Source organism: Garra rufa, chromosome 2, assembly GCF_049309525.1.
Source record: "Garra rufa chromosome 2, GarRuf1.0, whole genome shotgun sequence".
NCBI classification, from domain to species: Eukaryota; Metazoa; Chordata; class Actinopteri; order Cypriniformes; family Cyprinidae; genus Garra; species Garra rufa.
The window spans coordinates 4,157,123-4,229,211 of NC_133362.1; the positions used below are offsets into that span (position 1 = coordinate 4,157,123).

Here is a 72,089-nt window from a genome sequence, read left to right on the forward strand (position 1 = left end):
TCGTCATCGTCTCGTTATCGTCATGAAAAAAAGTGGTGTCAACGAAATGATTTCGTCATCGTTGACGAAAACAACACTGCTAAGTATTTTCTGAATTATTGACAAAATGAGAAACCCCCTCTGTAAAACATTTGACTCTAATATGTCAAAAAAAATTCAACAAGAACTTTGAAACTGACTTCATCCAGTGTTTAGATGTTTGTACTAGAAATGTCTGCTAATTAGCGCATATTTCATTAAATAATGCTGATTTACATATTTAAACCACATTTTAGAAAACTTGTAATATAAAAAATGTTGGCAATTATCAATGTAATCAATCAACTGGGTAAGTAAGGTCATAACTATTGGTTCATTTTTTTACCCTATTCACCTGCAGTGAAGTGCAACTGAGCGAAAATAACTTGTTTAGTTGATTAAATTTCACTGTTGACAACTTCCTGTAACTTTCAGGAAACTCAGTCCATAAAGATCATCAACTCAAACTAAAGCGCACTAAGAGTTCATCCAGTCCTCACAAGAAGAACATAAACCAGAGGAAAGAAAGTGTTTCTGTGCTAAAAGTCTTAGTCAGGAGATTTGAGTCAACACTCCGATAGAGACAGAAAGAGAAAAAGCTGGACGCAAAACAATCGATAAAAGAAGAGAAAGTCAAAGCTCAGCGAGAACAAACTGCTCTTGTTTCATTCAGAGAAACAGCAGAAGAGTCGATAAACAAGCCAAAGATCTTGACGCTTCATCACACGTGATCTACAGATGTTCTCTGAAGGACTGGACACCGTCATGTTCACCAGCTTTAGCTGAGATCTGTGAGCGGATCAGACGTCAGCGCACGCCTGAAGAAAGCTGCTCGTCCTTCAAATAAATGGCCTGTAGCTGCTGGCAAACCACGCACAGGAAATGCCTGAGCGCAGAGAGGAAGAGAGGAGAGAGAGAGAGGAAAGAAAGACAGAGAGAGAGAGAGATTGTTTCTGCTCTCATCCTGAGCGGCTCCTCCCTGAACGACGACGTCCAAACTCTTCCGACAGGATCCTATAAACATCAGGAACATCCAGAGAAAAAAAAACAGCACTGTGGGATTCCTCAAGCTGAGGAACCGACGGGAAACTCCTGGATCACTGAAGACTCCACAAGAAACCAGACACCAAACACACTTCTGCACAAACTGATTTCACTCAAACATTACTCGAAATAAGAACAAGTAACACACAGAGAATCAAACTTAATATTCTGAAGTAGAAAAACTGGAGAGTCTATATATAACTATAACTACATGAGCATGCAAAACCATGTTTATTCTGAGGCTATTTGTGACCCTGGACCACAAAACCAGTCATAAGAGTCCATTTGTACATGGATACTGAATAAAGAAGCTTTCCATTGATGTATGGTTTGTTAGGATAGGATGATATTTGTCTGAGATACAACTATTTGAAAATCTGCAATCTGAGGGTGCAAGAAAATAGAAATACTGCACTGGAAAAAATGCTTTTCTTACATAGATTAATTGTCTTTTTTCCAGCAAAAATATCTAAAAATTCTTAAATCAAGAAGGATGTTCTAAATGAGTAAAAACGATTGTCTTGTTTTCAGAAAAAAACAAGTCAAAATTAAGTGCGTTTTTGCTTGAGACAAGCTAAATAATCTGCCAATGGGGTAAGAAACATAATCTTGTTTTCTCTTTGAAATAAGATTTTTTTTCTTACCCCATTTGCATATTTTTATGCTTGTTTTTTCTGAAAAAAAAGTTTTTTTTTTTCTGAAAACAAGACAATAATTTTTATTTGTCTAGAAAATCCTTCTTGATTTTATATTTTGGCTGGAAACAAGACAAAAAACCTAAGTAAAAAAAACAAACTTTTTTTGCAGTGTGAGAAAATCGCCTTTAAAGTTGTCAAATGAAGATCTTAGTAATGCAGTTTAGATCAATTTTATTTGAATTTTGACAAGATATTTCTGCACAAAACCCTGAAGTGTGTTAAACATAAACATGCTTCAAAACAATCATTAATGAGTAAAAACAGTTGATATAGCGGCAGAATAAGTTAGTATATGAGCAATAAAAAAAAGCAAAAATGTGTGTGTATATATATATATATATATATATATATATATATAAATAACACAGATACACTGACAAGAAATCCTACAATCAAGCACTTGTAAGTTATTTATACAACAGTTTTAGAGCATTTGGAATAAAATGCATATTACTCAAACATGAAGTTTTGATACATTTACGGTTGGAAATTTACAAAGTATCTTCATGGAACATGATCTTTACTTAATATCTGATTTCACCCTGAATGATTGCTGGGGACTTCGGAGCGGGTTTGTCAATCATTTCATTCAGATCGGGAGAGATTCTAATTTATGGATTATAATGTATTTTTGTGAGATCGCGATGAATAAGATGAGTGATCTTTTTAGTTATTATAACTGGATGCTAATACAGTATCTAAGGTTAGAGCACCCTCACTAATTTAAGAAGCTCTCTCAGTGATTTGATTGAGTGTCGCTGATGATGATAAACAACTGATTAACGGCGGCTTTAGTGTCACCAGCAGCTTACGGTTTGTTTACAGCAGACGAGGCTTTAGAGTCTGATTAGACCAAACACAAGCAGCTCAATCACACACAAAACAAAGAGAACTGATTAAATAAAACTCTTCATGATACACTGAAACCCCAACATGTTACAGTCAGTTAACTCAGTCCATTTGGGCCTAAACCATTTCAATAAGAAAATGTAGTCTACTCAAAATATATTTTAATATCAAATGTATCTTTGTTTAGCTGAACATGCCTAAATGGATGACAACAAACCATAACATAGTAAATTTATGCTTGAAATGTTTGTAAAGCACAGTTATATTGCTTTTGAACAGATTTTTTTAAACACAACTAAATATAGCATCAAATACAGACTTATATATAAGTATCTCTGAACTGGAATCAAAGCATCATTAGTCCATCAGGACCTGCTGAGAACAACAACCAGAGATCAATGATCCACAACATAATGTTAAACATTCGATTTCATTTGACCAAAGATGTCATTTCCAAGGGAATTACGGGCTGTAATCTGATTATAATTAAGCTTTGGTTGAGGACTAGTGTTTTACACTGGTGATTTAAGTTAGTCAATTAATTAAATAACTTAATAAATCACGTTTTCTGCCGGCTCAGACTGACTGAAAGAGACAAATATAGGGTCAGAGTGTGTGTTATAAACACTATTCTCTGAACACCATTTATTTCTACTTCAGTTGATTCTAGAAGGATTTCAGCTGTTCTTAATGACCCTGAAGAAAAGAAGTGTATTTCTGGAACATATGCAATATTTATACAGTATAGAGTGTGATACACATTCATGTGTGTTTCCTCATGTTTATATATTCAGAATGATGAATCGCTGTAAACATCACACAGAACTACATCACAGTTACTCACACATTAAAGGAGAAGTTCACTTCTAGAACAAAAAAATACAGATAATGCATGTGTACTCTGTTCACTCCGGTACAAGACAGTTAGGGTATGTCTAAAATCTCCCATCTCATTTTCTCCTCCAACTTCAAAATGGTCCTCCATCGCTGCAGAAGAACAGACCCAGTGTTTACAAAGTGAACGTGCAAAGAAGATCAAACACCCTTTACAAAAAAGGTAAAACAGCGATGGAGGACAATTTTGAAGTTGGAGGAGAAAATGAGATGAGAGTTTTTAGACATACCCTAACTGTCTTGAAGCAGAGTACACATGTGCATCACAGAGCTACACAAGACCAGCATTTGAGGTTAAAAGGAGTATAAATTGTAATTTTTTTTAGAAAATAACTGATTGTTTCGCTAGATAAGACTCTTCTTCGTCGGCTGGGATCGTTTAGAGTCCTTTGAAGCTGCATTTAAACTGCATTTTGGAAGTTCAAACTCAGGGCACCATAGAAGTCCACTATATGGAGAACACTCCTGAAATGTTTTCCTCAAAAAACATAATTTCTTCACAGCTGAAGAAAGAAAGACATGAACATCTTGGATGACAAGGGGGTGAGTACATTATCTGTACATTTAGAACATACATCTAATAAACATGTTGTGAGAGAATCTCATGAAGATCATCTGAATGCTGAAGTTGGCTGTAAGAGTGTGTGAAGGAGCCGCATTACTGAGGGTAAACATGAGATCCTGAAGGTCTTTAAACACCACTGATCTACAGCATATGAGTGTTATGAGGGGCTTCCCGCTGGAAACCACACGAGACGGATCGCTTACACATGTGTGTGTGTGTGTGTGTGTGTGTGTGTGTGTGTGTGTGTGTGTGTGTGTGTGTGTGTGTGTGTGTGTGTGTGTGTGTGTGTGTGTGTGTGTGTGTGTGTGTGTGTGTGTGTGTGTGTGTGTGTGTGTGTGTGTGTGTGTGTGTGTGTGTGTGTGTGTCGCATGCGCTGCAACAGCTGCAGGAGACCCAATGGGATCCGAACTCAACACACGGAGCACAAACTCACTCCAGCCGACATCCACACACTCACAACAACACAGCATTCATGAGATCTGAACATCAGCTTCTTCACTCCTCTAGAACAACTGAACGAACACAGCAGATGATGATTTATCAGTCATGCTCATTAACCAGATATTATATGTGAACCTGGACACACAACACAAGTCATAAGGGTACAATTTTCAAATTCATGCATCATCTGAAAGATTAAATAAGCTTTCCATTGATGTATGGTTTGTTAGGAGAGGACAATATTTGGCTGAGATACAACTATTTGAAAATCTGCAATCTGAGGGTGCAAAAAAAATCAAAACATTGAGAAAAATGCCTTTAAAGTTGTCCAAATGAAGTTCTTAGCAATGCATGTTACTAATCAAAAATTACATTTTGATATATTAATGATAAGTAATTTACAAAACATCTTTATAGAACATGATTTTAACATCCTAATGATTTTTGGAATAAAAGAAATATCAATAACTTTGATCCATAGTCCAATGTACAAATATAGCTGTGCGAATTAAGACTGGTTTTGTGTTTCAGGGTCACATATGTGTTATCAAAGACAGCAATGATCAAGGCCTGTGGCTGAGGACACTTACACACAGACACAGAAAACCAAAACACCACCGTCTGAACGCTTCATAAGATCCTCTGGATCTGAATCTTCCTTCATCTGCTGTGACTGCTGTTCTTCTAATGATTGTCTGCTTGAGTGAGTCACACACTGACCTACATTCTCAAATATTAAATACACAAACTCATTCACAATCATCTCACCGACTTTCTCACATCACTTGATGTGAACGGATCATCCTGAGCTGGATGATAACCCATTACTGTAAATGGTTCTGGTGCACATCTATTCATTTATTCAAACACATAACTCTTCTAACATCAACATGTTACATTTCAGCATCATTTTGTGGGGCTTAAAATGAAAAATGTGGTATTAACCTTCCTGAGCTTAATCAAGAGAGAAGTCATAGCAGACATAATCTTCAGTTAAAAATAGTCAATGGCAGGTTTGGATTAAACTATTAGTTGAAACACTGCAGAAATGAAGTATGAGAGTCAGAGTGGTTTGACAATCGTGTTGTCATGTGACTACACTCACTAGCTGCTCTCCTATTGGATGACAGCATGACTTTCAGCACTGTATAAAAAGGCTTATCTTATGTATTTTTGTCTTGTTTCTAGTCAAAATATATACAATTCTTAAATTTAAGATGCATTTACTAGATAAACAAAATGACATAAGATAGTGAGTCTTGTTTCCACAGGAAAAAAAAAACTAAATAAAGTGCAATTTGCTTAGAATAAGTAAAATTATCTGCCAGTGGGGTACGTAAAATACTCTTGAATTAAAAGATTAGTTCACTTCTAGAACAAACATTTACAGATAATGTACTCACCCCTTTGTCATCCAAAAAGTTCATGTCTTTCTTTCAGGAGTGTTCTCCATATAGTGGACTTCTATGGTGCCCTGAGTTTGAACTTCCAAAATACAGTTTAAATGCAGCTTCAAAGAACTCTAAACGATCCCAGCCGAGGAAGAAGAGTCTTATCTAGTGAAACGCTTGGTTATTTTCTAAAAAAAAAAAAAAAAAAAAATACAATTAATATACTTTGTGACCTCAAATGCTGGTCTGTGATGCGCATGTGTACTCTGTGTACTCCAGTTCAAGACAGTTATGCTGATGATACACTGGGCAACTTTTGCATGAGCATCACTAGACAAGATGAGCATTTAAGGTTAAAAAGTATATAAATTGTAATTTTTTTCAGAAAACAACAGATCGTTTCACTAGATAAGACTCTTCTTCCTCGGCTGGGATCGTTTAGAGTCCTTTGAAGCTGCATTTAAACTGCAATTTGGAAGTTCAAACTCAGGGCACCATAGAAGTCCACTATATGGAAATGCATCTTAGTCAATAATTTTTAGATATTTTGACTAGAAACAAGACAAAAATACTAAGTAAGATAAGCCTTTATCTTGCATTGTGACTCATCACACCTCAGCTACACACACAGAGAGAGAGAAGCCCTCACTGAGCTTAATCTTCTTCTGCTGTAGCGGCCGAGAGAGAGATGAGACACGAGAGCTGGGACACATCTGGGTCAGAGCTGATTAATGGAGCCGCTCCTGAGAGGAGGCCGGTCCCACACCTGCAGCCCTGCACTGGACACACACACACACACACACACACACACTTATACACACACACACACTCACACACACACACACACACTACAGCACTGTATGGGACCTATACACATGCCACACTTCTGCAGATTTGCACTGCACACAACTGCAACATTGCCATGCACTGGACACAAACACACATCTGGAGCCCTGATCACACTGACGTCACAAAACCGCTAAAAGTGCTGCGTGAAGTCATTGGTTAACAGTTTCTGCATTATAATCCATCATTCCCAGTGTTTTCCTGACCTCAGCAGCAACCCCAACAACTAAAACACACCGAAGCCTCCAGAGCAGACGGGCACACTTTTCTCTGAAGATCCTGGCCAAGTCAACTTTAAAAAAAGAAACACAAACACACAAAGAGTGACGGATAGATCCATCACAGGAAATGTGTTTGTAGCGCAGTAAAGCACACACACACACACACACACACACACACACACACACACACACACACACACACACACACACACACATGCCGTCTGCACTTCATCATCTTGAGAAACTCCATGTGAAGAATGACATCAGGGTGAAGAGGAACATCAATGTCCAATGACTTCCCAGAAAAACAGATTGTGAGGGGGGTGTGAAAGCGTTCTGGAATTCCCCAAAGTGAGAGCGAGAGCGAGGATACACAAACAGAAAACACTAGAACTGGAATCCAGTGATGCTGAAACTGAAACACCGACGCTCATCTACGGCCATTCACTTCTTCACACGTCGACACTTACATTATCCAAAACAGACTCACAGTGGAGAAACCATTCAAGACTTCTCACATACTGCCAACAGTTACTTAGTATTTTTGTCTTGTTTCTATGCAAAATATCTAAAAAGTCTTAAATTAAGATGCATTCACTAAATAAGCAAAACGACAGATTTTTTGTCTTGTTTCCAGGGGGAAAAACCTAAAAAACTAAATTAAGTGCAGTTTGCTTAATGTAAGTATAATTATCTGCCAGTGTGGGGTAAGCAAAATACTCATCATTTTACTTGTTTCCAAGGGGAAAAACAAAATTAAGTGCATTTTGCTTAAAACAAGACTAAATATCTTTCATTTTGCTTATCTAGTAAATAGTAAATGCACCTTAATTTAAGAATTTTCAGATATTTTGCCTAGAAAAAAGACAAAAATACATAAGCTAAGCCTTTTTTTGGCAGTGGGTGAAGTGTTTGGAAAAAAAACATTCTACTTTAACTTAAAAATACAGTTCATAGATAACAAGACTTGCACAATAACAAGACAAATGCAACAAAACAACACCGTCTCATTGTTTCACTGTAACACAAAAGAACATATTTTGAAAAATGTTTCTTAAAAATTTTAAGTATTAAAAATCATACTTAGTATTTTGTCTTGTTTCTAGTAAAAAAATATCTATAAATTCTTAAATTAAGATGCACTTATAAGCAAAATGACATAAAACATTTAAACTTGTTTTAAGTAAAATGCACTTAATTTACTTTTTTCCCCCCTGGAAACAAGATTAAATATCTTATATTCTTGCTTTTCTGGAGTATCATGTAAATACAACACTACACTGCACTGCAAAAAATGCTTTTCTTGCTTAGATTTTTTGCCTTGTTTCCAGCCAAAATATCAAAAAATTCTTAAATCAAGAAGGATTTTCTAGACGAGTAAAAAATATTTTCTTGTTTTCATAAAAAACAAGTCAAAATTAAGTGTGTTTTGGCTTGAAACAAGCCAAAATAATCTGCCAAAGGGGTTTAGCTTGTTTCAAGCAAAATTGCACTTAATTTTGACTTGTTTTTCTGAATACAAGACAATAATTTTCACTCGTCTAGTGAAAATTGACAGTGATATTTTGGCTGGAAACAAGACAAAAAAAATCTAAACTAGAAAAGCATTTTTTGCAGTGTGCAACACTTTCAGAAGTATAGTAATACTCCACTGTACTCTGGTGCTGAAATATCACTGTAAGCAGAACCACACCATGGTAAACATGAGTTTGCTGTCACTGTCAAACTTCCCTAGGACCATCAGAGATGAAGGACATCAGTAAACGAACAAATAAACATCGATGAACACCAGCAGCAGCAGTGGCAGCTCACACACACACACAGTCAAACACACAGTCAAACACACTCGTACCGGGGCACGCAGCTCGGAGAGGAGCGGTCGATCTCCCAGGTGGCGAAGAGGTTCATAGGGACGGGCATGGATCCGGATCCCGCGGAGCCCCACAGCACCGCTCCGGACGCCGAACCCGCCGCTGTTCCGCCCGCCGCTGCCGCCGCTGTAGGAGCCGCTCCACCGCCGCCGCCGCCGCTGCCCGGGTTCAGGAAGGCGGCCCGAAGCCCTCCTCTCTCCAGCGCTGCCGCCATCATCACTTCAGCCGCTCCGCTCGCATCCACCGATCTGACCGCGGATCGAAGAGTTCCGAGCTGATGCAGCGCTACAACCCTCTGAGCGACAATCTGATTCACCGGGGAGAGAGAGAGAGAGAGAGAGAGAGAGAGAGAGAGCGGAGGAGTCTCTGGGGCGGAGCTTCTGTAGCCCCGCTCACTGTGACCGACAGAGGGCACCGCCGCATCTTCATCACCATCATCATCATCATCATCATCAGAGCTGACCTCAATACACACAATTAAGATTTAAATACATTTAAAATTAATACGTAATAACTGGAGAATTGTGAGATATACACTGCAAAGATCCCTGGAGCAAAGATTCTTAAATCAAGAAGGATTTTCTACATGAGTAAAAATTATTGTTTTGTTTTCAGAAAAAAAAAAGTCAAAATTAAGTGCGTTTTTGCTTAGAACAAGCAAAATAATCTGCCAATGGGGTCAGAAAAATAATCTTATTTCAAACAGAAAACAAGGTTTATTTTTCTTACCCCATTGGCAGATTATTTAGCTTGTTTCAAGCAAAAACACATTTAATTTGGACTTTTTTTATATTTTGACTGGAAACAAGACATATAAATATAAAAATACATTTTTTGAAGTGTTTGTTTTGATAACTTTTGATTTGTAATATGCATTACTAAGAACTTAATTTGAACAACTTTAAAGGTGAATTTCTCAATATTTAGATTTTTTTGCACCGTCAGATTCCAGATTTTTCAACAGTTGTATCTCGAGCACATATTGCCCTATCCTAGCAAACCACACATCAATGGAAAACGTATTTATTCAGGAGCATGTTCGTAAAAATGTTTGTAAAAATAGTAAACCCAGCAACCACTAACATTACATTTATGCATTTGGTAGATGCCTTTATCGAAGGAACTATTATTTCTTGCTTTCCCTGTGCATTGAACCCATGACCTTGGCATTTCTAATTGTAAAATCTAACTGATTGTGATAGGCTACAATAGATTTTATTTCTATGATTTTGTGCATTTGCTCTATATTGAGATATAAGTGACAAACCAAAGCACCAGATATATTTGTAGAGTATTGCATTACTTATTTATTGTTCTTTTGATGCAGTTGTTTTTAACATAATCATACACTTAGAGTTTGTATTATTTTGTAAATCTTCGTTGTTTTGCAATATAAAGTAAATAAAGAGAATACACACTGCACAAACACAGAGGAGTATCCTGCTTAACTGAGACTGAGCCATGAGTGACTCTGGACCACAAAACCAGTCATAAGGTTCTACTGAGATTTACATATCATCTCAAAGTTAAAAATAAGCTTTCCGTTGATGTATGGTTTGTTAGGACAATATTTGGCTGAGATACAACTATTTGAAAATCTGGAATCTGAATCTGAAAAAATCTAAATATTGAGAAAAACTCCTTTAAAGTTGTCCAAATGAAGTTCTTAGCAATGTATATTACTAATCAAAAATTAAATTCTGATATATTTATAATAGAAAAAGTACAAAAAATGGCAAAAACATAATCATCACAATTATTGTTTTGAGTGAGTATATATTTACATCCACTGAATCTACTAAAAATTTAAGAGATCTGGATCTGAACAAAAGGACAAAAGTCAAGACAAAATGACAATGACAAACTCAACAATATATTTGTATTATTATTATATATAATTTTTTTCTCAGTTATCTTGTGTTCATAATCACTGAAAGCCAAAACTGTAACTAAAAATATGATTTGATTAATCTGCCAGTCCTAGAATACAGCAGCGAGTTCATCAGACCAACAGAATTAAACCCAGAGAATAAAAATAAAAAAGAACAAAGAGCTGAAAGCTCAGATCTCAGATTCAGCGTCTGACTTTAACTGGAATCCAAAGCTGATGAATAAAAACTTACTGCAGATGCTCCTCTGGTTTAGACAAAAAGCTACAGAACGTAAAATATCAGCAGAAACACTCTCACAGACTGAACCACAAAACCAGTCATAAGGGTTCATTTCCTGAACGTTTCTTTTTATTTGAAAATCTGGAATCTGAGGGTGCAAAAAAATCAAAACACTGGGAAAATCTCCTTTAAAGTTGTCCAAATTAAGTTCTTAGCAATGCATATCACTAATCAAAAATGAAGTTTTGATATATTTACGGTAGGAAATGTACAAAATATCTTCATGGAACATGATCTTAATATCCTAATGATTTTTGGCATAAAAGAAAAATGGATAATTTGGACCCAAACAATGTATTTTTGTCTATTGCTACAGATATACCCGTGCTACCTAAGACTTTACTTTAAGCAGACTCATCAACATTTGACAACAGACAACACATTAGACATCATGTGGAGGTGTAGAGTTACTGTATGTATTCTGCACAGGTTTGTCAGTCTGGGTTAGGGTTAGTTAGGGTCTGATGTGACCGGAGCAACAGCTGGAATAATGGCGTGACTGAATATGACTGAAACATGACTGAAGGAGCAGAAGTCTGTGATTGACAGCAGCATCTGATGAGCTCAGGACAGCTGGACTCAGACTGGAACCACAGTCTCATAACCAGCTGATATCAACAGCTGCTGCACATTTACACACACCGGCTCTTCAAGAAATATAGTCAAAATGAACTGATTTATCCGTCTCTAGTGCTGACTTCATCTCAAACACACACACACACACACACACACACACACACACACACACACACACACACACACACACACACACACACACACACTGCAAAACATGCTTTTCTAGCTTAGATTTTTTGTCTTGTTTCCAGACAAAATATCTAAACATTCTTAAATCAAGAAGGATTTTCTAGACGAGTAAAAATCATTTTCATGTTTTCAGAAAAAACAAGTCAAAATGTAGTGAGTTTTTGCTTAGAACAAGCTAAATAATCTGCCAATGGGGTGAGAAAAATAATCTTATTTCAAACAGACAAAACAAGATTATTTTGCTTACCCCATTGGCAGATTATTTTGCTTGTTTTAAGTAAAAATGCACTTAATTTTAACTTTTTTTTCTGAATACAAGACAATAATTTTTACTCATCTAGAAAATTCTTCTTGATTTAAGAATTTTTAGATATTTTGGCTGAAAACAAGACAAAAATCTAAGATTGAAAAGCATTTTTTGCAGTGCACACACAAAATGCTCTGTCTGGAGATCTGCTGAATTATAGCTCCATCTTGTGGATAGTCTGAATATCAGATCACAAAATCACTGATCAACATCAAACAGAAGTTCAGCAGGCCTTTAGGTTTGACACTTGAAATTTATTTTACTTAACAAACAGGCTCTTGCTACTTTAATGTAATATCAACAGTACACTACCAGATGAATTTATGTTATATTATATTAATTTGATATTGCCTACATGAGGGTGCTTTAATTATTGTTGCAGTCTGAATAAACTCCTCGATGTGCATCAAAGAAGTCTTCAAAGTGACTTCACACAATGGCTCATCGTAACTGGACTAACCAGCGGACAGATCTCCTTACACAGCACCTCAAATGTTGTTTTGGTCATTCTGAAAGTCCTAAGTCTGTAGTCAAAAATAACATTTATTTAATGTTTTATAGTAGTAGTATAGTGTAGTCAGCAGTGATCAGTTACGTAATCAGATTACTTTTTTCAAGTAACTAGTAAAGTAACGCATTATTTTTTACTACAAGAAAATATCTTCAAAAAAGTAACACTAGTTACTTTTTGTTTCCTTAATGTATTGAAAACCATTTTATTAACCAATGTCTTTGCTGCTGACCTTTGTTAATCCAATCCAGCCATAGTAATTAGCAAACCTTACTTTAGATCAACATTTGTGCTTCATTTTTCTGATTGCTGAAGAGTGTTGCACTTCCTTTTCCTACAGTTCAACTGTACAGATGTGAATTTACTTTCCCTTCATCCTTAGGCTTATTCATTTCACTTTTTGGTGTGAAATGGCTTTTACATTTGCTAAAACATCTAACTTGTTATATTAAAAACAAACAAGCAAGCCCTGCCCAGATTTTAAAAATAATGCTAAAGTAATGTAATGCATTACTTTCCATAAAAGTAACTAAGTAACGTAATAAGTTAGTTTTTAGGGAGTAATTTTAAAAGTAACTTTCCCCAACACTGGTGGTCAGTCAGAGCTGGGTAGTAATTAAATGTAATCTGGATCGCATGATTAGATTCAAAAGAATTACGTATTTGTAATTAGAGTAAGTTACATTTTAAAATACTCATAATCAGACTACTGTCACTTTTTTATGGATTACATGATTACAAATTATTCACACAATAGCAATACATTATTCATCACTGATTCTCTCTAATTGCTCTTTTTTATCTTTTAAATGTTCTTTTCTAAAACAGTCCAGCGCTTATAGACTCGGAAAGTCCAGTTTTGTGGACATTGACATACAGACTAGTCATTATTTGATCAATGGATTTACCAAAATCATTTCGTGTTTAAGAAGTGTTTCAACATCACATCAGCTTCTGATCAATAACCATCAATTATTCTGTATTACTGAAAGGTCTTTCAAACTCATTAAAATGCACAAATTCTCATTATTTCTTATTTGCAGTCATTCTCAAACTGTTTGTCATCTGAACCTCTTTCCTCTGATATATATTTAGTTTAAAGGGGTGTTCAATCATCAAATCTGTGAAAGACAATATCTCCCTTTGCATTGATCTTTGAGCGTCGTAACTCTGCGCCTGTAGTTTATGCTCAAACAGCAGCATTACACACTGACTAAAGCTAAACAAGAGAAATCATAATGAATGACCTCTTTAAGCACCCCTGAGATTTTAAAATAAATATTTTAATAATTAAATATCACATTTGCATGTTCACAGTTCTCTCATTGGTTCATGGTCATACGACATAAAATATTTTTTGTAAAATGTTTTTTAACATTTTTATTTTAAAATGACTTATTTTAATTTTACATTTGTGTGATTTAATGACTTGTTAGTCTTTGTCTTTGATTAAACTCACAAACCCCTGCAGTTCCTTCATGAGCCCTAGTTTGGGAAACCTTGATGTAATGTAGATTTAATGATTTAATGCACTTCATGTTGTTAATTACAGTGAATATATTTTCTCACTCTTTGTATTTTGACATCATTATGGCACAAGATTATCCTGCTTGAATCAATGTGATAAACGAGTTAGGTCAAAAGTAATCTAAAAGTAATCCAAAAGTAGTCTGATTATATTACCTAAAATGTGTAATGGATTACGTTGGTGACTACAGTTTTGTCATTTGGAATCAGTAACGGATTACAATGTGTAAGTAATCTCATCTGCTCAATGCTCATGAATGTTCTGTCTTTGTTAGAGACAATAAACACCACCTTTGATTGCCAGAAGATGGCGCTGTAATCCACATCAACAGGGTTGTTGTTTTAAACCCATTTTGCGCTCATTTGTTATTTACTTTGCTTTTCCTAAAGCTGTTTAAGTGTTTGTAATGCTGTTCTCTGTCAGCTCTATATGTTATCATGTGATGTTCTTTTTGTAAAGTCTATTTGTGATGTTTCCTCTGGAGACAAGTACCCAGCGATAAATCATCTTTCACTGGACTGCCGCTAGATGGCGCTGTAGACCAGAGACCAGTAGATGAACACAGTCAAGACTGTCTTGAGAACTACGTTTGACCAACTAGCAGAACACCAGGGTTAATTAATCTTACTTTTTAGATTCAAATTAGACCAAACGTTTTGTAACTGAATTAAAAAGCTTATGGCCGATCTTAGGAAAAAAAAAAAAAATAGCATGACTAACTTTTTACGACTAGTCTAAACATTTTATGCAACCGGCCTTAATTTCCACAAAACGTGTTACTGAACAGATTGAGTGACACAGACATAGATCTTTATCAATGTAATAAGTCAAACATAATATATAACTTATGAAATGGACAAATGAATATATGTAAAGTATTTAATTCATGTTTTTAAAACATAGTTACACAATTAAGAAATCATTTGACATTGCATTTTTAACAAGCATTAGTTTGTTTTTCTTCCATGACAGACACAAAACAAAATGAAAAATAAAAGCAATATGACTCTTTTCGAAAGAAAACATGAAATTGTTATATTTAGTTTGGTGGTCATGGAATAGGAATATATATATATATATTAAACAATATTGTAATGTTTTATATAAATGTAAAAGAAAAAGTTCTTATCAGCGAGAGCTTTAGTTACTATATCTGTTATGAAATTTGAAGAGCTACTATAATTTATGCTTAATATAAATTATAGTATTATTTGGCATAATAATATTATAATTTATGTAAAATATAAATGTGACCCTGGAGCACAAAACCAAAAAAAGTAGCACAGGTGTATATTTGTAGCAATAGCCAAAAATACATTGTATGGGTCAAAATGATCTATTTTTCTTTTATGCCAAAAATACATTGTATGGGTCAATGTTCCATGAAGATATTTAGTACATTTCCTACTGAGAATATATCAGTATATTTAAATTTGTAATATGCATTGCTAAGAACTTCATAAAGGCGATTTTTTTTTCAGTATATTTCAGTATAATACTTTGTTGCACTCCAGATTTTCAAATAGCCTAGTTGTATCTCGACCGAATATTGTCCTATCCTAACAAGCCTTAACCATCTTAATTTTGAAAAATGCACACTTATGACTGGTTTTGTGCTCCAGGGTCACAAATAATAATGACATTGAAAGGTTAAGCAGAAATGCTGCTGTCTGCGCATGTTTGAGTCGCATGCAGCTGCGCTGACTGCAAGAATGGTCCTTGCTGACGTCACCGCTTAACGCTCATTGGCTAAGGACGTAATGACGTTCTGTTCCTGTTTAAAGACTATCATTCATATTTTTTATATGTAGGCTTTATATAAAAACGAACCAACTGCGCAAACACTACCTAAACTAAAAGAGTGACGTCTGTACAGTATGCAGTTAAAATCATATCAAAGTAATTCAGCTAAAAAAGTGAATGGAAAAAATAGACATTGCATTGAATTAGGCTACTTGTTCAGTTAGCAGTATATTTTCTTTGACGCAAATATCGCAAATCTGCTTGGAGACTGAGAGTTATCTAACCTGCAGTTTTTCACTCATTGACAAGCACAATGTCATTCAGGAATTCTGAGAGCGAGGTCCGGTGTGGGCGTGGCTTCCGCGGCTGGCCACGCCTCCTGTATAAAAGAGCGCACGCAGCGGTTCTTGTGGAGATCGAGCACCTGATGAAGAGCGATTCTGACGATCATCATCTGAACATCCATCGATATTTCCATTGAAGAGCAGCAGGATAAAGGCGTGTGCGGATCGGCTGATGAACTCTCAGGTGAGATCCTCCTCTCATTCACTCTGACTCATGCATTCGCTGCTTTCATCTGTTCATTTTGCATTATCTATCGTGATCGAATGTTTGAGAGTCGATGCTCTAGTATTTCTAATCGTTTAACACTAGCTGGTTGATCAGTCAGTGTGATGGGTTTGATCATTCTCAGCTCTGCGCGGTCAACTTGAGTCACTTCTTCATTCCTCTGAAGAATCAAAGGTCACGTTCCATCATGAATCGCTTTCGCTCACTCACATTTCCACAGAGCGTTTCCATCTGCAGAACGACACAACCTGTTCCATCATGCTTTCTGGACATTTTATTTGCACCATTGCAAACGTGCTCCTGACTCCAGATACACACTGATCAGCCTCTGTTTGTTCCTCCACTGTTGAATGAAGATCATTAGTGGAGAGCTTTGTTTAGTTTTTAAAGCACTCATATCTGACCTCTTAAAGGAGAAGTTCACTTCCAGAACAGACATGTACATATGGAGATAGTGTACTCACCCTGTTGTCATCCAAGATGTTTTTGTCTTTCTTTCTTCAGTCGTAAAGAAAGTGTTTTTTGGGGAAAACATTTCAGGAATGTTCTCCATATAGTGGACTTCTATGGTGCCCTGAGTTTGAACTTCCAAAATGCAGTTTAAATGCAGCTTCAAAGACTCTAAACGATCCCAGCCGAGGAAGAAGAGTCTTATCTAGAGAAACGATTGGTTATCTAAAAAAAAGGACAATTGATATAATTTTGAACCTCAAATGCTGGTCTTGTCTAGCTCTGTGATTCGCATGTGTACTCAAAACTCTCATCTCATTTTCTCTTCCAACTTCAAAATCGCCCTCCATCACTGTTTTACCTTTTTTGTAAAGGGTGTTTGATCTTCTTTGCACGTTCACTTTGTAAACACTGGGTCTGTTCTTCTGCAGCGATGGAGGACGATTCTGAAGTTGGAGGAGAAAATGAGATGAGAGTTTTTAGACATACCCTAACTGTCTTGAGTATGTGTGTGCATCGCAGAGCTAGACAAGATGAGCGTTTGAGGTTAAAAAAAGTGCATCGTTTTTATTTATTTATTTATTTTTTAGAAAATAACTGATCGTTTCGCTAGATAAGACTCTTCTTCCTCGGCTGGGATCGTTTAGAGTCGTTTGAAGCTGCATTTAAACTGTATTTTGGAAGTTCAAACTCAGGGCACCATAGAAGTCCACTATATGGAGAACACTCCTGAAATGTTTTCCTCAAAAAACTATGTCTTTACGACTGAAGAAAGAAAGACATGAACATCTTGTATGACGAGGGGTAAGTACATTACTTCTCCTTAAACATGTGTCCAATATATTGCTTATAAAGAACATGCATGTAAAAATACACTTGGTTATTCCTCACTCAGACATGCAGATCTCATTATTTTCTGTCATAGTCTTATTGGGATTTATTTGTAAGCAGCTTTACAGTAACAAACAGAAAAATAACAGTGTTAATGTTGTAAAACTGATCAGTTACAAAACTCAGTTTCAGCTCTACAGAAGACAATAGAGTCATGATTCAGATCAGCTCACATCAGTGTTGATTCAGTTTCAGTGTGAATGTGCAAACGTGATGACACACAGGTACGGAGTTCACCGCTGATGCTCTTCTGCCAACAGCTTAAAACCCCTAAACGCTTGTGTGTTAAAGACAAGAGCGCTGAACAGATGCTCTCTGGGTAATCTGGTTCATATCTGAGCATCCGTTCAGTGTCCTGTCACCTCGCCAGGCTCTCAGAGCGTCCGTCTGTCACTCCGTCTCCTCGTCTCCTCGTCTCGACGTCTGGCATCAGCTGTTTGGCCCGTCGTCTGGAAAATAATCCCGGCCTGTTTTTGAGGCTAATGATCTGATGCACGCCTCCGGTCAAGAGTTCCACGTTTATGAAAGAAGTCTCAAATGCAGTAAATTCTGAAATATTAGAATTTAGAACAGCAGTTTTCTATGTGAATATCTAATAAACTGTAATTGATTTCTGTGATGCACAGCTGAATTTTCAGCATCATTATTGGCCTTCAGTGTCACATGATTCTTCAGAAATCATTCTAATATACTGATTTGCTGCTTAAGAAACATCATCAATGTTAAAAACGACTATTTTTGTGGAAACTGTCATGTATTTTATTTTTCAGGATTCACAGATAAATAGTTATATTTAACCTCTCCATTCAATCCCACCGCTCACAATTGTGCCCGTAAAAAAGTTGTTCATTTTAAAAGCTCTAAACACTTTACTGACTGATGTTTCAGTGCACTTCCTGCAATTATGGAAAAACTAAAGGGTCTCGATTAAATCTGTGCAGTTTCACATGGTTAGTGCAAACTGTCACAAGACCAGAGCAGTTTATGAGATGATGATGGTTGCAGCAAAGCTCCAAAACATAAGGCTATAAAGTATGTTAACATAAAGATATGACAGATTTTCGCTACACATTATCTCTTAGGTGTCTAGTATTCATATATAAATTCACATATATTCAGTTGTGTTGAGTGTGGTCATAGGATGAGTGAACATGTGATAATAGTGAACTTATGCAGTATAAATCCAATGCAGCTGTTAGTAGAGATTGCACTCAAATGTTGCAATGATCAAAATCAAAAGTTCAAATGTTACAAATTAGTTACAATATTAATGTTGCACTGGTGGCTCTAATATAACAATTTGATAATATATTTTACAATAAAGTAACAATTTTGAAATATGTTAATGATTATATTTTTTATCTTGTATCTCAGTATTCCTATCAATGTTGTATAAGGGCTTTTTATGCATAATAGTAACCCTAGAATGTGATCAAAGAGTTTAAATTAGCTGGGCTAAGATATATAACTATTTTTATGACTGGAGAAATGTGTTAATTCAGTTCACACATTATCCCACCGCTCACAACTTGACCTTTTCCCAAAAAAAAAATCCCAAAATAATGATGTATTATTTCAAAGGGCAACTAATGACACATGATTTGGATATCTTCATGTTTGGGAAAAATGTGGGATTAAACAGGTTAAGTTCAAAAGAACAGCATTTATTTGAAATAGAAATCTTTTGTAACATGTCTTTACTCTCACGTTTGGCCAAATGAATGTGTCCTTGATGAACAAAAAGATGAATTTCTTAAACGCATCTTCTGAACAGCAGTGTTTGTCGGAGGTGTGTGAATCTGAGCTGAAGATGACGGGAAATAATCAGTCATTCAGCAGATACTGAAACACAAAGCTGAGATTCAAAGTCGAGTTTGTAGTTTTGGTTGCGTTTCTTCTCGGTCTGGATTATTTTAGCAGGAGGTTGGATTGTTAGATTCTCTCTCTCTCTCTCTCTCTCTCCTTCACTTCCTCTCCTTTGTGATCTTTGTGTTTTATTAGGCTGATGTTCTGTTATTCTTCTCTGAGCAGGATGTTTAGACGTTCTCCTGCTGAAATATCACTGGCAGCGCTGAGTGTTTATCGCTCTGGTCTGTCACTGCTCCTCAGCGGACCCCGAGAGAGAGAGAGATAGACACTTTCTTTCTTTGTCTGTCTGTCTCTCGTATCTCAAACCTTGTTTTCCGTCTTATTGAGGACGTCTGATTCTGATCGTTTTCATTTGTTATCTCTCACAATAATGACTCCCTGTGTTTGAACAAAAGACTCTGAACTGAACTGAAGCGTTTCTCACCCTCACTGCTCCGTCAGATCTGTTGCTCAGGTTCACAGGAAGTCATGAACACTTTGGATTTCTCAGGTGTTAGACATGGTTTGAGCAAACACTGGCCTCTGGATCTATTCACACGTGAGGCTTTATTTGTAATCAGGCAAAGTTTTGTGTTGATGAACATCATGGATTGTTTTCTTCAAGGCACACACCACTGGGTTTTTATGGTTCTTTGCAGTTGTTGTGTGTCAGACTGTAGGATATGACAGATGGAAATCAATAGGCCTACTTTAACTAATTTCATTCGGTGTCTTGTTGTAATAGTCAGGAGTCATTTCACTGCAAAAATGCTTTTCTTACTTTGATTTTTTGTCTTGTTTCCAGCCAAAATATCTAAAAAAGCTTAAATCAAGACGGATTTTCTAGATAAGTAAAATTTATTTTCTTGTTTTCAGAAAAAACAAGTCCAAATTAAGTGAGTTTTTGTTTGGAAACAAGCAAAATAATCTGCCAGTGGGGTAAGAAAAATAATTTTTATTAGATTATTTTTCTTACCCCACTGGCAGATTATTTTTCTTGTTTCAAGCAAAGATGCACATAATTTTGACTTGTTTTTACTCGTCTAGAAAATCCTTCTTGATTTAAGAATGTTTAGATATTTTGGCTGGAAACAAGACATAAAATCAAAGTAAGAAAAGCATTTTTTTTAGCGTTAAATGTGTACTAAACAGTGTTGGGGGTAACGCATTACAAGTAACATAAGTTACGTAATCAGTAATACGTTATTTTTTTTTTAAAGTAACTAGTAGAGTAATGCATTACTTTTTAATTTACAAGGAAATATTTGAGTTACTTTTTCAAATAAGTAACGCCATTGAAATCAGGAGTACTTTAGTTACTTTAGTAGAATAAATGTGAACATGCATTAATTCATCTCACTCACAAAAAAACATTCAGTATTCCTCAAAATAAATAAAAATAAAATGCAACTCAAAATATGATGCAAACCTGCAATTAAATATGTGACATGATACAAATCTCTTTTATGTATTTGATCCCGTTTTATTAACTTTGCTGCTGACCTTTAATGATCCAATGCAACCATACTAATAAGCAAAACATTTGTATTTTTTTTTATTGCTGAAAAGTGTTGAAATTTCTTCTTCTGCTATTTTTTTGCTTTTGGTGTGAAAAGGCTTTTATTTGCCAAAAATAGAACTTTTTATATTCAAAAACAAACAAGGAAACACTGCCCAGATTTGAAAAGTAACGCTAATGTAATGCATTACTTTCCATAAATGTAATTAGTTACTTTTTTAGGAAGTAACTCAATATTGTAATGCATTATTTTTAAAAGTAACTTTCCCCAACAGTGCTGATGAATAACAGTCACATGTTGTTGTTTAATTTCAGACAGGGTTACTGAAGTGGATCAGACGCATGATTGATCTTCTAGTGAGCTAGTTTGATGTGTTCTAGTTTGGTTTTGCGGTGGTCTAGTCGGACTGAGCTGTGATCATGAACTCATCATGAATATTTCATTTGTATAAATGCTGAAAATACCCAGCGCCAGGCCTGATCTTAGTGATTCCAGAACCTCAGCGCTTTACAAATCAGTCACGTATTTAAAGAAGGGAATCTACAGTCAATATAGAAACAACCTGAGATGCTTGTGAAATGTTTTACTGTTGTGATATATTTGGATGATAATAATAATAATATTCAGCTTTCAGTCGTTGCTCTTTTGCAATATTTATGAGCATTAGCAGGGCAAAGTAATTAAACGCATGAACGGAGAGACCAGAAAACACTTTTGATTCATAACAGCTGTCAGAAAACATCTGCTCAGAACACAGAGCAGGATTATTAAAACTGAAACTAAAATTAAAACCATAAAGAAACAACATATTTGTTACTTGAAATAAAATAAATGATTACTAAAATGTATTAAAATATATTAAAAATGACAAAATTCCTACAAATGTAACTAAAAAACAAACACACACTGAAATACATTGGTTACGTTTGTTACTTTTTATGCAAAGTAATGTGTTACATTACATTTGTGTTACTTTTTAAATCTGCACTGCAAAAAATGCTTTTCTAGCTTAGATTTTTTGTCTTGTTTCCAGCCAAAATATCTAAAAAAATTAAATCAAGAAGGATTTTTTAGATGAGTAAAAAAACAAGTCAAAATTAAGTGCATTTTTGCTTGAAACAAGCTAAATAGTCAAGAAAAATATTCTTGTTTGAAATAAGATTATTTTTCTTACCCCATTGGCAGATTATTTTGCTTGTTCTAAGCAAAAACTCACTTATTTTGAATTGTTTTTTTTTTCTGAAAACAAGAAAATAATTTTTGCTCGTCTATAAAATCCTTCTTGATTTTAAGAATTTGTAGATATTTTGGCTGGAAACAAGGCAAAAAATCGAATCTAGAAAAGCATTTTTTGCTGTGTGGGCAGTGTTTGCTAGTTGTTTTTAAAAGTAATATTTTTGGCAAATATAAAAGCCCTTGCATACCAAAATCCTCAGGCTGAAGGAAAAATAAATTCACATGCTGAAATACATTTATTTGACGGTCCGTTCAGATGCCTGTAAGATTTGGTTTTCTGAAGCTATCAACATGGACTCTGTGTGTTTGTGCGTTTGATTATTTTGCTCATCTAATGCTTGTAAATATGGTGGATGATCAGAAAAGTCACTCGCCAAAAACAGATAAATGAATGTTATTTTGGTTGGATTCCAAATCATCAAACAGAGCGAATGGAAAGTGCAATATTTCCGACATTCATTGTAAATGTATTGATGGTGAAAGCATGGTTGCTGCTGCGATCAGTGTGGTGTTGGACGCTGATCAGACGTGTTCTGCTGACCCTGATGACGCAGAAGTGTTGCTGGTGTTTGTGTTCGGTCAGAAGGTGACATGAATCGTCCCGTCAGCTTTGGGAATCCGTGTCACAGAATCAATGCTCCGCTTCGGGAGCGTGTGGAAAATCCAATGAGCGGGAATCTGGAGGGTTTGTGCTTGTCCTCGTGATGGCCGCATCTCTGGCCGTGTGTTTGTGTGGTTTGTGTCTGAGCGCTGGACTACAGTTTAGACTTTAAATAGCCGCTGTGAGAAAAAGCCTCAGGAACACGCTGACGCTTCAGAAAGCTCAGACCCATAACAGCACTTCAGAGCACTTCAGTGGCACCATCGTGTTTACAAAATTACACTAAACCAACTCCTGTTACCCAAAACAGTCCTGTTGCTCAAGCAGTAGAGTACGGCGTTCGCAACGGCAAGGTCACGGGTTCAGTTCCCGAGGAGTGCATGAAGTGATCAAGCGTAAACCATGAATGCATGCGTTGTGAGTCCTGTTGGAGAAAATATCTTGAGTTGCAAATACTTGAATGTAAATAATGATAGGAAACAGGAATATGAAAATAACAGTTATCAAAAAAGTGCATAATACATCAGTCTGATTGAGGGATTTAAACTCTTGAAATCTGGCAACCATAAACATTTTCATTACTTTAAATAAGCATTAACTGAAATTTTTAAATATTTTATTCCAAAGACAACTTTTTTTCTTTTAATTTGGTTGATGTACTATGTGATGTTTTAAAATAACTCAAATTAAGACTTAAAAAAGATTAAAAACTATATAGATAAAGTACACTACTGCTTGAAAAGTTTGGCATCGGTATAGTTTGTAACGTCTTTTAAAGAAGTTTTTTCTGCTCATCAAGGCTGTGTTCATTTGATCAGAAATATAGAAAAAACATGTAATATTGTGAAATATTATTACGATGCAAAACAATGTTTTTCTAAATTAATATACATTAAAATTTAATTTATATCTGTAATTAAAGTTGACTTTTCAGCGTCATTACTCCAGTCTTCAGTGTCACATGATTCTTCACAAATCATTCTAATATACTAGTTTTTTTCAGGATTCTTTGATCAATAAAAGGTTAAAAAGAACAGTGTTTATTTAAAATAGAAAGGTTTTCTAACAATATACACTACTGTTCAAAAGTTTGGGCTCAGTGAATTTTTATTCTTTCCTTTTTTGAAAGAAATTAGTACTTTTATTGAGAAAGGATTTGTTAAATTGATAAAAATTGATAGCATATATTTACATTGTTAAAAAAATATGTATACAGTTGCAATCAAAATTATTCAAGCCTCCAGAGATATATATAATGTAATATTTTTGAGTTCTAGGATTTTTTAATAACACAGCTATGTCATAGTTATTCAACCCCTGTTTAACAGCTGTTTTTTAGTCACTTATTTGTATGGTTGGGAACAAAATTGTCTTAAAACATTATTAAGCCTTTAGAAACTCTATTAGAAAACAGAATTAGCTTGAGCTGTTACACATGCATACAGTTAGCCCATGCATATGCTGAGGTTTTAGTGGCTTATTCTTTAGCTTAAATGTGTTGTACCAGAAAACCTTTGAAGGTGTTGAACAAAAAAGCACAATATCATAAAAGGTTTGATCAGAACAACTGAGGAAAAACCTGCAATGTACAACCAAAGACTTGTAAGATGACCCAACGAAAGGAGGAAAACCATTTCAGTGCAGTGTATAAGAAGAACACCAGACAGTTATGGCCTTCCTGTCGAGACATCTTGCCGAATACCACTCTTGACCAAGAAGAACAAAAAGGCTGACGTGAACATGTTCAAATTAATTTAGAGAGACATGAGGAGTTCTGCAAGAATGGTTTAATAAGTGATCTGACCAAACTGGAACTTTTTGGACCTATGGGTCAGTGGTGTGTCCGGTGCAGAAAAGGCAGAGTTTATAAACTAACTTTGGGGTGGACCAGTCCTGTTCGAGGGATGTTTTATTGTAGCAGTAAGTGGAAATCATGACCGTATGAAGGACATCATGGATTCTTTGAAGTATCAGGTCATTTTGGCAAGAATTGTGATGCCTTTGGTGCAAAGACTAAAGCTGATGATCAGTGGACTTTTCTGCAGGACAGTCATCCCAAACTATACATCCAAGTTTGCTTGGTTCAGGGATCAGTTATGGAATGTACTTGAGTGGCCTGTTCAGTCTCCAGGTTTAATTTTCATTGAAAACATTTGGTTGAATTTGAAGAAAGCAGTGGCAAAGTGAAAACCAAAGATTATCAGTGATCTCAAAGGTTTTTCAGGTGAGGAATGGGCCAAGATTGCAGTAGAGAGGTGACAGCAGCTTCAAAGCACTTCCAGGCAGCGTTTATTGGCGGTTTTAAAGAATAAAAGATTCTGCACCAAATTTGACTTTTAGGGGTTGAATAATTTTGAACATCAACATTTAGAGCCGATTTGATTTTTTTCTTTATTATTCATCAGCTTCCGTTTTCAGAATGACTCAAATGTGTATTTATACATTTCTCTAATAGTGGACTGATGCCTTTGTTGAGTTGCTTTTACAAAATTGTGTTCTCTGCAGCAAAATGTCTTGCAGGTCCAGGGGGTTGAATAATTTCGATTGCAACTGTATTTTGAATAAATTCTGTTCTTTTAAACTTATTATTAAAAAAAAAAAAACTAAAAATTATCACGGGTTCCAAAAAAAATATTAAGCAGCACAACTGTTTCCATCATTTATAATTCTAATAATAAATCAGTATATTAGAATGATTTCTGAAGGATCATGTGACACTGAAAACTGGAGTAACAGCTGATGAAAATTCAGCTCAGCATCACAGAAATAAATAATATTTTTAGGTATATTCAAATTAAAAAACATTATTTTATATTGTAATAACATTTTGCGATATTACAGTTTTTTTCTGTATTTTTAATCAAATAAATGCAGCCTTGATGAGCAGAAGAGACTTCTGATACAGATTTTTGAGCAGTAGTGTAACACAATAAAATTACTTGAAACTCTTGAAATTTTGCAAATGCAACCATGAATGAATGAATAAACATTTAAAAAGATGATTATGCTTAATTAATCGATAGATTACAATAAAAAATGATTCACCACGCAGCCCAAATCTAAACTGAACCAACACTTGATCAGAGTAGTGTGTTGAACTGAAACAGAGTTTCTCTCATTGATTCTACTGTTGACTTAATTGAACAATAAAGCAGATGTGAAGTCTCTAGTGTGTCTAAGTGTGTGAGTTTATTCAGGAAGGTGAGGTTGAGTGTGTTGACGATGATCTGACCTCTGAACACCTGCAGCGCTGGAGCCATCAGCGAGTCTTTGAACCCGAAGCAGTGGAAAGTTTGAGTGTGTGTCTGCAGTGTATGAGGCTCTGCACGCCCACCGCTCTCTCTCTCTCTCTCTCGCTCTCTCTCTCTCTCTCTCTCTCTCTCTCTCTCGCTCTCTCTCTCTCTCTCTCTCTCTCTCTCTCTCTCACCATGACTGTGATCAGATGGAGCCGCGGCGTTCGCTCTGACTCTTGTGTAATTGGTCATTAGTCAAATGAAAGGCTTTTGCATTTTCATTCAGTCGGGAGATTTTGGGATTATCCGATGACGGATAAAGACGCTGACGTCGTCTTGTTTTTAATGTGCTAGCGGTTATGCAATGTGTTTCAAATTTTGGCTTATGGATGAGGGAACCTCAATCATCTTAAGCATCCTTTAATTTCACCTGCCATCCGGCCTTTAGCAGGAACAACATTCACTAAACATTTCATCTTATATCTAAGAGTTCTCCTATATAGCAGTTAAAACCTATTCACAAAGCTGCCGAGATACACTTTTACTGAGGAATAGAGAGAAGTGTTAAACTGAGAGTACGGGCGGGGTTGAGCTCATTGCTATGAATGATGTCAGCATGCTCATTAACTATGCGCACTGTGATTGGCTGAGAGGGGAGGGGTCTCTGTCAGACATTTATTCATAGAAATATTGTAGAGTGCGATATTATGTTGCCATATTCAATCAAAGGTTTAAAAATAACAATGTTGCCACAATTAAATCAAGATTTTAAAATGGTTAAAATAACTAGATAAAAAAAGTTTGTCAAGACAAACTTTTCTGGACCAGAAAGTATTAAAAATGTTGAACGGTTAAAAAAAAAATGTAAGAAGTTTAAAAAGATTTCCAAGTTTTAAAAGTTTTAAGTTCGAGTCTTTTCAGTCTGAAATATTTTGAAGTTTAATGTAGTTTTAGTTTAATAGATAGATAGCATGACTAGCATGTTGCTAACAAGTTCTCAGCATGATTAGCAAGTTGCTAGCATGTTTCTAGCATGATTAGCAAGTTCCTAACATGTTTTTAGCATAATTAACAAGTTGATAACATGATTATAGCGTAATTACCAAGTTGTTAGCATGTTTCTAGAATGTTATTAGCATGATTAGCAAGTTGTTAGCATGATTAGTAAGTTGCTAGCATGTTTTTAACATGATTACCAGTCCCTCCAGAAAAACGCGGCGTTTTTTTGTGATTGTTGCGGGCAAAAATCCTTGATTATGCGGCACGTTTTCTTAAAAAATGCGATTGAATATGCGGGATATTTATGCAATTTTATGCGATGAAATTGCGGGAACTTGCAAAAACTGCGGGAACTTGCAAAAACTGCGGTTTGGTGAAAAAGAGAGAAAAAAGTGATTCCCCCAACACACTTATTGCCAGATGTAGCACCGTAAGGGGTGAATTTCGTTATTCTGGACTTAATTATAATTATAACATCGACTACTCCACCCTGGGAATCTCTCCCAGGGAAATAATGGTCAAAGACACCCAGGTCTGTTCCCACAAGAATAGAGCAGAGACGTGAATATAGAAAAAAAGATACAATATTTTATTATTACTGGGATAAAAGCTAAACACACAGACACAATTTAGGACACAAGGGGTTGATATGGCTCAAAAACAAAAAAATAAACAAATTAGACAAATCAAAAGTAACACATCAGATGGCAAGGAGAAATAACCAACCTACCCCAATTCCACTTCACTACGCACTTCAAACGTACACTAATGTACTCATTTCACCACAAACACACGTGTATTCAGATGACACGTGTAAAAATCAGAAGAACAAAATCACTCAGTGAACAAGGGTACCCATTAACATGGACCTAGAGTGGTCAGCACTCCTTAGCCCGTCCAACAAAATTAACAAAATCAACATCAAATTGACACAAATCAATAAACACACACACAAAAAAGAATACAATCAAATAGTCATAAGTCAAAATCAACTAAACACGAAAAACAAAAAAAACAAAAATCAAATGACCATAAATCAAATCAATAAACAAAAAAATATATATATATATATTGATCAACAAAAATAGAAAAGCAACAAAATAACAGATGCAATCACATTACACCTGGTCCATCAACAATATACACACAACAAAATTTACTCCATAAGATCACGCAAACTCACAACCCTTAGTACCGATTTCTCACGCTCACACACTCGTACATATACACACTTGCACACGCTTCCAACAATAAACTAACAGACCACACTCAAACCACTCACATCAACTTATAATTTCATCCACACAACAATCTAATGGCATACGAACCCCACAAACACAGTCCTCCAGTTGAAACAGTGCGGGGATGGCCCAGCAGCCACACGGATTAATATTCGGGTCTCACAATCTCTCGATGTCCAATACACTTGATGTGGACTGGTCAGGCTGGCGAAAATGAAGTGAGGCAAGACAGAACGTCGCGGCAACGCGCGACCACAATAGTACTCGAAAGAAGGAAGACAAAGACCCAAACGGAAATGGGATTATGAAATCATGCAAGCCCGCATATTTTGCGCGCGGAAATCTGCAATTTATGCGGCGAAAGTGCGGCGTATTTGAAAAAATGCGTCCCCCGCATAAATATGCGGACTTTGGCTGATTATGCATGGAATCATGCGATCGCATAATCGCGTTTTTCTGGAGGGACTGGATTACCAAGTTGTTAGCATGATTATAGAATGATTAGCATGTTACTAGCATGTTATTAACAAGATTAGCAAGTTGTTAGCACGTTTCTAACATGATTAACAAGTTGATAACATGATTAGCAAGTTGCTAACATGTTTCTATAATAATTAGCATGTTACTAGTATGTTAGTAGCATGATTAGCAAGTTGCTAGCATGATTTTACATCATTACCAAGTTGGTAGCATGCTTAACAACTTGTTAGCAAGAATAGCAAAATGCTAGCATGTTATTAGCATGATTAACAACTTGTTAACAAGATAAGCAAGTTGCTAGCATGTTTATAACATGATTAACAAGTTGCTAGCATGATTTTAACATTAGCATGTTGTTAACATGTTTGTAGCATGCTTAACATGTTGTTAACATGTTTGTAGCATGATTAGCTAGTTATTAGCATGTTGTTAGCATGTTTCTAACATGTTTGTAGCATGATTAGCTAGTTATTAACATGACTAGCATGTTGTTAGCATTTTTCTAACATGTTTGTAACATGATTAGCTAGTTATCAGCATGATTAGCATGTTAGCATGTTTCTAGCATGTTTGTAGCATGATTAGCTAGTTATCATGATTAGCATGTTGTTAGCATGTTTCTAGCATGTTTGTAGCATGATTAGCTAGTTATCATCATGATTAGCATGTTGTTATCATGTTTCTAGCATGTTTGTAGCATGATTAGCTAGTTATCAGCATGATTAGCATGTTGTTAGCATGTTTGTAGCATGATTAGCTAGTTATCATCATGATTAGCATGTTGTTAGCATGTTTCTAGCATGTTTGTAGCATGATTAGCTAGTTATCAGCATGATTAGCATGTTGTTAGCATGTTTATAGCATGTTTGTAGCATGATTAGCTAGTTATCAGCATGATTAGCATGTTGTTAGCATGTTTCTAGCATGTTTGTAGCATGATTAGCTAGTTATCATCATGATTAGCATGTTGTTAGCATGTTTCTAGCATGTTTGTAGCATGATTAGCTAGTTATCAGCATGATTAGCATGTTGTTAGCATGTTTGTAGCATGATTAGCTAGTTATCAGCATGATTAGCATGTTGTTAGCATGTTTCTAGCATGTTTGTATCATGATTAGCTAGTTATCAGCATGATTAGCATGTTGTTAGCATGTTTCTAGCATGTTTGTAGCATGATTAGCTAGTTATTAGCATGATTAGCATGTTGTTAGCATGTTTCTAGCATGTTTAGCCAGTTATTAGCATGTTGTTAGCATGTTTGTAGCATGATTAGCTAGTTATTAGCATGTTGTTAGCATGTTGTTAGCATGTTTCTAGCATGTTTAGCTAGTTGACAGGGTTATTATCTTTAAGTTATGAGCTGCTTGTAGCCTTGAGATATTTAGTGAATGCGGTCAGAGCTCTGATCAGAGTTGAGTCCAGTGAGTCAGACAGATGTTGAGGAGTGAGAGAGTGTAGTCAGTAGAGCGGGGGGGGGGGGGTGTCTGTATTCCAGCAGGCAGTGGATGGATGGATGGATGGAGAGAGAGAGAGTGAGAGAGTGAGAGAGTGAGAGAGAGAGAGAGAGAGAGAGAGAGAGAGTGAGAGAGTGAGAGAGTGAGTATGTGTTGGTGTTGAGGAGTGTGGAGCTGCAGAAGAGCTGCTGGTTTGGGGGTTTCCAGTGCGGTGAAGACTGAAGCTGCTCTGGAGGATGCTTCACCAAGAGCTTCCTGTGTGCTGCTGTTGTTGTGCTCAGAAAGCAGTAAGTGTGCAAACTCCTGTGCGGTGACAAACACTGATGCGCTCCAGGCCAGAGAACGCTTTGAGTCAGTTTATGGTTCTGCATGCAGTGCAGCCACACAATGATCTCTGAGTTCTTCTCAAACACACTGCCATCTGATGACTGGCTTCTAGAGGAGCCTCTGCTGCTGCTGTGATCTGACAGTAACCGTGTGTGTTGTGTGTTCTGTGTAGCGTGTGCCGTGATGACTGACGTGATGATCAGCGCCGCACCGATGGACGACATCAGGCTCAGCCCCAGCAAAGACCGCCTGACCTTCCAGGTAACGTCTGCTCACCGTCACTGACCTCACCAGTGTCTGAAACTACAGCAGGTGCTCCAGAAATGATCAAATATTTAAATGGCTGCAAATTCTATCCTCTTTTATTAATTAGAAAAGTCCATTTTTATTTGATCCCAAATTCAGCTTTTTCTGTATTTAATTTAATAATCACGAAGGATATCTAAGGGTCAAAAATGTTAAGATGTCCACATCAAAAGAAATGTACAAAAGTGATTTTATGTCCATAGAAAGCACATTAAATGTAAGTAAAGTGTCTACTTGTAAGGTTTCAAATGTTTTTGGAGAATAAAATGTCAAAATTAGTTTGAAATAATGTTAGATTGTCATTCAGTGGAACACTATATTTATGTAAACATTCAAACAACATGCTTATTCTGACTTGTGCGTATTAAAATATATAAAAGAATAAGGGAGCAAAATACATTTTATTGTGTTTTAAATGAGTAAAAAATTCTTACTGACAAATGAGTAAAACCTAGGATAGTGGCAAATATTAAAAACCTAGTAATTAGTATTTGGGGTGAAAGTAATTCGTCTTTTAATATGTCATAAACTGATTTTTGTTGTAAATATGCCAGACAAGATTGACACTGAATGACATTTTAGTGGTGTCTTCTGTAAATTAGGGAAAAATGGATGATATTTATTTTTTGGTCAGAAAAACAAAAACAAAAATGCAATTAAGTTAAACTGAAAACTTAAAAAAAAATTCAAAGTAAATTTAAAGCAGTATTACACTTATTGTTTTAATGCTTAAACCCTTTTTTTGTCTTTGACCCCTAATTAGTTGAATACATAGAACAAGTTAATAGTTTCCTAAAGTATTTATTTTAAAAACAATATTAGAGCCCCATGAAATATGTGTTCAGAAATTCTGTTGTCTATTTTATTTTTTCTGAGTTCTGTTTTATGATTGATTACAAATAAATTAACAAAATGGCATTTCTGTAACTCGTATAGTAGAGTATGGCGCTTACAACATCAAAGTCATGGGTTCTGTTCCTAGGGAATGCATGAGATAATTGAAGGAGAAGTTCACTTCTAGAACAAAAGATAATATGCTTACCCCCTTGTCATCAAAGATGTTCATGTCTTTCTTTCATTCAGTCGCAAAGAAATTGTTTTTTGAGGAAAACATTTCAGGAGTGTTCTCCATATAGTGGACTTCTATGGTGCCCTGAGTTTGAACTTCCAAAATGCGGTTTAAATGCAGCTTCAAAGGACTCTAAACAATCCCAGCCGAGGAAGAAGGTCTTATCTAGCAAAACGATCGGTTATTTTATATAAAAATACAGTTTATATACTTTTTAACCACAAATGCTCATCTTGTCTATAGCACAGAGTATGCATGTGCATCACAGAGATGAGCATTTGTGGTTAAAAAGTGTATAAATATTAATTTATTTCAGAAAATGACAGATTGTTTCACTAGATAAGACTCTTCTTCCTCGGCTGGGATCGTTTAGAGTCCTTTGAAGCTGCATTTAAACTGCATTTTGGAAGTTCAAACTCAGGGCACCATAGAAGTCCACTATATGGAGAACACTCCTGAAATGTTTTCCTCTAAAAAAATGTATTTCTCTGCGACTGAAGAAAGAAAGACATGAACATCTTGGATGACAAGGGGGTGAATAAATTTGAAATTAGTATTTTAGAAGTGGAGTAATCCTTGAAGTGTAAACCATCAGTGTAATGTAAGACACTTTGGATGAAAGCATCTGCCAAATGCATGAATGTAAAGGTATCAGAAATACTGGTAATCAAAAAATGCATAAAGCTTTTACAAATTTATTAACTTTTTGAAATGTAATGAGATGGAAATGTAACATTTATTTCAAGTGCTGCACCTACATACACTGATCCATAACACCATTTGTTTAAGTGTACAGCCCTGCTTTTGATGTATTCATCCAACAATTGCTGAATGTATTCTGGATTCCATCTGTGTTTTTCACATTGCAAAAGTTATAGAGCCCTCATGTCATTTGAAGAATGAAACCGCATCAGTTCATCACAGCCTCTTTTCTACCAGATATTTAGTTTTTTCCTCACAGTTGATGTTTTTGGGTTGTTTTCATGCTCCAAGTGCAAATCAGCTGTGACTCTTTAATGCTTCACCTGAGCTGTTAGACAAGAAAGCGTCTTCCATTAGCATTGGTGAGGATTTGAACCCTGTCCTGAACTCATCTGAGCTCCTCTAGAGTTTGATCTGAGACCGTCTGGAATCGTCTCAGGAGATGCTGTGGAAATATTTGGCCTCTTTTAGAACAGAGCGCTGATGTTCTTGTTCCTCTGGTGTTTTTAATGGCTGCTGGTTATTTCAGTCTTGGATCTTCAGTCTCATGCTCTGCTGTTGTTTATGGATCGAGGGTCAGACGAGGGTCTCATGGTTCAGTTCCTGTTATAGAACATCTCTCGCTCTGTTTGTCCTTCTTTTCATCTGTTTTCTTTCTCATCATTCACACACACACACACACACACACACACACACACACACACTAATGTTCTTTCCACTGGCGTGGTGCCCAGATTGTGTTATTGGTTTCCCTGCCGCCCATGTATGTCATTGAATGATGCCGAGCTAAAAATAAACCACACTTCATCCAGAATTCAGCTGAAACGAGACTTCAGGACGTCAGGAGAAGAACAAGAGTGTGTGTGTCAGTGTGTGCGATAGTATGTGTGTTAGTGTAGGCAGGAGTGTATGTGAGTGAGTGTTTCTGTGAGTGTGAGTGCTTAATTGTGTGTGTGTGTGTGTGTGTGTGTGTGTGTGTGTGTGTGTGTGTGTGTGTGTGTGTGTGTGCGCGCAAGTGTTTGTGTTTGCATGTGCACAAGTGTGAGTGTATATGTTAGCATGTAAGTGTGTGTATTTGTGTGAGTGTGTTTTAGTTTGGGGTGTGCAATATATATCATCTGTTATAATATCATAACTGTCTTTTAATTGATGTGCGATTTGACATTGAGTGTATTGCAAAAAAAAAAAAAAAAAAAACTATTATGCCCTCCAAAAGCAAAGCGCAGTAACTACACATTTGGTCAAAATTGAGTTAAGGCTTCAAATGTACTTTGTAACAACTGTTTTGTCTTGTGGCAAAGTCTCCTGGTTCAATCTTGTCCCGTTTCAGAGAAACGAGAGCGTCATGTTTGACTAGCTGGTGTAAAAACTTTTAAAGGCATTTTTCTCAGTTTCAGTGTTGGCGTAGTTACTGCACTTTGCCTTTGGATGGCAGTATAGAGTGCACGCATAACGTTACATTATGTGATGAAGTCTAGTAAGTATGCATTTAGAGTGTGTTCTTTCACTGCATGATTCAAGCTATTAAAATGCATTTAGAATTATCAAATATTTCAAGATATGGGGGCAGAAAAAGTATATATTTATATCTTTTCATATAGTTAATACTTACACACTATTGTGCTGTTTAAATACTGTGCAGTTGCTTTGACTCAATCTGTATTGTTAAAAGCGCTATATAAATAAAGGTGACTTGACCTAATTTTATGTGTGACTGTGTGAGTGCATGTTCACGTTTATGTGTTAGTGTGCAAGAGTTTGAGTGTGTAAAAGATAGAGGATGTGTGCATATGTGTGTGTGTAAAATCTGACTGAATGTTCTCTTTTCTCTGCTCAGATCTTTCCAGATCCCTCAGACTTCGAGCGCTGCTGTAAGCTGAAGGACCGTCTGCCGTCTATCGTGGTGGAGCCGACGGAGGATGAGGTGGAGAGCGGAGAGCTGCGCTGGCCCCCTGAGGAGTTCCTGGTGAGCGAGGAGGAGGAGGACGAGGAAGAGTGCGACGGAAACGTGCCGAACGGACAGATGCAGAACTCTCAGTGTTAGAGAGACTCTGACTACTGACTCTCACACACTGATCCACACACACAATACACCGACACATACACAACAACCCATACACTGACATCCGCTTACTCAGACCATGAGCCGGACTTCATTCCCACCTGTGTGTGTGTGTGTGTGTGTGTGTGTGTGTGTGTGTGTGTGTGTGTGTGTGTGTGTGTGTGTGAGGATGATTGCACATGCTTTGTGTGTCAGAAGATTATTCATGATGATGATGATGATGATGATGATGAGGATGAGGGTGTGAGTCTGTCCTGCACTCGTTCCTGTTATTTCCACGCATAACACCGATCTTCCTGACCATATGCCTATAGTGTTTGTATGTGGATCTAACTGTAAATATTCTGTAGATGAACGACAGGTCTTTAGTGTGTCAGTCTGCATCAGTCTTCAAATCTGTAGGAGAACTGCAGCTGTCTTCCTGAATTTGTTGTTAGTCCACAGCAGAACTGACCGTGTCTCGTGTTCTTATTGATCTTGTGTTCGTGTCCGTATGCAGTATATATATTAATGTAGATGTCAGTGTTTGTGTTTTGCGGGTCTGTCACAGAATCACTTCCTGTCTGTGCAGAGCGTCTGTTCATCTGTAAAGACTCAGGGAGTTTGCTCTTATTTTGTATGTACGCCACTTCCTCTCTGACTGACAGAGGCTGTAAATAAACCATTTGAAAGTGCTTTACAAAACAGCGTTTCCCAAGACTCTCTTCTCTGTGTTTAATTGTGGAAGAAAAACAGATGAAAACTGAAAGAAATAAGCATGCAGTGTTTCCTGTGTTCCTATTAAACATGTTTTGCAGGCCATATGTAACCCAGAAATGAGTTAAACCTGACAAAAAAACTTTCTAAAAATGGTAAAACATTAAGTAAATAAAGCATTTTTAAATCTGTTAGGGATCATTTGTAGTATTTCTATCTAGCTGTATATAAGAAGAGTAAATGTCTATGCATTGTTCCCATTTAGAGAGCAAAGTAATTGTGAGTGTGCACAGAAATGTTGTGCATATACTATATTTCTGAAGGTGTTTGTTTACATCTGTGAGCGTCAAACAGCTTGTGTGTTTTTATCCTGGTTTGTTTCTCTCTCGATGCGACTCGCCACTCAACACAAAGACTTTAAACATATTGTGACTTCCTGCAGAGAGAGTGTGTGTGTGTGTGTACTGAATGTGCATGTATACTGTATTTAGTTTTGCTAACCGCATGTTGCCTTCCTGTCTCCATGGGCTCACCTCGAAACTAGCACGCTTCCTCTCCACAGAACAGAAATGCTGCTTTGAGCCTCGCACTTACTTTTAATGCTTATTTATCTATTATCATCAATTTATCAACCAGTGTTATTTTGTTATAGAATCTGTAAATCTGCTAATGAACACTGCTGAATGTTTGTCCATTAGCTGCTTTCAGATAAGCCTTCACTGACAGTCTCTTAGTTTCACTTCTGAGAGCTGAAGAACACAAACGAAGGCTCTTCCTGTAATGGCTCTCATTTATCTCTCTGTTCTTCCTGGATCGATCTCTGCTGCTGTAGATCGTGTGCTCATCTAGCGTTCACATTGTGCACAATAGTGTTGGTCCCGTGACAAATCTCCTGTGATTAGTAAGAGGATTTGGATGAAAGTGGCTGATTTTGTATATTTGACCACTGACAAAAAAAATGATCAGTCTATAATTTTAATGGTAGGTTTATTTGAACACTGAGAGACAGAATAACAACAAAAACCTAAAAAATGCATTTAAAAAAAGTTATAAATTGATTTGCATTTTAATGAGTGAAATCAGTATTTGATCTCCTATCAATCAGCAAGATTTCTGACTCCCAGGTGTCTTTTATACAGGGCACGAGCTGACTCTCTTAAAGGGAGTGCTCGTAATCTCAGTTTGTTACCTGTATAAAACACACCTGTCCACAGAAGCAATCAAGCTATCAGATTCCAAACTCTCCACCATGGCCAAGACCAAAGAGCTGTCCAAGGATGTCAGGGACAAGATTGTAGACCTACAGAAGGCTGGAATGGGCTACAAGACCATCGTCAAGCAGATTGGTGAGAAGGAGACAACAGTTGGTGATTATTCGCAAATGGAAGAAACACAAAATAACTCAGTCTCCCTCGCTCTGGGGCTCCATGTGAGATCTCACCTCGTGGAGTTTCAATGATCATGAGAACGCTGAGGAATCAGTCCAGAACTACACGAGAGGATCTCGTCAATGATCTCAAGGCAGCTGGGACCATAGTCACCAAGAAAACAATTGGTAACACACTACACCGGGAAGAACTCAGAAGTGAAGTACAACCGTCTGAAGTTTGCCAATCAACATCTGAATGATTCAGAGGAGAACTGGGGGAAAGTGTTGTGGTCAGATCAGACCAAAATCCAGCTCTTTGGCATCAGCTCAACTCGCCGTGTTTGGAGGAGGAGGAATCCTGACAATGACCCCAAGAACACCATCCCCACCGTCAAACATGGAGCTGGAAACATTATGCTTTGGGGCTGTTTTTCTGCTAAGGGGACAGGACAACTGCACCGTATAAAAGGGACGATGGACGGGGTCATGTAGCGTCAAATCTTAGGTGAGAACCATTGAAAATGTGTGGTGGATGGGTATTCCAGCATGACAATGACCCAAAACACACGGCCAAGGCAACAAAGGAGTGTCTCAAGAAGAAGCACATTGCGGTCCTGGGGTGGTCTAGCCAGTCTCCAGACATTAATCCCATTGAAAATCTGTGGAAGGAGCTGAAGGTTTGAGTTGCCAAACCTCTCAAAACCTTAATGACTGAAAATCCCTCCTGAGATGTGTGCAAACCAGGTGGCCAACTACAAGAAACGTCTGACCTCTGTGATTGACAACAAGGGTTTTGCCACCAAGTACTAAGTCATGTTTTGTGGAGGGGACAAATACTTTTTTTATTCATTAAAATGCAAATCAATTCATAACTTTTTTTTGTTTTTTGAAATGCATTTTTCTGGATTTTTTGTTGTTATTCTGTCTCTCACTGTTCATTAAAATGATAGACTGATCATTTCTTTGTCAGTGCATGGGCAAATGTACAAAATCAGCAGGGGATCAAATATTTTTTCCCTCACTGAATATGATGCCAGTGAATGTTTCTGTAATCAGGCCTTCGGTCACATTTGTTCTGATTCGGCCACTGAATGGTTTTTATATTGAAACAAATCTTGAAAGATTATCTGTTAAAAGTGACCTTAGTGTTCAGTATACAGTAGTCAACACTGGATCAAAACCTTTCATTAAATTTGTCCTAAAACCAAGAAGAATACCTGTTCTTATCTTAGGACAACTTTTGATGAACTTTTTTGGTCCACTTGTTGACTACTGTATACTGTCCCTGTTAAAAAAACAGCATATGCTGGTTAGGTAGGTTTTGGTGCCAGTATTCTGGTTTAAGCTGGTTTATGCTGGTCCTTTGCTGGTTTTTGTTGGTTTATTCTGGTCCTTGACCAGCAACACGACCAGCTAAAACCAGCATCAAAATCTACCAAACCAGCAAATGCTGTTTTTTTTCAACAGGGGTGTTCAGAGCCAAACAAGGTATCTCAAAGTAAAATGTTTGTGTGAGACGTTCTCTGGCAGATTTGACATTGGGTTTGAGTCGATGACTAAGTTTAGAAGTGACGTCAGTGTGAGCGCTGCTTCATACATCGCCCCCGTACTGACAACTAACAATAGCAAATCTGGCTGATTCCAGCGTTATTGTGTGAAGCTGCAGATGTGTCAGATACACAATGGTCTTCCGGGTCTCTTCCGGGAAACGGGACAATGAGGGTCCTGTGATTCTCCCCATAGTTCCTGCTTACACTTCCTGGAAATAATCCATCACTGACATTATTACAGTGGACAGAATGTGACGGGTCACCAGCTGTGAGGTCAAGAGGTCAGAGGTCAGTACAGGTGTCGTTTACATCATTTGATGTTCCCAGTGCTGTGTGTGTGTGTGCGTGTGTGTGTGTGTGTGTGTGTGTGTGTGTGTGTGTGTGTGTGTTCAATGTGCGTAAAGGAAAGTTTCTATTCCCAGATGAACACTGAGAAAACGGCAGATTATTTTTACTCTTTCTTTAGTCTGAACATGAAGCGCAGCAGCGGGAGTCTGTGTGACACGCAAGACACAAGAACCACGTCTCAGAAAGACACTTCAGCGCTTGAGAAACGCACAGGAGAAACACATGGACTCCGTCTGACGCCACGAAACATCCATCAGCCACTTCAAGATCAAATAAATGACATTTACAGCCATAATGAGCTCAGAGCTTCTTCAGCGATCCAGTGATCTTATATTTTCATTCTGACAGGACAATACAGTCACAAACCACAAAATCATTTGCTGACATTATCTCAAGTGTGTTCACTAGGAAAAATATTTCCAGAATCATGGCTGGAACACAGTTTTACTGATTTATCCAAACACTCATGTCCATCATGATGTGCGTTTGACTCTGTGATGAAGCCACATCAGAATGAAACGCTCAGAGCTTCAGAACGTCTGCAGCTTCAGGCACCATCATGCTCATTAGTGTCCAATGAGACGGACAGATGTCCTTTCAAACTATCACAGAGTCACTTTCATTGCGTTCGGAAAATAGAGGTTTGTGATGTGTGTTGGTGTGATTATCATCCGTCTGCTGCAGGTGAGATAACATGAGTTCATCACTTTGACCTTCTGTGTGCCACAGTGACTCTTCAGTGGTTCAGTGATAAACTACACTCACCCTCAGATAAAACACATGCCACAGCGGCCGGATCATGGAAACACACACACACACACACACACACACACACACACACACACACACACACACACACACACACACACACACACACACACACACACACACACACACACACATGTACACACACACACACACACACACACACACACACACACACACACACACACACACACACACACACACACACACACACACACACACACACACACACACACACACACACACACACACACACACACACACACACACACACACACACACACACACACACACACACACACACACACACACACACACACACACACAATCGTCCTCTGGCTGGGAGATAATGTGACGTGAGGACTGGCCTCTATTAAAAGGCTTTATTTGTTAAGCTGTTCATTTTTTCCACTGGCCGTAAATGGAGTGCAGTGATCAGAGATGTTACACAAGCGCTCTGACCGCTCTACTCTAGAGATTATGTGTGCTGTCACTTATTAAACACAGCGCTTCACAACCTCTCCATGTCATCAGACAATACACTGACTCTAAATCACTTCATTCCTGCAACTCTTTTATTGTATGAAAAACAAAAATTGGAAGAATATGTAGACAGAGCAAATGCATGACAATCAGGGGTCAAAGATCAAAATACACAGATCTGCTCTCAAAGTTTGTCTGGGATGTTCTGCATTGGCAGTTTAGATCACCCCTGCTGGACGATGATGGAACTACACAAAACATCCACTCAATACACCTGTTTGGATGGATACACTGCAAAACATGCCAAAATATCTGAAATCTAGACAGGTAAAAAATATTGTCTTGTTTTCAGAAAAAACAAAAAAAGTTAAAATTAAGGGAGTTTTTGTTTAGAACAAGCTAAATAATCTGCCAATGGGATAAGAAAAATAATCTTATTTGAAGCAGAAAACTAGATTATTTTTCTTACTCCATTGGCACATTATTTTGCTTGTTTCAAGCATAAACTCACTTCATTTTAACTTATTTTTTTCTGAAAACAAGACTTTTGAGAAGAGATTTTTTGGCTAGAAACAAGACAAAAAATGTAAGTAAGAAAAGATTATTTTGCAGTGCTAGATAGATAGATATATTGATTAACTGATTAATTCAGAACCACATACTATTCTTGCTATTTTTGCTATAACAGCTAGTTTGCGCTTCTGAATTCGTCAATAAATGTAGAAAAAATAACATTTCTATTCTCTGTTAACTTGGTACAATTATAAAACATACATATAAACTACATTTTTAGCTTCTTTTCGTTAGAATGGACGCTCCGATGTGAGGGATTTATATACGGTGAGCGCCTAACGGGGCGGGGCTTAGCGGTTCAGAAGTCGTCTGTCATTGGTCAGGTGACCGTCGTGTCGTCAGATGCGGAAGTTCAGAGGTCGTCTAAATGAAAGGTAGGATAAACATGGATTCCAGTGTAAACAGCGAGTTTGCGTCGGGTTTTCTGTGTTCGCGCTCGATCTGAGCGGATGTGGCGTTGACTGTGGTGGTTTTATTCGACTGAAGATGTTTGGATGTCGTCGCGGCTGATGTTTACAGTCACTCCTGCGAACGTAAAGCGCTGAAGTGAGTAAATAATGACACACACACACAGTCAGTGCGGATCGACAGCAGAGAGGGCTTCTCTTCATCTGAGGGGCTCATGATAGCACTGAGATCTGGAGTGGATGTGCTTTATTATCTGCTCTAATGATCACTGAGGCGTTCACACACGATTCGTTCATTCATCCACAAGTGTGCAGCTTCATAACGCCTCAGATCTGCTGCTGTCAGTGTTTTCATTCACACCCAAACTACACGTGTTTGTCTTTCACACAGTGACTTCAGCTGTCAGTGATTATGAAGAGATCAGGCTGGAGACTAGTTTCTGATCTGATCTGAACACTGATTGTGGTTTATGGACATCCTTGTGAAAAAGAAGTGCACTTCATTGTGTTTAATGCACACTTGTAGTGTACTTAAAATCTCATAAAGTTTGGGATTAGTAACATTTTTAATGTTTTTTTTTTTAAGTATCTTATGCTCATCAAAGTTACATTTATTTAATCAAAAATACAGAAAAAAGTGAAATATTACTGCAATTTAAACTTATTGTCTGCAGTAGCGATCAAAATGAATGTTTAAAAAAGTATTTGTCATTGAATCAGACATTCAAGAGATTCCAAACAAGTCTTTATTAATGGAGACACGGGCTCCCTCATTTTTTTTTTTTTTTTGGGTTAAAATTTAGACTTAAGCAATGAACATTCGGTCAGTACCACTAGTAAATTACGTCATTTTGTTCAGATTTCTAATCCTTTTTTTCTTCAGAATCATGATCTTCAATTTATGAAAGAAAATAGTTTTTCTGTTTACCCAGAATCATGCAGCATTAGTTTACATGTTTATTACTGCGTATAATTCATTAAAATAGAAGTTTATTTTCATTAAGTTCATATCAAAATGCACCTACATTTTTTGCATTTTGTGTTTTGTTGTTGAATAAAATCCTCTATATATTTCATCATTGAGGATTTCTTTAAAACGGTTAAAAAATCTTTCTCGTCTTGTGAGATAAGTGTCTCGTCACTAACTAATTACTGTTAACTTTATCATCAGTTACTGCTGTAAATCAGCTCTTCAGATTAAGAAGATTATGTAGTGTCAGTGAACTCGTGTGATAGTACGCAGGAGTTATGCAAGTTATAGCAATTAGCACAAATGAGATAATGGTCCGCAGATAATGAGGAGATGATAATGCTCTCATCTGTCCAATCGTTAATCACAGAGACGCTGAGCTCTGTCGCTCATTAACTGATGTTTCACGATGGAAAAAGAGATGTGAGTGAGTTCATGTGGATGTGAATATGTGTGCGAATCGACCAGAACCGGGTCCAAGTCTTGTTCCGTTCTAATTCAGTCTTCATATTAAAAGAATAGTTTGCATAACACTGAATATGTGCTCACCCGTGGGTCATCCTGAGATGTAGATGAGCTTGTTTCTTCATCAGATGTGGATAAATGTGTCATTCCATCACTGTCTCACCAATGGATCCTCTGCAGTGAATGGGTGCCGTCAGAATGAGAGTCCAAACAGCTGAAAAAAACATCACAATAATCCAAAAATGTGATGAACAGAGGAGAACAAAGGAGAATTTGATTGTGTTTGTGTCAATGAAAAGTGAGTGATAGGCTGAAAATAAATGTAGAAGAGTTTAGGAGAGTTTTCAATAATAGTAGAACTAGTCTGCTGTCTAGTAAGGTTTCTAGTTAAAACATCAGCGCTTGGACTAAACGCTGGACTGTTATGGTTTCAAAGTCCTATGTTCCTGCCTTACAGCATTGATCAGATTAGAGCTGGATGAAGATATAGACCATACAAGACATACTTTGATATATATATATATATATGAAGCCTGTTTATATATAGTATAGTACACTACTGGTCAAAAGTTTGGAATCAGAAAGATTTTTCATGTTTTTTAAAGACATTTCTTCTGCTCATCAAGGCTGCATTTATTCGATCAAAAATACTAAAAAACAATATTGTAAAATATTATCAAGATGCAAAATAATGTTTTTCTATTTTAATATACATTAATATACATTTATTTTGTTTCTGTGACCAAAGCCAAGTTTTCAGCATCATTACTCCAGTCTTCAGTGTCACTTTTCTCAGGATTCTTTTACTTTATTTCGAAATTCTTTGATTTAATAAAGAAGCATTTTAATTTAAATAGAAATTCTTTCTAACAATATACACTACGGCTCAAAAGTTTTGGGTCAAAAATATTTAATTCTTGCTTTTCTTTTGAAAGAAATTAATAGTTTTATTCATTAAGGATGTGTTAAATTGATAAAAAGTGATAGTAAAGACTTTACAATCAAATAATCCTCAAAACAGTGTTCCAAAAAAATATTTGGCAGCACAACTGTGATAATTCTAATAATAAATCAGCATATTAGAATGATTTCTGAAGGATCGTGTGAGATGGAAATTTAGCTTTGCATCAAATAAATGCAGCCTAAATGAGCATTTAAAACTTGTTGGAAAAGTTAAAGTCTTTAAACTCTTACTGATCCCAAACTTTTGAGCGGCAGTGTATATAGATGAACTATAATGGGACGAAGTGTGAGGATTTCAGATTTTAGGTTAAAGTTAAAATGGACAGTTCACCCAAAAAAGAAAACCAAACACTTGCTGGTCCCCATTGACATCCATATATTTGTTTAAATATTATAGAAGTCAATGGCTGCCGCTACTCTTTGGTTCATAATATTCTTTAAAAAATCTTTATTTGAGTAGGGTCAAAATTCATTGATTTCATTGATAATTGCAAACATTTTTTTGTATTTGTATTTAAGTTTTGTAAAATGTTAGGTTTAATATGCAAATGAGGCATTATTAAATGAAATATGCTCTAATTTGCATACATTTCTAGTACTGGATGAAGTCAGTTTCAAAATTCCTGTTTAATTTTTTTTGACATATTAGAGTCAAATGTTTTTAGAGAGGGGATTTGGGGATCTAATTTTGTCACTCCATAATTCAGACAATATTTAGAAGAGACAGAAAACAATATATTTTTTTTACAGTTTTTGTGGGAATAACATGTTGTATATAATCAAGCAAATGATATACAAACAAATCCCTCTGTAAAAACTGTCAGGATGTAGACAGGAATACAAATGTAAAGTGTGGTGTGTGTAAGTGCTGCTGAAGTGGAGATTTATGGCTCAGAGATGGAGAAAAAACTCTTTGCCTTTCAAAATCTGTATTGTAATTGAAATCTATTGACACAAATAGATAAAGTGCTATAACAGAAGCATTTAACAGTGTGTTTTGGATGATTTCTTACCACTAGTCTGAAAAAACACTTAAAAGCCCAAAATCTCAAACTTGACAGGTGCATGGAAAAGAAACGTTTTTTTTTTTTTTGCTAGAAACTCATAGAGGTTTGGAGCAGCTTGAGAGAGTAATTGATGATAGAATGATGATTTTTGGATGAACTGTCTCTTTAAGGCCGGTGTGTGTGTGTGTGTGTGTGCTGAAGCTGCACATAATGGTGTGTTTTGTCAGCGTCAGCGCTCTTCACTCTCACGTATCACATTTTCCACTGTTACAAGGAAAAGAAAACATGAGCCGCACCCTTGATGAAGAAGCTGCCGCCCGCCTCACGTCGCCTCATCTTCATCTTCATCTTCATCTGAGAGACAATACAGCGCTCTCACACTCGCTGCTCAGTGGAGATGAAGGCATGTGACTGATGTGATCCGCGGTGTCTGAGTGTGTCTGCAGTGATCTGTGTTTGTGTCCGCACAGGATGATGGTGTCCGTCAGAGGCCTGTATTTCGTGGTCACCCTGTTCCTGGCCAGTTTCTTCGGCAGCATCTTCATGTTGGGTCCCGTTCTGCCGCTCATGCTGCTGTCTCCCGCCTGGTATCGCTGGATCACCGACCGCATCGTGGCCACGTGGCTCACTCTACCGGTGGTACGCCGCTCAGCATCATGGGATATTATTATTCATCAGAGCAGGGATTCATAAACGTCTGTCAGCTTGTGTCTCTGAGCTGAGTTATTACAGTAAACTACAACTTAAACTATAAATAACTTTAGTTGCTTAAAAGCTGAAATAAAATAACCCTTCACTGACAAATATACACTGCCGCTTAAGTTTGGGCTCTATAAGACTTGTAATGTTTTTAAAGAAGTCTCTTCTGCTCATCAAGGCTGCATTTATTTGATTAAAAATACAGAAAAAACGCAAAATGTTTTTACAATATAAAATAATGTTTTTTAATTGAATATACTTTAAAATCGATTTTATTCCTGTGATGCAAAGCTGAATTTTCAGCATCATTACTGCAGTCTTCAGCGTCACATGATCTTTCAGAAATCATTCTAATATACTGATTTATTATTAGAATGATCAATGATGGAAACAGTTGTGCTGCTTAATATTTTTCTTTTTTGGAACCTGTGATTCTTTTTTTTCAGGATTCTTTGATAAGTTAAAAACTAAAAATATATATTATTCAGAATATATTTTCTAACAATGTAAATCTATGCTATCATTTTTTATTAATTTAACACATCTTTGGTGAATAAAAGTATTAATTTCTTTAAAAAAAAAAGAAAGAATACAAATGTACTGACCCCGAACTTTTGAACAGTAGTGTAATTTGGTAAAAAAAAAACTTTCTATTTTGAATAAATGTTGCTCTTTTTAACCTTTCATTGATCAAACAATCCTGAAAAAAAAAAACATCACAGGTTCCAAAAAAAAAATTGAGCAACTGTTTCCATCATTAATAATTCTAATAAAAAATCAGTATATTAGAATGATTTCTGAAGGATCATGTGACACTGAATTAATGATGCTGAAAATTTAGCTTTGTATCAGAGGAGTAAATTACATTTTTAAATATATTCACATAGAAAACAGTTATTTTAAATTAAAATAATATTTCACAATATTACATTTTTTTCTGTATTTTTGATCAAATAAATACATCCTTGATGAGCAGAAGAAACGTCTTTAAAAACCATTAAAAAACTGAACTGATCCCAAACTACTGAGTGACCGTGTGTGTGTGTGTGTGTGTATATATATAAATAAATAAATAAATAAATCAAATTGACAAACTAGCAACAAAATTATAATTAGATAAAATTAAAACTAGTTTAAAATATGAATAAAAAGTAGTATTACTAGTATTTTTACAGTAACACTGATCTGAAGCATATTTTGATGGTCTGTAATGGTTGAAACTCTTTTAGGACTTTTTATGTTTTAGTTACTAATGAAAAGATTTTTAATGAAGTGAGGCCTGATTTAATTTAATCAAAGTTAAACTTAAAATATATATATATTTTTACTTGTTTAAATATGTGACCCTGGAGCACAAACCAGTCTTAAGTAGCACATTGTATGGAACAAGATTATTTTTTTTTATACCCAAAATCATTAGGATATTAAGATCATGTTCCATGAAGATATTCTGTAAACTTCCTACCGCAAATATATCAAAACCTAATTTTTGATTAGTGATATGCATTGCTAAGAACTTCATTTGGACAACTTTAAAGGTGATTTTCTCAATATTTAGATTTTTTTGCACCCTCAGATTCCAGATTTTCAAAAAGTTGTATCTCAACCAAATATTGTCCTCTCCTAACAAACCATACATCAATAAAAAGCTATTTATTCAGCTTTCAGGTTAATAAATCTCAATTTCCAAGTTAGTTTAGTCATTTATTGGTTAACTTTTTTCTCTTGTTTTCAAACATGAATCTAGCCGTGGTAGCTGACTAAAGTATAAACAAAGAAACAAGTCCACCTGAGGTTAATATTTCAGTAATTTAACAACACATTCACCTGTGCATGGTTCTCTGTTATTCATTAGTCCTCACATACAAATATTCAATCTTTGTTCGACTTTGTTGGTGATTTACATTTTATGTTTACATTTGTATGACTGTATTAACTGTCAGGTTTCTGGAGCGTGTAGGATATGTGATAGCGGATGGCGTCAGTGATGAGTGTGTGTCCGCAGGCGCTGCTGGAGCTGGTGTTCGGGGTGAAGGTGGTGATCACGGGCGACGGCTTCATTCCCGGCGAGCGGAGCGTCATCATCATGAACCACCGCACGCGTCTGGACTGGATGTTCCTGTGGTGCTGTCTGCTGCGTTACAGCTACCTGCGTCTGGAGAAGATCTGCCTGAAAGCGGCGCTCAAGGCCGTGCCCGGCTTCGGTGAGTCCCACGTGTTCACCGGCGTCTGCTGTGTCGGGGACCAGCCTGACGTGTGTCTGTGTGTCTGTGCGCAGGCTGGGCCATGCAGGTGGCCTCCTTCATCTTCATCCAGCGGCGCTGGGAGGACGACCGCAGTCACATGGCCCACATGCTGCAGTACTTCTGCCACATCAAGGAGCCGCTGCAGCTGCTGATGTTCCCCGAAGGCACTGACCTCACCGGTGAGAACACTGAGCCCTGATCGAACTAAACCACTACACCGCAGCTCAAAACTCTGCTGCGAACCAGAACTAGCAGGGAGTACCGCTAAAAGGAGTAGTTCACTTTCAGAGCTAAATATACAGATAATGGACTCACCGCATTGTCATCTATTATGTTTTTTGAGGAAAACATTTCAGGAGTGTTCTCCATATAGTGGACTTCTATGGTGCCCTGAGTTTGAACTTCCAAAATGCAGTTTAAATGCAGCTTCAAAGGACTCTAAACGATCCCAGCCAAGGAAGAAGAATCTTATCTAGCGAAATGATCTGTCATTTCCTTAACAAAATGAATATTTATATACTTTTAACCTCAAATGCTCACCTCAGGGCACTACTCTGTGTACTCCGGTTCCAGTTAGGGTATGTGGAAAAACTCCCATCTCATTTTCTCCTCCAACGTCAAAATCGTCCTCCATTGCTGTTTTATCTTTTTTGTAAAGGGTGTTTGATCTTCTTTGCACGTTCACTTTGTAAACACTGGGTCTGTTCTTCTGCAGCGATGGAGGACGATTCTGAAGTTGGAGGAGAAAATGAGATGAGAGTTTTTAGACATACCCTAACTGTCTTGAAAGAGTTCATGCAGAGCTAGACAAGACCAGCATTTGAGGTTAAAAGGTACATAAATTTGTAATTTTTTTTAGAAAATAACCAATAGTTTCACTAGATAAGACTCTTCTTCCTCGGCTGGGATCGTTTAGAGTCCTTTGAAGCTGCATTTAAACTGCATTTTGGAAGTTCAAACTCAGGGCACCATAGAAGTCCACTATATGGAGAACACTCCTGAAATGTTTTCCTCAAAAAACATAATTTCTTTTTACGACAAGAAAGAAAGACATGAACATCTTGGATGACAACAGGGTGAGTACATTATCTGTAATTTTTTTTGTTCTGGAAGTGAACTACTCCTTTAATCTAAGTCTTCAGAAGAGATATAAATATATTTTGCAATGCAGAAGTAAATTATTTGTTGAGAATGTGGAAGATTCTTGATTCATTAGTCACTTCAGGTAAGAAACAAGAAAAACAGTGTAACATTAGAATAACAACATTACCTTGATTTGTCAGTTTCAGCAAGTGAAGAACAAATTTATTTGCACATGAAGTATGTTACGGTCTCTGTATTGTGTGTTGTTGTTTTTTTGTATGTTTATGTTTGTATGTTTTTTTAATGTTTACATAGACTGTCAATTAATGGGAGAATATTAAGGCGAGACACTGCAGGTGAATAGGGTGAAAAACCTAACTAATAGCTATCGCCTTACCTACATTGATAATGGCAAACATTTTTTGTATTACAAGTTTTCTAAAATGTTAGGTTTCAATATGCAAATGAGGATTATTTAATGTAATATGTGCTAATTTGCTTTATTGTCTAGTACAAAAATCTAAAGACTGGATGAAGTCAGTTTAAAAATTCTTGTTTAACTTTTTTTACACATTAGAGTCTAATGTTTTTACAGAGGGAATTTCTCATTTTTGTCAGTCCATAATTCAGAATAATTAGAACAGACAGAAAAAATATATTTTCACAATTTTTGGAGGAATAAAATGTATATAATCAAGCAAATGATATATGAACAAATCCCTCTGTAAAAACCTTCAGGATATAGACAGGAATACAAATGTAAAGTGTGGTGTGTGTAAGTGCTGCTGAAGTGGAGATTTATGGCTCAGTGTTGGAGAAAAAATTCACTTTGAGAAAACAGCCTTTAAAAATCTGTATTGTAATTGAAATCTATTGACACAAATAGATAAAGTGCTGTAAAAGAAACACTTAACAGCGTTTTCTTTCTACTAGTCTGAAAAAGCCCAAAATCTCAGACTTGACAGATGCATGAAAAAAGTGTTTTTCCCTGCAGTGTCTTCCCTTAAATGGACAAAATGATGAGAGAATATGTTTTAAAAGTTGAATGAAAGGAAGTTTGGGATGGCAGTAGAGTGAGTAAATGAGGATTATTGGGATTCAAGTGCCCTAAAACGGCCGCGCCGCACTGACCTGGTGCCACCTAACCTGGAATACTCACTGGCATCGAGGAGCCAAACACAGATTAACCCTGAAAGATCCTGCATGGGTCAGACAGACATCTGAAGGACTGGCCGTGATCTCAGATGATCAGCGTGAGCCCAATCCTGTGAAGCGGCTGAGTCCTGCCTGATCTCTGAGAGTCTGTGAGAGCGCTTTGGGTTGTGATGCTTTCATGAGCACCTGATCATCAGTGAAGTGTCAGATCAGAAGTGCTTGTTTAAAAGAATAATTTGTATTGATTTTAAATCAGTTTTTGTTCTAAAACCTGCATCTGATTTGTGTTTTTATCTATGTCTCTGTGCAGAAAACACTCGCACCAGGAGTGACCAGTTCGCTGAGAAGAACGGTCTTCCCAAGTACGAGTACGTTCTTCATCCACGGACCACCGGCTTCACCTTCATCGTTGACACGCTGCGGAAAGGTCAGAAGTCATCAGCGCTCACGTTAGTTCAGAGGATCGCATTCGAGAGCGAGTCACATCTGATGAATCCAGTCTAGATGTTCATCAGAGCTCACACATGAGCATCAGCTCGACCTTAACAATATTCAGGGTGTGCAGAATTATGAGGCACGTTGATATTCTGGTGATTTTATTTTCCAAGCACATTTGACCAATTCCAAACCACATCAATCTTAATAACTACTGTTTATTTAGTATTTAATCATTTATAAGTGATATATAATTGTCCATGAAGGTTGGAAGTGGAAAACTTGTGTTCAGGTGTAAAGAATTATTCATTATTAGGCATGTTTTCTTTTATGAGCTAAAAAAGAGATTTAACTCAGACTGAAAAGTTAAAAATTAATAAATGCCCCTGAGAAGAATCCAATACAATTTAGAATTTTGAGATACAAAGTTGCAATTGCGACAAAAAAAACTCAAAATAGTGAGATACAATGTTGCAATTTCAAGAAAGAAAGTCAGAATTGCGAGTTTATATCCCACAAATCTGTCTTTATATATAGCAATTCTGACTTTTATAACTTGCAATTGTGCATTTATATCTCAGAGTTCTTAGAATACAGTGTTGCAATTGTGACAAAAAAACTCAAAAAAGTGAGATACAATGTTGCAATTTCAAGAAAGAAAGTAAGAATTATGAGTTTATATCCTGCAAATCTGACTTTATATATAGCAATTCTGACTTTTATAACTCACAATTGTGCATTTATATCTCACAGTTCTGAGAAAAAAAGTCAAAACTGTGAGATACAAAGTTGCAATTGTGACAAAAAACCTCAAAATAGTTAGATACAATGTTGCCATTTCAAGAAAGAAAGTCAGAATTGCGAGTTTATATCCCACAAATCTGTCTTTATATTTAGCAATTCTGACTTTTATAACTCACAATTGTGCATTTATATCTCACAGTTCTGAGAAAAAAAGTCCGAATTGTAAGATAAAAAGTCGCAATTACCTTTTTTATTTTTTATTCAGTGGTGGATAGACTTCCTTAGGTTTGGAATTGATCAAATGTGCTTGGAAAAAAAATCTTTGACTAACGATTATTATTTCTGTTTTCAGACTTTGATGATTCTGACTTTCTTTCTTGAAATTGCAACACTGTATCTCGCAATTCTGACTTTCTTTCAGGCGATAATCTTGATGCCGTCCACGATATCACAGTGGCGTATCCTCAGAACATCCCGCAGACGGAGCGTCACCTGATTCTGGGCCTGTTCCCGCGTGAGATCCACTTCCACGTGCGGCGCTACGCGGCGGCGTCTCTGCCCACGGGAGCGGCCCAGCTGCAGGAGTGGTGTCAGGAGCGCTGGCGGGAGAAAGAGCAGCGCCTGCGCGACTTCTACAACGGCGACCCGCGTCTCTTCGACGAGCCCGAGGCCCGCGTGCCGCCCTGTAAGAGCGAGCTGAGAGTGGCGCTGATCAAAGCCGCGTCGCTGCTGTACTGGAGCGCCTTCATCGCGTTCTCCTGCGCCAGCCTGTGGCTCTGGACTCCCGTCCGCATCTACTTCCTGTTGATGGTGATCTTCTTCCTGGGGCAGCAGCGGGTGTCGGGCGGCGTGGAGCTGATGGAGCTGGCGTGTCACCGGCACTGGAGCGGCGGGAGTGCGCTGGAGGTGAAGGAGGAGTGAGAGACGCGTGTGATCCGTTGGCGTATTTAAATGGAGCTGCGGCGCCTCCTGCAGGATGAGAGGATGAAGCGCAGTCGTCGTGCGCGTGCGGGGTCAGAGCGACTCGACCTCATTATAAACACGACGGCTCGTGCTGTTCAACATTTATCACTGTGCGAACGTCAATGTCGTACTGTGCGTTTTTCTTCCTTTTCCTCTTTCTGGTCTTTGTGTTTCTCGTTTGTTTCCTCCTGTTTTAGTAACTCCAATCGAAACCAGTTACAGCCATATTTTAAACAGTTATGATATTTTATTTGGTTTCTTTGGTGTATTTATGTTTTATAGTTACGGAACACAGCCATAGCTATGGAAGCCCATTTCCGCACTTAATAAAAAATAAAAAAGGTTATTTCGACTTTTTAGCAATTCTAAATTTTTCTCACAATTGCAAGTTTACATCTCACAATTCTTCTCAAAATTGCATCATAAACTTGCAATTCCGACTTTTTTCTCACAATTACATCATATAAACTCGCAATTCTAACTTTTGTCTTGCGATTGCTAGTTTACATCTTGCATTCAATTTACAATTGCATCATATAAACTTGCAATTTGGACTTTTTTTCTAGGAATTGCATCATATAACGTCGCAATTCTGACTTTTTTTTTCTCAGAACTGAGATATAATGCATGATTGCAAATTATAAAGTCAGAATTGCAGGATAAAAATGTGCAATTCTGACTTTTTTCTTACAATAGCATCATATAAACACGTAATTCGAATTTTTTCATATTTCCCATTTTTTCTGAAGTTTTTTTCTCAGAACTGAGCTATAAATGCACAATTGCAAGTTATAAAGTCAGAATTGCTAGATATAAAGGTCGAATTGTAGGATAAAAACTCACAATTCTGACTTATTCTCACAATTGCGAGTTTACATCTCGCAATTCTGACTTTTTTTCTCAGAAATGTAAGATATAAACTCACAATTGCTAGATATAAAGTCAGAATTGCAGGATATAAACTCGCAAATTGTGACTTTTTTTCTTGCAGTTGCGAGAAAATCAATCAGAATTGCAAGATAAGTCACAATAACCTGCTTTCATTTTTAATACAGTGGCAGAAAAGGGCTCCCATACATAGCACATTAGCTTTGAGCGCTCATGAAAGATAATGTCATAAAGGAAAACCCCAGCGTACTGATGTTGATCTGCCGTTCATCAGGAGCGTGTCGTGTTGGTGTTTCTGGAGGCGGATGCCGCTCTCGCACGCATGCCACACAAAAGCACAGCGATGGAGCCGAGCGTCCGGCTGCTCCAGGAGAACCCTGCGTTTCTTCAGCTGGAATCAGTGTATGACGTTCTCAGACAATCCTCATGTAAATCAGGGCTGAACCTTCTGACCTTTGACCTCTCATGCTGTCACTCATCTCTGGTGTCCGTAGCTAGCAGCGTCTGACGTGAGCGGCTGGTGTTCCTGCTGTGTGTCAGTGGTGTGTTCTTGTGACGGAGGAAGACCGGCTCACTGTGATGCAGATCGGTGTCTGTGTTTGTGGTCATGCTCATGTACATCCGTCACCATCACTCAGGTATATTCAGCCACTGTATCTAACCACTGCTGAGCAGATCAATAATCACTACGCCAATAAATCAATCTTCTGTGTTCCTTTTCAGTCTTTTCTCCACTTCAGTGTGTCTGCACATGTTCAAATGAAGGACTAGTTCACTTCCAGAACAAAAATGTACAGATAATGTACTCACCCTCTTGTCATCCAAGATGTTCATGTCTTCCTTACTTCAGTCGTAGAGAAATTATGTTTTTTGAGGAAAACATTTCAGGAGTGTTCTCCATATAGTGGACTTCTATGGTGCCCTGAGTTTGAACTTCCAAAGTGCAGTTTAAATGCAGCTTCAAAGGACTCTAAACGATCCCAGCCGAGGAAGAAGAGTCTTATCTAGTGAAACGATCGGTTATTTTCTAAAAAAATAAAATTTATATACTTTTTAACCTCTATAGTACTCACTCCGGTTCAAGACAGTTAGGGTATGTCTAAAAACTCCCATCTCATTTTCTCCTCCAACTTCAGAATCATCCTCCATCTCTGCAGAAGTAATTTACAAAAAAAAAAAAAAAAAAAAAAAACTTCACAAAAAAAGGTAAAACAGCGATGTAGGACGATTCTGAAGTTGCAGGAGAAAATGAGATGGGAGTTTTTAGACATCGTTTAGAAGAGAGACTTTCTTTCTTGAAATTGCAACATTGTATCTCGCAATTCTGACTTTAGAGTTTATACAAGATGAGCGTTTGAGGTTAAAAAGTATATAAATTGATAAAAATAAAAAGTTTATTTTTGAAAATGTCTAATTGTGTCACTAGATAAGACTCTTCTTCCTCGGCTGGGATCGTTTAGAGTCCTTTGAAGCTGCATTTAAACTGCATTTTGGAAGTTCAAACTCAGGGCACCATAGAAGTCCACTATATGGAGAACACTCCTGAAATGTTTTCCTCAAAAATCATAATTTCTTTGCGACTGAAGAAAGAAAGACATGAACATCTTGGATGAGAAGGGGGTGAGTACATTATCTACAGATTTTTGTTGTGGAAGTGAACTAATAATGCGTGACTTTAATGTGATGTTTATGTGTGTTCTTTAAAGCAGTGGTTCTCAATCCTGGTCCTGGGGGACCCCTGCTCTGCACATTTTGCATGTCTCTCTTATTTAACACACCTGATTGAGATCTTCAGCTTGTTAGTTCAGTTCATGGATCTCTCTCCTAATGAGCTGAAGATCTCAATCAGGTGTGTTAAATAAGAGAGACATGCAAAATGTGCAGAGCAGGGGTCCCCCAGGACCAGGATTGAGAACCACTGCTTTAAAGAACCATCTCTTTCTTACCTTTTTATAATCTGAGGAACCTTATTTGCCACAAATAACCTTTTCAGATGTTAAAGGTTCTTTATGGAACCATTTAGACAAAAATGTTCTTCTATGGCATCGTGAAGCACCTTTATCTTTAAGAGTGTAGTGGAACAAAACATCCCAAATAGACATTTAAGTGTTTGTTTTATTGCACTTCATGTATCTGCGTCTGTAGATTTCAGTCTTTAAAGAGTTTTTCTCTTACAAACACCTTTACAGTTGTTTCCCTCTCTATATATTCTAAAGGTTTGTTCATATTTAATTCACACTGATTTATACCACATTTTACTCTTAAAAACATGGTGAAAATGTGCTTGTTTTCTGTCTTGATTTTATGAGTGATAAATAGAAAAATCCAAGATCTCCTCTGGAAAAACCTTTAAGTCTAATATGAGAACACAATCAAGCCAGAATTATGAACCTGCCTTTATCCAGTGTTTAGACTTATATTTTGGGAGAGTATGCAAAGTAGTGCATATTTATTTAGAGTGACTCATTTGCATATTTAAACAGAACATTTCAGACTCGTAGTATAAATTATACTTGCAGTTCTTAATGTGAAAAATATGGTGCGATCTATCAGTCAATCGTTAACCCTGTAAATCACCTGTAGTGTTTGATTTGAATAGAGGATAAAGGTTTGCTGTCTGTCACTGATGGAGAAAATCAGCAGACGTCTGAGGGTGAGGCGGGGTTGCCGTGACGACAGATGCTGCTCAGTGGTTGCTAAGTAACGTGCTGTAGAATGATGTCAGTGGAAATGGAGCGCAATCCCCTGCTGACGGGGTTAATGCATGTTATCTGCTGAGATCAGCTCTGTGTTCTCCCAAAACATTCACCATCAGTTTATCACGCTTCAAATAAATGTCAGAATAATTTGCACAAGAAATGATCAATTTGAAAATCACATCTTATAATCTTTGGTTTATAAACACTGGGTCGGTACTTCCTTCTGCAGCAATGTAGGACGATTTTGAAGTTGGAGGAGAAAATGAGGTGGGAGTTTTTGGACAGGAGTTTTTAAAAGGTGTATAAATTCTATTAAAAACAAAAAACAGTCGTTTCACTCGGCTGGGATCGTTTAGAGTCCTTTTGAAGCTGCATTTAATCTGCATTTTGGAAGTTCAAACTCAGGGCACCATAGAAGTCCACTATATGGAGAACACTCCTGAAATGTTTTCCTCAAAAAACATAATTTCTTTATGACTGAAGAAAGAAAGACATGAACATCTTGGATGACAAGGGGTGAGTAAATTATCGGTAAATTATCTTTTGTTGTGGAAGTGAACTTCTCCTTTAAGTGTACATGTTTCCAGTGGATCATTCAGTTTCTGCCTTTTATAGAGGAGCTTGGGTCACAATCTAACACTTTTTGAATTTCTCAGTTTGTGTAAATCCACATGGAGTTCAGAGTATAATTTTTTCATCTAGATTCATTTCACACTTGTCTAGTACAAATATGTCACTTTGTTTCATAATTAGAGTGTACACGTTTTTTGTTATTTACCTCAAAAGGAAGTGAAATGTTACAATGTGTCCTGAAGGTGGGGTACGTTGTAACAACCATATGACAGTTTATCTAAACAGATACAAGATTAAAATAACAGCAGATTTGTCTCGTTTTAAATGAATACTAAAAACTAAGATGAGAAATGTACTTTACGGCAAAATAAATATTCAGCGAGTGCTTCAAAAGACTTGAATTTTTGCGCACCTTTTTCTCTGTATGGTGTTGCTATGTCAACTAAATGTATGGTATTTACTATACCATACATTTGATTATGATTATGAAATATTTAAACCACGTGTGTTAGAATTAACCCCACGCTCCCCAATGCATGTGTTCATGATTTCTGTGCGCCTTCAGTGGAGTAGAGAGTCGTCTGTGAGAGACTCTTTGCTGCTTTTACACGTGATGAAAACACAGGAATCTAAACACACATCTCCAAACACACCAGCACCCATATTTACTCAGAGACGCCCATCGCTGTCAGTAATGCGGGTCATCAGGTCGCGATGAGGTCACGAGGTCACAGATCTGAAAAACAGGCTGAGAGACAGAGGTCAAAAATGTTCAGTGCTGGTCGTTCAGCTTGTCAGACAAACTCCATAAAACAGGTAAGAGTCATGAGTTATAAAAAAGCAGGTAAGAGTCATGTGCTCTAGAACAGTGTTTCTCAACTCCAGTCCTCGGGACCCACTGCTCTGCACATTTTGTATGTTTCTGAGTCTGACACACTCAGTTCAGTTCATGAATCTTTCTACTAATGAGCTGATGATCAAAATCAGGTGCCTTAAATGAGGAAGACATACAAAATGTGCAGAGCAGTGGGTCCCGAGGACTGGAGTTGAGAAACACTGCTCTAGAACCTTCATACAGTGATGATCATAAACACTACAGTCAGACTCACTAGCTTCTCATCCAGATACAAACCCGGTTCATCAGTGTTTAACTACTGGTCTCTGGTGTTTTCAGGTGCTTCTAAGAAGCTCTAATGGTTTCTCTGAATGGCAGTGAGTTTGTGTGACACGACACGGAAACAGTGACACCTTCACACTATAGTAGTGCTTTGCTAATCAACAATAAACTATAAACTGCGCTTCAGATTGGAACATAAAACTGTAGAAAAACAGAAGAGCCTCCCTTCACCTGGATGTCATGTGACTGACGTTCATAAACAGGTGTGTGTGTGTGTGTGTGTGTGTGTGTGTGTGTACTGGTTAATCTACTTGTGAGGGTCAAATGTCACTTCTATTGTGAAATACTTTAACAACCCACTAGACAGACATTGGACTAGTCCACACTATTGTTCAAAAGGCTCTATAAATACATCAGTCAAAAGATGTTGATGTAAATCTAGTGTTCTGTTTAGAGTGTGTGTATATATATATATTTAAATGTGTGTGTGTGTGTGTGTGTGTGTGTGTATATTTATATGGGTGTGTTTGTTCTCTGCTGCCCTCTAGTGCTGTATGTGATGATCATGAACAGCTGTGATTAGAGTTTGATCCACTGCAGTCATGAAGATGTTTCTCCACACAACAGCCGATCTTCAGGTGAAACTTCAGACATTTCCTAAACAAACCAGTTCACAGCTCACATACATTCAGATCTGTTTACTTAGAAAGGCTAAATCTGAATTCAACCAGTGTAATAGTAGTGTACACAGATTTAAAGTACATTTGATTGTCTTTCAGATTCTCACACACACACACACACACACACACACACACACACACACACACACACACACACACACACACACACACACACAAACAAAAACAACAACAACAACAACAACAACAACTAAATAACAGTTAACTCTACTCTATGTTTCCCTGAATTAACAAAAAGTTATAAAGGTTATTAAAGGAGAAGTTCACTTCCAGAACAAAAAAAATATGGATAATGTACTCACCCTCTTGTCATCCAAGATGTTCATGTGTTTCTTTCTTCAGTTGTACAGAAATTATGTTTTTTGAGGAAAACATTTCAGGAGTGTTCTCCATATAGTGGACTTCTATGGTGCCCTGAGTTTGAACTTCCAAAATGCAGTTTAAATGCAGCTTCAAAGGACTCTAAACGATCCCAGCCGAGGAAGAAGAGTCTTATCTAGTGAAACTATTGGTTATTTTCTAAAAATACCTCAAAACCTCAAATGCTGGTCTTGTCTAGCTCTGTGTACTCCGGTTTAATTCAATTCAATTCAATTCAAGTTAATTTGTATAGCGCTTTTCACAATACAAATCGTTGCAAAGCAGCTGTACAAAAGAAAAGTAGGCTACTACAATATATTTAGTAGCTTATTAGTGGTGACTACTGTATGTTAAGTCGATGTACACATGGCATAAATATTAAAAACAGTAATGGTGTAATCAAAAACAGATGATGAACACTAATAGTAATGATTATGTGTTGCAATCAAACTTGTAGAAAAATTGTGTAGTGCTGTATGTTGTTTCAAGGCTGGCATCATCTCTTCTTCTGAATCCAGACTGAATCTTGTGTAATTCCTAGTTACCATGGGATGGGAATGGCAGAAACAGAGAAACAAATAGAGAAATAATTACCATAGCTGCTGTTCCAACCAAGCAAAAATGATGTGTTTAGCCCAAGCTGAAGAGTGTTGATGTGCATTTGATCAGATGTAACTGAAATTACAACGTTATGAGATACATTATGTGAATGCTTGGATAAAGAGATGAGTCTTTAATCTAGATTTAAACACAGAGAGTGTGTCTGAACCCCGAACGTTATCAGGAAGGCTATTCCAGAGTTTGGGAGCCAAATGAGAAAAGGCTCTCCCTCCTTTAGTGGACTTTGCTATCCTAGGTACTACTAAAAGTCCAGAGTTTTGCTCCTTAGGGAGCGTGAGGGATTGTAGCGTAGTAGGAGACTAGTTAGGGAGCGTGTGGGATTGTAGCGTAGTAGGAGACTAGTTAGGGAGCGTGAGGGATTGTAGCGTAGTAGGAGACTAGTTAGGGAGCGTGTGGGATTGTAGCGTAGTAGGAGACTAGTTAGGGAGCGTGAGGGATTGTAGCGTAGTAGGAGACTAGTTAGGGAGCGTGAGGGATTGTAGCGTAGTAGGAGACTAGTTAGGGAGCGTGTGGGATTGTAGCGTAGTAGGAGACTAGTTAGGGAGCGTGAGGAATTGTAGCGTAGTAGGAGACTAGTTAGGGAGCGTGTGGGATTGTAGCGTAGTAGGAGACTAGTTAGGGAGCGTGAGGGATTGTAGCGTAGTAGGAGACTAGTTAGGGAGCGTGAGGGATTGTAGCGTAGTAGGAGACTAGTTAGGGAGCGTGTGGGATTGTAGCGTAGTAGGAGACTAGTTAGGGAGCGTGAGGAATTGTAGCGTAGTAGGAGACTAGTTAGGGAGCGTGAGGGATTGTAGCGTAGTAGGAGACTAGTTAGGGAGCGTGAGGGATTGTAGCGTAGTAGGAGACTAGTTAGGTATGCAGGAGCTAAACCATTAAGGGCCTTATAGGTCAGAAGTAGTATTTTGTAAGTGATATGGAAGCTAATAGGTAGCCAGTGCAGAGACTGTAAAATTGGGGTAATATGATCATATTTTCTTGATCTGGTAAGGACTCTAGCAGCTGCATTTTGGACACCTGTAGCTTATTTATTGAAGAAGCAGGACAACCACCTAGTAGTGCATTACAATAGTCCAGTCTAGACGTCATGAATGCATGAACTAACTTTTCTGCATCAGAAACAGGTAACATGTTCCGTAGCTTAGCAATGTTTCTAAGATGAAAGAATGCTGTTTTTGTAACATAGGAAATATGATTTTGAAAAGACAGGTTGCTGTCTAATATAACACCCAGATTTTTGACTGTAGAGGAAACAACAGTACATCCGTCTAGTTGCACATTGCAGTTTAAGAGATTCTTTGTACTGTTTTTTGGTCCAATAAGTAATATCTCAGTCTTATCTGAATTTAACAGTAGAAAATTATTGGTCATCCAGTCTTTCACATTTTTAACACACTCTGTTAACTTTGCTAAGTTAGAAGTGTCATCTGGTCTAGTTGAAATATATAGTTGAGTGTCATCAGCATAACAATGGAAACTAATCCCATATTTCCTAATAATATTACCAAGGGGTAACATGTAAATTGAAAATAGCAGAGGACCTAGGACAGATCCTTGTGGCACTCCATACTTTACTGGTGATAACTGCGATGACTCCCCGTTTAAATAAACAAAGTGGTAGCGATCGGACAGGTATGATCTGAACCATCCTAAAGCCTGCCCTTGAATACCTGTATAGTTTTGTAATCGATCTATGAGTATTTCATGATCTATAGTGTCGAACGCAGCACTAAGATCAAGTAAAACTAGCAATGAGACGCAGCCTTGATCTGACGCAAGTAGCAAGTCGTTTGTGATTTTACAAGTGCAGTTTCTGTGCTATGATGGGGCCTGAAACCTGACTGAAATTCTTCAAAGACAGTTAGGGTATGTCTAAAAACTCCCATCTAATTTTCTCCTGCAACTTCAAAATCATCCTCCATCGCTGCAGAAGAACAGACCCAGTGTTTACAAAGTGAACGTGCAAAGAAGATCAAACGCCCTTTACAAAAAAAAAAAGGTAAAACAGTGATGTAGGACGATTATGAAGTTGGAGGAGAAAATGAGATGAGAGTTTTTAGACATACCCTAACTGTCTTGAACCAGAGTACACAGAGTACACATGCGCATCTACCAGCATTTGTGGTTAAAGAGTATATAAAATAACAGAAAATAACCGATCGTTTGGCTAGATAAGACTCTTCTTCCTCGGCTGGGATCGTTTAGAGTCCTTTGAAGCTGCATTTAAACTGCATTTTGGAAGTTCAAACTCAGGGCACCATAGAAGTCCACTATATGGAGAACACTCCTGAAATGTTTTTACGACTGAAGAAAGAAAGACATGAACATCCTGGATGACAAGGGGGTGAGTACATCATCTGTACATTTTTGTTCTGGAAGTGAACTAATCGTTTAACAGCAAAAGGTCATAAATAACAATAAGGAATGTAAATATGCTATCGTTATGAATCTCATGAAACCATGTCCAGGTCTAATTTCACCCCAAAATCAAAAGAAACAAATTTAACAAATTTTACAAATATTTCCAATAATAATTGCATATTACTGTAATACAGACGATTATTAATTGATTACAATCAGCATAAGCATTAAAGGCACTACAGCAAATACCATAATCGTGTTTACATTCATTACACAGTTAGGGACTTTGGCTTGATGATGTGTTTTTATCTCTATGGTGTTATTTTGGGCTGAAATATGAGCTGGACGTGTCTCTCCTTCAACAGAACAATAAATTAGCTGCTGATTAGTCCGACTGGTGATCCGGTTTGAGTCCGGCGCCGCGTTCAGCAGAAGAACAATTATCTGGAGTCTTGGAGTAAAGGGCAGCGAGGCACAGTCGTGAGGAGGAGTCTGTTTGTTCTGTGGACATTCATGGGTCTGTTTCTCAGAACCGGACGGCATTCAAACCCCCCGTGGGTTTCTAGTCCAGAAACGGCGTCAGAACTTGGTGCCCTCGGCCTGATTCTCTGATTTGTGCGGGTTGTCTTTCTCCGGCAGCACGTCGAGGGCCACGTCTCCTGAGGGAGGGCCAGTGTTCCCGTGGCTGACGGAGGAGGTCCCCATGGGACAGCAGGACAGCTTTGCACACGCCGGAGACACGCAGGGGGCGGCGCAGCGCTCCGGTTCTCCTTCGGCCCGCTCCAGCTGAACGGTGACGCTGTGAACGCCGGCGCGGTGGAAGAGCTGACGGATCTGAGCGTGGAGAGCCGGTCTGTCCCAACACGGATCGGGCAGGTCAGAGGACACTTTGACGTGCAGCGAGGCCACGTTTCGTCCTTTAGCTAACTCCCAGACGTGAGCCTCGTGAACACTACACACGCTGGGGAGCTTGCACACGTTCTCCACTGAGACACACACACACAACACACAGACAGAACCAGCAGGTGTGAGACAGGAACGGTAAAAACCTACAGTACACTGCAAACAATGCTTTTCTTATTTAGATTTTTGTCTTGTTTCCAGTCAAAATATCTCAAATCTTCTTAAATCAAGAGAGAAGTAAAAATGGTCTTGTTTCAGGAAAAATGAAGTGAGTTTTTGCTTACAACAAGCTAAATAATCTGCCAATGGGGTAAGCAAAAAAATCTTATTTCAAGCAAAAAACTAGATTATTTTTCTTACCCCATTGGCAGATTATTTAGCTTGTTCAAAGCAAAAACTCACTTCATTTTGACTTGTTTTTTTCTGAAAATAAGACCTTTTTTACTTGTCTAAAAAATCCTTCTTGATTTAAGAAGATTCATTGTAGATATTTGGGTTGGAAAACTAATTAAGAAAATAATTTTTGCAGTCTAAAACATGTAGAAAAAACTGAGAACGCCACAAAGATTTCCTTCAGATTTCCTACACAAATAATATTTTAGTATTTGTGGACCACAAAGCCATAAGGGTTAAAGTTTTGAAATTGAGATCTATACATCATGGAAAGCTGAATAAATAATAAATAAAAGCTAAAAAAAAATTGATAGGACAGGAGAATATTTGGTTGACATACAACTTTTTGAAAATCTGCAATCTGAGGGTGCCTTAAAATCTAAATATTGAGAAAATCATCTTTAAAGTTGTCCAAATGAAGCTCTTAGCAATGCATATTACTAATCAAAAATGAAGTTTGGATATATTTGTGGTAGGAAGTTTACAAAATATCTTAATGTTCACTTATTTAATACTTTTTTTGTGCATAAAATTGATCATTTTGACTCGTGGCAATTGCCATTTCCGACCGGATTTGTGGTCCACAGTCATATTTCTGCTTTAAAATTTGTTTATTTCTTTTTGTTTTTTCTTTGTAAATATTTGTACATTTTACTAGTTAAATCTGTAGATAAAAAGAACAATGTCTTGGCAGAAAACAACTAGTGGGTCAAAGACGAAAAAGGGTTTAAGCATAAAAACAACAAGTGTAATACTTTAAATGGTTGTTTTTCCAAAAAAAAAAGTTTTCTGTTTAATTTAGTTGCATTTTCGTTTTAGTTTTTCTGAGCAAAAAATAAATATCATACATTTTTCCCTGATTTACAGAAGACACCACTAAAATGTCATTCAGTGTCAATCTTGTCAGGCATATTTACAAAAAAATCTATTTATAACATATTAAAAGATTAATTACTTTCACCCCAAATACTTATTAGTTCTAATTCTACATTTTTAGTATTTGCCACTATCCTAGGTTTTGCCCATTTTTCAGTTTTACTCATTTAAAACACAATCAAATGTAATATGCTCCCTTATTCTTTTATATATTTGAATATGTACAAGTCAGAATAAGCATGTTGTTTGAAGTTTTAAATAAATATTGTGTTACACTGAATGAATAACATTATTTGACCTTTTATGCTCCAAAACTTATTTGAAACCTTAAAAGTAGACACTTTACTTACATTTAATGTACTTTCTCTGGGCATAAAATCACTTTTGTAAATTGCTTTTGACGTAGACATCTTAACGTCTTTGACCGTACTACAACCCTACAATGTAAAAAATATTTTCGGAACTTCAAACTTCAGAATTTTATGTTTAATTCAATATTATGTTTTTTCTTTGTAATTATTTGTAAAATTGACTAGTAATTTCTGAGCGATAATTCTTTCTCCACTATTTTTTAGTGAATGAACCATTCACATCAAGAACAATAACCATAACAATAACAATAACTTTTTAAGAAGTGTGCGAATGGTAATAATATAATCTCTTGACTAATAAGTAAGTCGTGTCCCAAATGACACACACTACACTGTGCTTTCATTCTGTGCCCTATGAACTCAATTAAAGCTGCGTCAGCTGAGCGTCCAATATTCCACACTTGTCTTATCGGTCAATTGAGTGCATCGTCTGGACATTAGAAGCACTCTGTAACCTGTTGAACACACTATGTAGACTACAACATGTGTGCGAATAGAGCATAAACAGGTGAAGAGGGATCTGTAGTGCACTGAGACTCACTGACGGCGTTGAAGGGCAGGTCGACGGGACTCATCTGCAGCAGGATTCCGGCCGTTTCTTTGACCAGAGGAACAGCTGAGGACATGATGATGGCCACCATGACCAGCGTCAGACCGGGGTCCACGTAACACTGCCAGTTACACGGGCTCCCGGCCTCCAGGGGCCACACATAGAACAGAGCCGACGCCACCACCACCACCACCGAACCCAGAGCGTCGTTCAACACGTGCAGCAGAACGCCTGCAGACACACACACACACACACACACGCACGCACGCACGCACGCACGCACGCACGCACGCACGCACGCACGCACGCACGCACGCACGCACGCACGCACGCACGCACGCACGCACGCACGCACGCACGCACGCACGCACGCACACACACACACACACACACACACACACACACACACACACACACACACACACACACACACACGCTGCTCACTGAGAGACACTCGCAGCATCAGCACCAGAGTCTCTGAGAGACAGACACACACTCACCGCGGATGTTGAGCGGAGGCCCCTCGCTGCCAGACTTCTCCTCCTGCAGGCCTGTGGACGGATAATGTACAAGTGTGGAGCGCAGAACTGAACATCCATGACAAACACTACACCAGAGTTGTGCACAGTCACGCTCTACTCCAGCAGCAGATTATTGACCAAAGTACAAGCAAACAGTCAGACAATCCTGCATTTAATAATGCATGCAGATCTGCCCCAGATAACGCCTACATCACACACACACACACACACACACACACACACACACACACACACACACACACACACACACACACACACACACACACACACACACATATACACACACACACACACACACACACACACACACACACACACACACACACACTGGTTTACATGTTTTATGGGGACATTCCATAGGCGTAATGGTTTTTATACTGTACAAACCGTACTTTCTATGGCCCTACACCTACCCTACACCTAAACCTAGCCCTCACAGGAGACTGTGCATACTTTTACTTCCTCAAAAAAAACTCATTGTGCATGATTTATAAGCCTGTTTCCTCATGGGGACCTGAGAAATGTCCCCACAAGGTCAAAATTTACTGGTATTCCTATCCTTGGGACATTTGGTCCCCATAACGTGATGAATACCAGGTACACACACACACACACACACACACACACACACACACACACACACACACACACACACACACACACACCTATATAATGGATGTTTTCATCTGGAAGATGTCATTTTTAGAGCGTCTGCTCATCTGTGATGCATTTATGAGACGTTTCTTTTTGCAGGGTTTTTGCAAGTTTGAATTAGGTACATTTAAGAAAATACAATTAGAATAAACTGAATGGAACAATACACTGCAAAAAAGGCGTATTAGTATTTTCATCTGGTTTCTAGTTAAAAATATCAAAAAATTCTTCAATTAAGATGAATTTACTTGATAAACAAAATGAAGCAAGATATTTATTGTTTTAAGCAAAATGCACTTAATTTCCCTCCCTTATGTCATTTTGCTTATCTAGTAAATGCATGCAATCGTTTAGATATTTTGACTAGAACCAAGACAAAAATACTAAGTAGGATAAGCCTTTTTTTCTCCAGTGAACAGATATCCATTACTTTTTACATTCTCCAAAATCTATATTGAAATAAGTTTTACTGTAACTTCTCACTGCAAAAAGTGCTGTTTTTAATCCATTTTGGTCTTGTTTTCCAGTGCAAATATCTAGCATTGGGACACTACAAGTAAATTAAATAAATAAATAAATATAAACACATGAATAATATATATATACTACCAGTCAAAACTGATTTTTAATGTTTTCTTTTTAAAGAAGTCTCTTCTGCTCACCAAGCCTGCATTTATTTGATCCAAAATACAGCAAAACAGTAATTTATTTATTATTTAAAATAACGGTTTTCTATTTTAATATATTTAAAATGTAATTTATTCCTGTGATTTCAAAGCTGCATTTTTAGCATCATTACTCCAATCACGTGATCTTTCTAGGTGTCTTTGATGAATATAAATTTCAAAAGAAACAGCATTTATCTGAAAAGCGAGATACTTTACTTGAGAAGGAAAATGACAGAAGACATTAGGTCTTGTTCTCTTAGAAACTGATCAAAACCTCATTAAAAGTGAAAGCTAGTTTTCATTCCTTATTGACAGATATTTGCACTTATTTTAAGCAGAAACTCACTTGATTTTGTTCATTTTCTCATCAGACAAGACTTCATATCAAATTTGACATCTCCAGTAAATGCATCTTGATTTAAGAATGTTTAGATGTTTGTACTGAAAAACAAAACACTGCAGAAGATACTCATATTTTGCACAACGACTAAGAATTCAAGACTTTCTCCACTGATTTAAGAAGAGCTTTAGTTTGTGGAAACATTAAAGGACTAGTTCACTTTCAGAACAAAAATGTACAGATAATGTACTCACCCCCTTGTCATCCAAGATGTTCATGTCTTTCTTTCTTCAGTCGTAAAGAAATTGTGTTTTTTGGGTTAAACATTTCAGGAGTGTTCTCCATATAGTGGACTTCTATGGTGCCCTGAGTTTGAACTTCCAAAATGCAGTTTAAATGCAGCTTCAAAGGACTCTAAACGATCCCAGCCGAGGAAGAAGAGTCTTATCTAGTGAAACGATCGGTTATTTTCTTTTATTTGAGATTAAAAAGTATATAAGTTGTAAATGTTTTTGGAAAATAACCCATTGTTTCACTAGATAAGACTCTTCTTCCTCGGCTGGGATCGTTTAGAGTCGTTTGAAGCTGCATTTAAACTGTATTTTGGAAGTTCAAACTCAGGGCACCATAGAAGTCCACTATATAGAGAACACTCCTGAAATGTTTTCCCCAAAAAACACTTTCTTTACTGAAGAAAGAAAGACATGAACATCTTGGATGACAAGGGGGTGAGTAGCATGCATTATCTGTAAATCTTTGTTCTGAAAGTGAACTTCTCCTTTAAGACCGATCCAGATGTTAAACACGCAACAGAAGATGTTTGTGATTTAGAATGAATGTAAGACTAACTTTGCACACAGCGGATGCTTCCCAAAAGGCATCTAGTTAAAGAGCTGTGATGCTGCTAAACATGAAGGGTTACGATCGGCACCTGTTTCTTCCTCCGCCGCCGCGTCCTGCTCCTCATCCTCCTGCTGTTTGCGCGGCACCGGCGCGTCCTTCTTCCGCTTCGCGCACAGCCAGCTGCAGTCCTGGAAGATCAGCAGCCCGACCACGTTAACCGCCAGCCCCAGCGAGCCCACGATCAGCACCAGCGGAGGGTCATCGATGGCCTGTGGCATGGCGAGCCTCTTCAGCGACTCCATGGACACCGAGAAGCAGAGCGCGCCGAGGAACACGGCATTAGCCAGCGCGCCCACCACCTCCGCGCGGCCCATACCGTACGTGAAGCGGCCCGAGCCCGCGCGCCGAGACACGCGCGCCGCCGTCAGCCCGACGCACAGCGACAGAATGTCCGACAACATGTTAAACGAGTCCGACACCAGCGCGATGGAGTTGCCCATGTATCCCGCCACGATCTCCGCCACGAAGAAGATGACGGTGATGACCAGCATCAGAATCAGGCGGCATGTCTTGCCGCTGTAGCGCCCCATGATGAAGGCGTGCGCGCGGACCTGCGTTCAGCTCAGCGGCGGAGAAGAGGATGAAGGAGTGCGAGAGATGCGCGGCGGTCTCACTGCTGTCTCATCACCTGCTGTCTGTCTCTCTGTCTGTCTGTCTGTCTGTCTCACGTTACCGATCATGAGTAGGCACTTTTCTCGCGCTGGTGATTCGACCGGACGCGAGGATTTCCTTCAGCTCTCCAGTGACTCCAGAAGTAGCGCGCGCCTCTCTCACCGGATTTTTGTCATTGTCACCCTTGCACACTCATCCAGCTGGTTTATTTCTGCTGACAGCCAGTGTTTAAGGGGTTAGTTAGTTCCATGCAGGTCAGCGGGGTTACTTATCTACTCTGCATTATGCGCACTGTAAACGCAGTCATACATCAAACAGCCTTTGGCACACACCTGCTGGATAAGATAGACTTTCATCTCCCATCATAAACCTGCTTTTGCTTTTTATCAACTAATTCATCTTCTTCTAGTCAAGATTTGTTTCTCGTCTTTCAAACAACTGACAATTCGCTTTATTTGACAACACTCGTGTTTTTCGTTAGATTAGTGCTGCTGCAAATGTTTCAACATGCAAATGAGATACTGTTTAATTAAATATGCACTTCATAAATCTAAACATTAACTAAAGCCATGTTTAAAAGTCCTCGATTTTAATGTCATATTAGAGTTCAAGGTTTTCCAGAGGGGATTTTGGATATTTCTTTTTATCAGTCCATAAATAAAAACAAACAAACAAACAGATGTTCACCATGTTTTTAGGAGTAAAATATATAAATCAGTGTGAAAGAACAGAGAAATAAAACTAAAGTCTGCTAAAGTGTTGCGAAAAGCTACTTTTAAGAGCAATGCATTACAATGTTGTGTAACTCCTTAAACAAGTAACTAATAACGATACTTAGTTACTTTTAATGGAAAGTAATGCGTTATGTTACTTTTGCCTTACTTTTTAAAACTGGGCAGTGTTTGCTTGTTTGTTTTTAAGCCCTTTCACTAAAAGCCTCAGACTGAAGGATAAATTCACATCTGTACAGTACAACACAGAAGAAGAACAAATGTTTGTTCATCTTGAGTAATTTTTGTTCATTACTATGGTTGATTTGGATCATTGAAGGTCAGAAGCAAAGGCACTGGTTAATAAAATGGGATTAAATACATAAAGGATATTTGTATTATTTAACATATTTAATTATTGCAGGTTTTGCATCATATTCTGAGCTGCATTTCACAGTTTTCATTCATTCTGAGGAATAGTGAATTAAGTTTGAGATGAGAGTGAGATGAATCAATGCATGTTCACATTTATTCTAGAACTAAAGTAACATCTTACAATTTCTCTCAACATTGAAGAGCTGGTGTTACTCATTCAAAAAAGTAACTCAGATATTTTCTTGTAAATTAAAAAGTAATGCGTTACTTTACTAGTTACTTATCTGATTACGTAACTCCGATTACTTGTAATGCATTACTCCCAACACTGGTCTGATGTTAGGTATAAACTCTCTAGAGATTGAAATCTAAGGATGCAAATACATGAAATGCAATAAAACAAACACTTAAATGTCTATGTGGGGTGTTTTCTTTCCACTAGTCTGAGAGAAAACATGATATGGAAACCAAGTGGAGCAGTGCATGTAAAAGCAGTGGTTCTGTGTGCAGTCAGTGATCGTCCTGCGGCTGTAGTTTTCATTCAGTCTGTTGTGCCGCATGTTTGTGTGCTGAGCAGCAAAAATGAGTTTTTTTTTCTCTCCAGCGTACGTGTGCTGGGCTTGAATGACAGTGAATGTAAGATGAAACCTGTCTGTCACCTGTAGTTAGAGCACAGATGATCAGTGTGAGCGGCGGTGAGGACATGATTAATGTGTGCCTGAGATCCAGCACGTCTTCATCTCTGATCAACACTGAGCTTTACTCCCATCTGCTGGAGCACGAAACACTCACAGTCACATCCCAGAGGACTAGTTCACTTCCAGAACAACAATGCACATCATGTACTCGCCCCCTTGTCATCCAAGATGTTCATGTCGTCTTTCTTCAGTTGTAAAGAAATTATGTTTTTTGAGGAAAACATTCCAGGATTGTTCTCCATATAGTGGACTTCTATGGTGCCCTGAGTTTGAACTTCCAAAATACAGTTTAAATGCAGCTTCAAAGGACTCTAAACGATCCCAGCCGAGGAAGAAGAGTCATATCTAGTGAAACAATCACTTATTTCCTAAAAAAAATACTATTTATACACTTTTTAACCTCAAATGCTGGTCTTGTCTAGCTCTGCGATGCATACTGTGTACTCCAGTTCAAGACAGTTAGGGTATGTCTAAAAACTCTCATCTAATTTTCTTCCCCAACTTCAAAATCATCCTCCATTCGCTGCAGAAGAACAGACCCAGTGTTTACAAAGTGAACGTGCAAAGAAGATCAAACACCCTTTACAAAAAAGATAAAACAGCGATGGAGGACGATTTTGAAGTTGGAGGAGAAAATGAGATGAGAGTTTTTAGACATACCCTAACTGTCTTGAACCGGAGTGAACGCATAGCAGAGACGAGCATTTGAGGTTAAAAAGTCTATAAATATTAATTTATTTTAAAAAAATGACAGATCGTTTCACTAGATAAGACTCTTCTTCCTCGGCTGGGGTCGTTTAGAGTCCTTTGAAGCTGCATTTAAACTGCATTTTGGAAGTTCAAACTCAGGGCACCATAGAAGTCCACTATATGGAGAACACTCCTGAAATGTTTTCCTCAAAAAACATAATTTCTTTACGACTGAAGAAAGAAAGACATGAACATCTTGGATGACAAGGGGGTGAGTAGATTATCTGTAAATGTTTGTTCTAGAAGTGAACTACTCCTTTAACTAATATTAACAATGAGTGATATAGGCCCGGTTTCCCAGACAGGGCTTAGACTAAGCCAGGATTAGACCATAGTTCAATTAGGACATTTAAGTAATTTTTATAAACATTACTGGTGTGCATCTTGAGACAAAATAAAGGCACTGATATATTTTAAAATCAATCAGTGCAATTTTATTTCAGTTGAAACAACTCAGACTTACATTTTAGTCTAGGACTAGGCTTAAGCCTTGTCTGTGAAACCAGGCCATAGTGTTTATTCTTCTTTATGTCTAATAAAAATACAAACAGTCATTGCTAGTTCATGTCAGCTCAGCTCTATTAAATAATATTAATGGATTCAACTTTTGATTTTAATGGCGGGTTAGTAAATTCACAGAAATGAACATTAAAATGAATGCTTTAGAAATGTTTTTCAGTGTTAGTTCTAGAGGTCGACCGATATATCGTTATTTGCATTTTATATTAAAAACATTAAAGTTTAACATTAATCTCAGCTCTTAAACTTTTATGTAAATGATTAACAGTTTTTATATTATCTGTTTTATATATTTAATACTTGGTCAGTTCGATCTGTTTGGTTAAATCTTTTATAATAATACTGTACAGTGCACAAAATCAAGATCCGAAAGATGGTTCATTGTTCATGATGTTAAGTTTAGAAATGATGTGCATCCACTTATTATTAGTGTGACATTTTAGCATGAAGAACTTCAAGATATCGGCATCAGCTATAGAAAAACCCATATCGGTCGATCTCTAGTTCGTTCAACTAATGCCAATGAATGAAACCTTGTAAAGTGTTACTGATTTCTTGAAATACGTGGAAGAAAGAATTTTCCACTTTAGGAAATGATTTATTCTTCAAGTCAGACATCAAATATAACAACGAACCTCATGCTAAATACACAACTGAGCTTCGGAATACAACAATTAACAGAAGCGGCTTTAATGAAGGACAGAGATAGAGAAGCAGAAACGCTCTCGCTGGTACTTGGACATCAGAAGCAAACAAACACGAACAGAAACTTTCATAAGCGCGTGAGGAATTTGCTCAGAACAGCGGTGCGAGAAAGTTCAACACGCTGAGCTTAAATTCAGCACAACTGAGGAGATTTAGAGAGCCAACAAATCCACAAAGTCTTGAAGAAATCACAAATGAACAAGAGAATAATAGCACACTTCAGATCACGGCCACATTCCTCTCCTGAAGAACAAAGGAAGGTTTCTAACAAACTGTAGAAATACAAGAGCAGAATGGCGTGATTGTGTTTGAAGCGTCCGTGATCTAGTGGAGGTTTGGAGTCGAACACTGCACTCATGCGCTTGACTACGGATCACAGATGGAGTGAACGCAGCTCCTGCCGAAAGCCTGTAAAACCAGAAAGACCTTCAGA

The 72,089-nt window shown here is 37.5% G+C and overlaps 5 protein-coding genes across 6 annotated transcripts in view; 2 read left to right on the forward strand and 3 right to left on the reverse strand.

Moving 5' to 3' along the window:
* Positions 1–9,116, reverse strand: part of LOC141325808 (phosphofurin acidic cluster sorting protein 1) — a 46,492-nt gene extending 37,376 nt beyond the window's left edge. Inside the window, exon 1 of the mRNA XM_073834539.1 lies at positions 8,820–9,116. Within this exon, the coding sequence (XP_073690640.1) occupies positions 8,820–9,055 (236 nt within the window). The 5' untranslated portion in view covers positions 9,056–9,116. The remainder of the gene's footprint in view (positions 1–8,819) is intronic.
* Positions 9,117–16,252: 7,136 nt separating this feature from the next.
* On the forward strand, positions 16,253–35,536 carry lbh (LBH regulator of WNT signaling pathway). The gene is made up of 3 exons (XM_073834790.1): positions 16,253–16,391; positions 30,886–30,974; positions 34,628–35,536. Exons 2-3 carry the CDS (start codon positions 30,897–30,899, stop codon positions 34,832–34,834), a joined length of 285 nt encoding a protein of 94 aa, XP_073690891.1. The 5' UTR covers positions 16,253–16,391; positions 30,886–30,896; the 3' UTR covers positions 34,835–35,536.
* Positions 35,537–40,964: 5,428 nt separating this feature from the next.
* lclat1 (lysocardiolipin acyltransferase 1) lies at positions 40,965–53,383 on the forward strand. The gene is made up of 6 exons (XM_073834791.1): positions 40,965–41,182; positions 44,919–45,087; positions 47,153–47,351; positions 47,426–47,572; positions 49,942–50,058; positions 51,232–53,383. Exons 2-6 carry the CDS (start codon positions 44,920–44,922, stop codon positions 51,729–51,731), a joined length of 1,131 nt encoding a protein of 376 aa, XP_073690892.1. The 5' UTR covers positions 40,965–41,182; position 44,919; the 3' UTR covers positions 51,732–53,383.
* A 6,013-nt stretch (positions 53,384–59,396) lies between these two features.
* slc30a10 (solute carrier family 30 member 10) lies at positions 59,397–69,383 on the reverse strand. Its single transcript, XM_073833636.1, has 4 exons — positions 67,316–69,383; positions 64,681–64,731; positions 64,172–64,411; positions 59,397–62,073 (listed from the first exon to the last, which is right to left on the reverse strand). Exons 1-4 carry the CDS (start codon positions 67,815–67,817, stop codon positions 61,667–61,669), a joined length of 1,200 nt encoding a protein of 399 aa, XP_073689737.1. The 5' UTR covers positions 67,818–69,383; the 3' UTR covers positions 59,397–61,666.
* A 2,153-nt stretch (positions 69,384–71,536) lies between these two features.
* Positions 71,537–72,089, reverse strand: part of LOC141325144 (protein yippee-like 5) — a 3,674-nt gene continuing 3,121 nt past the window's right edge. Inside the window, exon 4 of one of the 2 annotated variants that reach the window (XM_073833639.1) lies at positions 71,537–72,064. The gene's annotated coding sequence lies outside the window, so the exon portion shown is untranslated. The other variant, XM_073833638.1, reaches the window with a different exon arrangement.

What these genes read in the sequence shown, in the direction of transcription:
- slc30a10 (XM_073833636.1), bottom strand. Translation starts at nt 67,817, where the DNA reads ATGGGGCGCTACAGCGGCAAGACATGCCGCCTGATTCTGATGCTGGTC. An exon ending in GGCGGCGGAGGAAGAAACAG is followed by an intron (nt 64,732 to 67,315) that starts GTGCCGATCGTA and finishes ATCCGTCCACAG; the next exon opens with GCCTGCAGGAGGAGAAGTCT. An exon ending in GCCTCCGCTCAACATCCGCG is followed by an intron (nt 64,412 to 64,680) that starts GTGAGTGTGTGT and finishes GTGTGTCTGCAG; the next exon opens with GCGTTCTGCTGCACGTGTTG.
- lclat1 (XM_073834791.1), top strand. Translation starts at nt 44,920, where the DNA reads ATGATGGTGTCCGTCAGAGGCCTGTATTTCGTGGTCACCCTGTTCCTG. An exon ending in CAAGGCCGTGCCCGGCTTCG is followed by an intron (nt 47,352 to 47,425) that starts GTGAGTCCCACG and finishes GTCTGTGCGCAG; the next exon opens with GCTGGGCCATGCAGGTGGCC. An exon ending in CGAAGGCACTGACCTCACCG is followed by an intron (nt 47,573 to 49,941) that starts GTGAGAACACTG and finishes GTCTCTGTGCAG; the next exon opens with AAAACACTCGCACCAGGAGT.
- lbh (XM_073834790.1), top strand. Translation starts at nt 30,897, where the DNA reads ATGACTGACGTGATGATCAGCGCCGCACCGATGGACGACATCAGGCTC. An exon ending in AAGACCGCCTGACCTTCCAG is followed by an intron (nt 30,975 to 34,627) that starts GTAACGTCTGCT and finishes TTCTCTGCTCAG; the next exon opens with ATCTTTCCAGATCCCTCAGA.